This window comes from Mesocricetus auratus, unplaced genomic scaffold, assembly GCF_017639785.1.
Source record: "Mesocricetus auratus isolate SY011 unplaced genomic scaffold, BCM_Maur_2.0 Super-Scaffold_100006, whole genome shotgun sequence".
Taxonomy (NCBI): Eukaryota; Metazoa; Chordata; class Mammalia; order Rodentia; family Cricetidae; genus Mesocricetus; species Mesocricetus auratus.
The window spans coordinates 41,976,399-42,048,487 of NW_024429190.1; the positions used below are offsets into that span (position 1 = coordinate 41,976,399).

At 37.0% G+C, this 72,089-nt stretch overlaps 1 non-coding gene across 1 annotated transcript; it reads left to right on the forward strand.

The window, feature by feature from the left end:
* The first annotated feature begins 26,454 nt into the window (after positions 1-26,454).
* On the forward strand, positions 26,455-26,556 carry LOC121140996. The gene has a single exon (XR_005877962.1). It is a non-coding gene; the product is annotated as a U6 spliceosomal RNA (small nuclear RNA).
* Positions 26,557-72,089: the final 45,533 nt, after the last annotated feature.

Consider the following 72,089-nt stretch of genomic DNA (forward strand, 5'->3'; position numbering starts at 1 on the left):
GTCTCCAAGGAGTAAGGGAAGAGTGATAGAGTAAGTCAACTCATATCTACCTCAGGCCTCTGTTCACACACACAGTAGTGCATACACATCAAACATATTGCCATTTCCCCCAAAAGAAATTTCAAGTACTCGTGAGGTAACATCAATACTATGTCCATTTAACATCACTATTTTTAGTGAAATTCAGACACAGTGGCACGGGATCTTGAAAAGGCTGCAGTGAACATTTGAAGAATGTTAACATAGATTGGCAACCTCTTCAAAAAATCTCATAATTCAATTCTTTAATATTTCTAAATTTAGAGGGCTAATATCAGAGTGAAACTAAGATAATTTATTATAAGAGCTGAGAGATAATGCATGTCTCATTAGTACTAATATCTAGGTTGAAATGTTTCTACATTTATAGATCATTTATTCAATACAAGACTGCATATAAATGTGAAGTTAGGATACATTCACTGTTAATCCCACTCTGTACAGTCTTCAACACCATCGATTGCTATACAAAAAGACTGACAAGAGATGACTCTGAAATAGTCTGTCTTTATATTCTGTGAATTTCTTTTCCTTGAATGCACTGAGACTGAATTTTATTCCAGTTATGAGGAGGGAAGCTTATCCATCTTCAGCAAGTAGATTAACTGAAATATGTAGAGCATTTAGAAGTGACAAAAAAATTGGACAGGAAAATGCAAATCCTCTTGGAAATTAGGTATGTAAGTCAAAGAAAGTATGCAAATGACCTAGTTTTACACTAGAAATTTCTATTGAAAGTCTACTTTTAAGTTTAGGAATCTAGTATTTCACCATGTTTAAAGTTGAATGCATATTTCCCATTTCATTTGTATTCATATTAATTATTATTCAAATTTACTGAACAGCAACAAGGGAAAACACTTTGTATTATGAGTGATATGATACAAAATCACTGTCATTCTCTAGGGGTATGACCTTTGACAGAACTCTGTCTCTTTGGATTTCAGTTTCCTGCCTGTCAGATAAGGATTTTTGCATCCATACTGCCTTTATCACTCTAGTCCTTCTTGGCAGAATTGATTAATAGGATTTACACTGTACTGGCCATGGTGACATGGACTAGTTATCCCCAGTGTTCTGGGGGCTATGACAGGTAGAAGAATCTTTAGTTTCAAGACAGCTAGGGATAGATGGCAAGTCTCTGTTTTCTGTTTCAATAACAGGTAGGTAAATAAATGTAAACATATCACTTTCAAAACTATGAGAATATATTGTTTGGGTCATCTATTAACTGTTGCTATATGAAACAAATTTTGAATATAAGAATCATTTTCTTTATTTTCCTATGAACCTATATCCTACTTGATATATATATATATATATATATATATATATGCCAAGAGAATAATTTTTAGAAGCAATTGTGGAATGATTTATGTTGTTATATGTGTGACCATGAGGGTCAGGAACTTCTAGCTCATTTTCTCCTCTATTCTCAGGACCATGTTCACTGCCAGAACTGAGTAAGAATTCAATGAAAACATGTCAAATAATGATGGAATGAACAAACAAAATAATAAGGAAAATGTAGCCATAATATCCATGCTTCCTTTTGAGAATTGTGATTCTCTGTCCCTTTGCTAGTGTTTCTCAACTCTGTTGTGGAGAATTTCTTCTTGTAATTTTTCATCATTCTTATTGCTCCATACATTTAATCTATTTCTGCTGTTCTTTTTTCTCATTCTGTGTTATTTTGTTTCTTTTTTGTTGTTGTTGTGATTTAAACATTAGAAATGCTGATCCCATCATCTCTAACAATAAGAATAATAAATGGAACAATATTGAACACAGACATGTCTTTTTAAGGCAAGACTCAAAGTTCACTCTCAATACGCATAGACATTCATGAAGGCATTAGCCAGGATGAAAATGTACAGGAAAAGAAGTATTGCAAAGAGAAAAAGAATGAGCAGGCCCGTGGCTGCACTTCATTCTGCCTTTTCTCTGAAGTGACTGTTTACTGCAGACTCAGCAAGAAAATACAGCGACTCTAATAAGACCTAATAAAATTTTCATCAAACACAGAATCTTTGGTTTTAATACCTTCTAGTTGAAAATACCACAGGCAGGCAAATTGAAACTCAAACATTTTCACATCATAGGAAAAGGAGTCCAGAAAACACAAGCATTTGATGGTTCATAGTTCTGTTTCTTTACAAAACAAAAACACATGTACAATATAATTAACAATAAATGAAAATGACTGTTTTACAAAAACAGTGTATTTGTAGAAAAAATTATTTATGTTGCTTTAATGACAATGAGCCTCATAAAGTCTGTTTAGGATTAGTTTTTCCAGTCCAACAATTCTGGCTTTGTTCAGAAATCATTGTAAGTTGATCCAACCCCCACTACGATGCTTTCTATAATTAATGATCTTGGTCAGAGGTCACTCTACACAGGTAACTTTTTTATTTAAATACGTTTTTAAATTTTATTTTACATATCAACCAGTTTCCCCTCCATCCTCTCCTCATGTCCTCTCCCGTTTCTCATCTACCAACCTCCCCATCCACTCCTCCTTCGTCTCCATTCAGAAAGGCACAGGCCTCCCACAGGCTTGCACAAAGCATGGCACATCAAGCTAAAGCAGAACTGAGCTTTTCTCTTCCTACATCTAGGCAGGGACCAGGTAATCCAGCATGGGGAAGAGGCTACCAAAAGCCAGCTAAGCTCCAGGTCCTGCTTTCACTGTCAGAAGCCTTACTAAGAGACCAAATTATAGGATTGTCACACATATGCAGATGGCCTAGGTCAGTCCTATGAAGGCTCCCTGACTGTTGGTCTAGTGTCCATGAGCTCCCACAAGGTCAGGTCAGCTTTCTCTGTGGGATCTCCCTTCATGAACCTCCTGGTTGGTACATTCCCTTCTCCATTTCTTCTGCAAGACCCTTGGAGCTCAGTGCAGTTCTTATCTGTGGATTTCTGCCTCTGCTTCCATCAGTTATTGGCTAGAGTATCTCTGATGGCAATTAGGAAAGTATCCTCTCATGGTAGATGGCCAGTTTAGGCACCCTCTCCAACACTGCTACGAGTCTTAGTTGGGGTCATCCTTAAGGGTTGCTGGCAGGTTTTTCTGGTACCAGGTTTCTCCCATCAAGATATCTCTTTTGTTACTATCCCCTCCCACCCTGCCTCCAACCTCACTCCAGAACCCAGCCCACCCAACCTGCTGCAGAAATAAGAAGTTCCTGTAGACAAAGAGGGGCAACAGGTAGGGTAAAGGAGATTAAGGCAAACATAAGCAATTGAGAATCTGTGAGGTGTGTTGGAAACGTTATAGCAAAAGCATTCTGTAATTTCTCATTAAATATACATTCTCTAGGTATCATCTTTGTCTCTCTGTATCTCTTTGTTGTTTATGTCTATGACTTTAAAAACATGTTGGACCTAAAGAAGTATGTTTATATGAACATTAAAACACTAATATTTTTATATTCATTATATAACCACTTATACAAATAAAAACCAGAACCCCAGAAAGCAAATTTCAGAAGAGTGAAAATGCATCCTGGGGAGTGAAAAATTGTGTGCAGGCAATTAAACTTTTTGCAGCTGCTATTTGATTTTTCAGCAAATGTCTTCTGACACCTCTAATCCCCATGGATAAGCCCAAATCTGTATAAATGTGTTATTTTTATAACTCTGTTTTTTTAATGTAAGTAAAGTTAAGATTGGTAATAGAAAGTTCATGAAGATTTGCTAAGTAATGATCTGGATTTAAAGGTGGTGTTCACATGTATTAAAATGAAGAACTAGACAGGTGTTTCTAATAATAGTTCAAATTTCTAATTGCTTTATAAAATATAATTAAGTGATTCATCATATAATTTATTAATTAAACCTCTTCATGATAATTGAGAAGTTGAGTATTCCATATGATCTTGGTAAGACAGGAGCCCATACTTCCTGAGCATAACCTTGGGTGTATGCCTGAGCTTATCTACATCTCCGACACCAGAACTACGACACAAGAATTAGCAATATTTACTTCTTGTTGGTACTTCGTGAAGGCAAGTCTAGTAAACAGCATCACCTTGAGTTCTCACCAAACTGAGATGTAAAACAATCAGTCAACACAGAACTCAGAAGCCAGCAATACTCTGAGAAGACAGGTATTCTGGAGGTGATTGCTTGTTTCTGCCTGTCCTTCTAGGCCGGATCTCAGAATGTGGTGGGCACAAGGACTGAGCCCATAGAAAAGTGCTATTTACATAAATGGCTTCATTCATTGATTTCATAAAGCAGAAGGACTTCAAAAACTAAAGTTTCAGCTAGGGAATTTTGAGAGACACCATGTTGCAGTGTGTGAATCAGAGGAGCATGCGATGATCAGGTCACTCACTCTACTAGCATAGGAAAGAACAAGATTAAGAAAGAGAAGCGATTTATAAGATCAGTTCCTTGACAAAGTTCCTCATCTCACACTCTAGGTCAAGCGGAAGTAGTCTCTCAGATTATGTGCATAAAAGACTGTTGTCATTGAATATAGAAGATTCCCACACTCATGCATAAAGAATTGAATTGGGTAATCGAATCACACATGCCAGGTAAACACTCAAGAAATCAGGCCCTGCATCTCATCTGGTCAACACAGTGGAGCTGGCCCTGGTGGTGTAGGTGTGGGTACACTGACCCTGAGGACGTGAAAGCAGGCATACTGGTCTTGCCCCTTGCTCCTTGCTACCCAGAGTGAACTAGCTGGGGCCACATAGGAGATCTCACCCTGGCGGCGAGGACAGGAGAGGGCTGTTAGGCTTACCAACCTTACAACTACCCAGGCTTGGAACCAGGGCTCCGAGTTGACCCGACCCATCTGTGATCTGCTGAAGCCCATGAAAGAGCAGGTCCTACCGATCCAGAGCTGCAGGATCTCCATGACCCAGGACAAGAACTTGATTTCCAAGAGGAGTTCCAGTGAGGCCCAGAATGATAGTGTAGGGGAAACCAGAGGCCTCCTCCAGTGAACACTTGCAAACAAAGACATATTGACTAAAAGGTTTACTGAGTAACTCACACCTCAGCTTCCATGATGAGATTTTTTTTTATTTTTCTCTTAACTGTATTTTATTTTATTTTCACGGGGAGGCTGCAAAGTTAGAGGACCAGGGTCAGGGAGATGAATGGGACTAAGATGCATTATGGGAAAGACACAAAGAATAAATAAAAAAAATAAATTTTGCAAATCCTGGCTACATCAAGAAATCTCAACTTCATTTTTATTCATTTATTTGTTTGGTTTGGTTTTTATAAGACAGGGTTTCTCTGTATAACTGAGCGCTGGCTGTCCTGGGACTCACTTTGTAGACCAGGCTGGCCTCAAACTCAGACAGCAACCTTCCTCTACCTCTTGAGTACTGGGATTAAGGGTGCGTGCCACTACACCCCTCTTTACTAAAATGTATTAATTGTTCAAAATAATGGATTTTACTATGACATTCCAGTCATATATATAACATACTGTGATCATCTTCAGTCCCCTATTTTAATAACTTGTCTCCCTGCCTCCTGTTCTCTTTCTTCTACTTTCAAGACCTCCTACTTTCATGAGTTACCTTTATTGTATTCTTTGGCTTTTTAATTAATTTTTATATCTATACATAAATATAAATATATAAACACATTCAATCAGTTCATATATGTATATGTATGTATGTATGTATAAATTAGGGCTAGCCATTTAACTCCACATTTAACTATAAATATTTTCATGTGATCAAAATCTCGTAATGAAGCTGCCAAATGTTTGCCGTTGGACTGAGATATAAGAGGTGGGTGACAGCAGGAACAAAAGCACAGAAGGTGACTGCATGGGGATTCTTTGGCTATGGGGAGGATTTTTACATTTTTAAGTGAGCTTAGTAGAAGACACTGTTGAAGCTGTCATGGTCTGAGTGACCTTTTTCATATTTATATGAGAATGGACTTCTGGCTGCTGAATGGAGATCATAGTGTAGGCAGGAAACTACAGAGACAGGATATCACAAAGATGGCGACAAGATGGGGACAGGAAAGTATGACTAAGAAAGAAGAACTGAGAAATATCATAGTGTACATATTGACAGATGAAACTGAGGTTGGCTCCAGGAGATTGGCCTGGAGAAATCAACAAAATCATTGTAACATTAGCTTCAATGGGAGCTGAGTTGCTGCCTTAAATAACTATAAACAAAATGACAAACAGAAGCTCATCAGATTCTGTAGGACCATTCAATAAAATAAGGCTAGACTATAGTTAGGGTAAGACAATTGAAATCCAACATTGATCAATTCTCTTAATCTTCTATAAACGTATTATCTATACTGCTGACAAGTGAAAAGCTCTGGCATATGACTCATTTGTTTGTGAAATCACTTCCTCGGTCCCTACAGATGGTGTTTGCAGAGCCTGAAGAAAGGAGTGGCTTGCTGGAGGAGCTAGGCTATTTAGAGTCCATTGTGGCTACCTCACCTGTCTGGGAGAATGTGAAAATGCTGTCCCTGGAAGCCAACACCAATCACAAGCCTCTGGTGTCCTTTTCTCTGGTCTAACATTTAATGTATCTTTAATGCCTTTTTCCCCTCTACATAGCCTCATGTAACTGTTGTCATAGCAACAAGATAGTCTTTGCTTTGGGGAAATAGACAAAACCATTAGGAATCAATACCATCAGCACTATGGTTCTTTATACCATGTTCTCTTTGACCCAAGTGTTACTGAGGAGTCATGATTTTATGAGGTTCAGAGACCCAGCAGTGCAAATTACTCTTTTGCCTAATGTAGGGGTCTTGAAACTTCCCTATAGGGAGCTGCAGAGTAAATATTACAGACTCAAAAGACCATAAAATCTCCATGATGGCTACTCAATCCTACCAAGTAGGGCAATAGGGCCACAGTCAACCCATGAATGAATAGATGTGGTAGTGTGCCTTCACATTTTTACTTATAAAAATTTAACTTCAAAGTTCTAGAAACAGAATAGAGTGAAAATTGCTATGAAGCTTCCCACATGCTGAAATTAATAACCATCCACTATAAGATATGAGCAGCCTGAATAATATTTTAATAGGAAGAAGAAATTTGCCAACATTTTAAAGCAAGGATGATTTCGCTTGAAAATATGATTTCCGGCTTCTTTTATAAATTAGAAAATCTGGCAGCACAAAACCCGCATTCTTGTGCAGCAAAAATCTGCTAGAGTTGACTCATACGCACCCAATTCAGGGAGACTGTAAATGCTCAGATGCCCACCGCGCTCTCTACCACAGTCTGTCACCTCACCCATTGTCCCACTCACTGTTCCAGTCATTTCGTTTTGCAACCACTGCTTTGACAACCCTCTCTCGGTACTGACAACTTACTGTTGACTAATTCATGCATCTTTATAATATCAAAATGTGAGGCCTTATGCACAAGCAGCACATATGTGCAGTCTTAATCTGAATTCTTCTAGAATTATAAAGATTACCAGTTTCAGGTTTCCCATCTCAGCATCTCTAAGTTCCCATTTCTAGTAGGAATGACAGAAGGGACCCTGCATAATAAGTGGCAAATAAAATGTGTGTATTTTTGTCAGTCGCTTAAGTGTTTTAGTGAGAAAGGAAGGATAAAGCTGAAATCTTGGTTTAGAAAACTGGAAGTCTATTCCAGAACTCCATATTTAAGGCAAGAACATGCTCCTAAGCAGGCTGCTTCCTTGTGTGTCTGGAGGAATACTTTCAGACAAAGCTAGGAAAGGGGATGAAGAAGGAGAGTCACTAGACATAGGAGTATGTCTGGCTTCCCAAAGCAAATGTGGCTTTCCCACTTTTGTACTTACTGAAAGGAAATTAAAGTCTGAGTTTCAGTAATTGAAATTTCTTTGGTTTCTGTGTCTTCTCTCTCTATTTCCTGTTAGAAGCCCCTCATGGGAGGAAGTTGGGACACAGGGAGGATAGGGGACAAATCACTCAAAGATAACACAGTTCTAAGAAAGATGATATTAGTTATTTATGTGTGCATTTTCAATAAAGAAGCTGGTTTTTTTTCTTAAAGAAGAGGTATTCTATAAGATACCAAACATGCATCCTAAGAGGAGTTTCTATCATTTGCCTTGAAGTACCTTCAGAGGGTTCTAAGGGTAAAGTGATGGAAAACAGTGCATTGGTGGACTACACATCCCCAAGAGTTGAATTGAATAATATAATTGGCTTAGGATGCCAAAAAGAAATCAGGAAACAATGCAGGTAAAGTTATAAATAAGCAAAGTAATTATTTCCTTTGCAATTTTTCTTACGTTGAAAAATGCTCACGAACTGATCATTCTGTTTTCTCACATTTTTTAAAATTTTATTTTACCTAGATGCATATAATCTTGCATTTTTGGGGTGCTAGTTCTTACCTTCCAAGAAAGACTATTGAAGCAAGGATGAGGAGTTTTTCCCTAAGGTCATTCCTGCTGTTGGCTTCTCTTGACATTTCATGATGTATACTCAGGCATCTTAATTAAGATTTTGAAGGCTTCATAATTCCTGCTTTTCTGTGCATCTTGCCCTCTTCACCCTTAAACACACAATGAACCAATAGAGTATGTTCCTCATAACACCCTGACTCAATTATTTGGAATTTACACTGAATGACATTTTGGAGTCTCTACATATACTTATTTTCATTTATTTGAGCTTTCATGTTTGCATGAAGTTTTTCTTCTTTTTTTTTTGGTTTTTACGAGAGAGGGTTTCTCTGTATTGTTTTGGAGGCTGTTGGTCCAGCCCAGCCTTGAACTCACAGAGATCTGCCTGCCTCTGCCTCCCGAGTGCTGGGATTAAAGGCGTGCTCCATCTCTTCCCGGCTGTTTGCATGAATTTTGTCAGGCTCTTAGTAGACTGTCTTCAGTTCCTTGTTTGACCTTCTCACATAAGTTGTCTATATCTCTAAGTCTTCATAAAGGTCTCTCCTAGACGTTGGACATATACAAAGCCACCTTATCTGGCATGCTATACAAATGTACTGTAGCCAATGGATATTTTAAAGTGTAAAGAACTCACTGTAATTTTCAAGAATGGGTGATTGCCAATGGGAGCTTGCATGGGAATTACTTGTTAATAGAGTTTACTGTGTATTTAAATGAAACTTTTACTGATTTTGTGAATAGAAAATCTTCAGGAAAACAGAGGCAGCACATAATCTTCACTGAAGGTCTTGATTTCTAATATTTAGAGCTAGCTTGTGGTGATATTTTGTTTAGGATCTAACAAATAAAGCTTGCCTAAAGATCAGAGTGCAAATCTTGCCACAGGCATAGAGGCCAGGCAGTGGTGGTACACAACTATAATCCCACCACTCAGGAGACAGAGGCAGATAGATTTCTATGAGTTCAGGGCCACCCTGGGCTACATAAGTCAATCAGCCTAAAAGAAACAGAGCTCATACCTTCATTCCCAGCACTAGAGAGGTAGAGACAGGAGGGATATGACTGGGCAGAGGGGAATATAAGGGTGGAGGAGACCGTAATGCATTGCAGTTTGAGGTTTGGTAGAGAGCAGTGCAATCTGGAGATGCAATCCAAAAGCAGGATTTCCCCTTTGGTCTGAGCATTGGTAGAGGTGAGAACTCTTTAGTGACTGCTCGCTTTGCTTCTCTGGTCTTAAGCTTTAACCCCTCTGTCTCTGTCTTTGTCTCTGAGTTTTTATTACTGAGAAAAATTAGAATATTTAGAGCTAGGGCTTGCTATTATTTTGTTATATGATAAAGTAGTAATCTTGCTGCTGATGTGACTATCAAAAAGGAGCATTCTAACTGCCACAAACTGGGAATGTGAGAAATGTTAGCTAAATACTATGCCCTTTTAAATACACTGTTCTGTCTTTGAAATGCACAAGATGTTTTCAGTAATATATATCAGGACAAGATGTTGACAGGATTCATACACCCAGCCATGCTTCTGCCTCTGATGGATGCTTTCTAAATACTTTGAAGCACAGTCCATCATAATCACCCCTTCTGCAAGCAAATAAATGGCACCATACCTTAAATTATAGGTTTCTCGTAGATTTAAGGGCAATCTTTCTACTTTCCCTTTGTTTCTGATATCTCTCCCAGACTCTGATTATTCATATTTCTAGCAGGAAGAACATTCAGGATTCATCCTATTTGAAATGCTGAACTCAATTTGAAAGCTGCCCTGTATTAAGAAACCCTATGGGGTACTGTTGCAAACACATCTGCTGGGCAATTTTTTCATGTAATTATATAAAGTTAATGCTTCATAAACAAGTAAAGGAAATTATAATATACAGTGCTAGATTTTGCAAAATGGTTCAAAATAATGAGGCTTTCCCCCCCAACGATTGAGCCAAAATTATATTGAACAAATAGACCCTTAGCATTTCAATTATTTTCTTCCTGCTCATAAAGGGCTGTGAGTTCTTTTTCGCTTACATTCTTTGCTGCATGCAGTGCTACATTTGTTTTAGCAATAAACACTATTTTAATTTTTAAGTCACGGCTTATTAAAATATAGAAAAGCACTTGTCTCTTAACATCTCCCCCTACCCTTTCTTTTAACGGAACCATTAATGTTCAACATTTGTCCTTCCTCCTCACCTAGCTATTCTGTTTCTGTAACTGCCACACTGTGGGCACTGATACCACCAGAAATGTGCACCAGTATGAGCTAGCTTTTGTTCTTTACAAATTTCATCTTCTAAGTAAGTTTAAAATGTTGTACTACCCGAGTGTACGTGTTTCCCACAGGTTGAACATACCTACATGAATCAAACTCAGTGCGACTGACTTTTCTGATGTAGAAGAACAATTCTGAGGATAAGAAGCAACTTAGCAACAAACAAGACCAAACCATAGTGCTCAGTGTTCAATCAGAAATCAACCATGGATGAACAGAAGTTAGAAAATATAAGCTATAGTGCTGGAAAAAAAATCAGTGTGTTGTAACTGATCCAGGAATGATACAAATATTAATATTAATAGGAAAGGAATAACATAGCTATTTACATGATGACACATACATTTTAAAAGACTCAGGTTGTTGTTAACCAAGGACATATATGGCATCAAGAACTGAAGAAATCTACAGAAATAGCTGACCTGATCTAATGAGAGCACACACATGGACCCCAGTCATAAATCAGGGTAACCAACATTGAACCAAAGCAAGTCCTCTGAATGTGGGTGCCAGTTATGAGACCTAGAAAGTCTATGGAACCTCTAAGAGTGGAGCCAGCATTTATCCCTAGTGCACAAATAAACTTTGGGAGTCCATTCCCTATGGGGGATACTATTTCAGCCCAGATACACAGAGAAGGGCCTATGCCCTTCCCCAAATGATGTGACATACTTTGATGATCCCCCACGTAAGGCTTCACTGTCCTTGGGGAGTTGGTTGGGGGTGGGTTGGGACAGTCAGTGGATGGCATGGGAGGATGGGAGGGAGAGGGAATGGGGGGATTGATACGTAAAATAAGAATGTTTCTAAATAAAAAAATTTTAAAAGCATTAATTCAATCATCTTGAGGTATAGAACAAACATCTGAGACAGTCTAGATTAAAGACATATAGACTCTACAGATGAAAAAGTGAGGGACAGTCAAATGGACATAAACTCTTTAAATAGCAGTGATTGGTCAAAGACTGAAAAATATTTTTAAAATAATGTATGTGAGAATGGGCTGAGAACTGGGGAAAATCTGACATTTTAATGCAGTTGTAAGCTCTTATTTTTGATTTTCCTCAATAGGAGCTTTAGGTCTCCAGCAGTTCCTCTTTTCCCACCTAAGGTAAATGAAGAAGCAGAGAGCCCAGTAGAACTGCTCAGGAAGAGTGCTGGCGACAGAGGATCTCTGAGCTGGGAAGCCATGGCCTTCTACAGGGGCTGCCAACTAACCAGATGAACATTTTCCCAAAGTGAAAAAGAACTACATTTCTCATCTTGAAGAGAAATCAAAGATGTCTTGTGTCTTAAAAGAAAGGATATCTTTATATTCCAAGGGCATTTTCTGTAGTAGCAAATCAGTTAATGCCTTTACTAAAATGATTGCCAAATAGCTAGAAGTGCAGTTGGTGCACACAGTCCATCTAGTGACAGCTTTGCTGTTTGTGTGTCGAGGTTTGTCTTTTTAATTCATTTCCTCTCCACTCCAGTGGGTTGTGACAGCCTTTAGGGGGTGGGTCTCCATTTCATGGGACTCTTTCCCTATGATGAGTTTCTGCTCTGCTGTTATATTGGACTACATGTTGAAAATTCAATTCTTCACATGAACCTACCTTAAATGGGAAGGGTCATAGTACACTAATACAGTTAGTGCAATTTCAAAGAGTGCATTTAAAGAGCCATTGAGATAAGTGCATGAAGAACCGGGTTTTAAAAATAACACTTTTTGTAATTATAACTACATCTTTCTACCACTTTTTTTCACCTTCCAAACCCTCCCATTCCCTTTGCTCTCTCTCTCAAAAATGTAGCTCCTTTCTCTGTAATTACTACCTATCCCTCAATACAAAATACAACCTCCTCTGTCCATATAACATAATTTGTGTGTGTTTCTTCTCAGAACTGAATTGCTAGAATAAAATTAGCCCTAATAGAAAGGGAAAGAAGTTTGATCATTGAGAAATGTTCCTACCATGAGAGCTATTGAGGTTAAATATTTACCTAATTTTGTTTTCCAGCAAGAAAATATACAACCTTTCTAAGAAGGATACAGTGGTGAGTTCCTGAGTTCTGCTATGGAAACACAAGGGCTGGAAGAGGCCAAGACAGCAGAACACCCTGATGAAGACAACACTTACACTCCTGTATTATTGTGAACATTAATTGTCATCTTCTAAGGGAGTTAATCCACTTTCCTCAACATAAAGAATCATATAGCCAGACATGTTGGACACAAAATGATAAAAATTATGAAATAATAACACTACCCAAAAATGAATTAAAAAACATAAAATCATGGGACTAGAGAGAAGGTTTTCCCCATATGTTCTTTCAGAGGACCAGGGTTGGATGTCCAGTACCTACATGGACAGCTCAGAAATACTTATAATTCCAGTGTCAGTGGGTCTGACACCATCTTTTGGCCTCATTTTGTACCTCCACAGATATTCACATGCTCTCTCATGCACATAATTGAAAATAAAATAAATCTTTTCAAAAGCATACCATTATTGCATTACTTTATTTTTAAAAGCCAGGCTTTGAGTACATTTTCCTTTCAATAACCAGTTCCTATCATTTAGAAAGAGCAGAAAAGTTATTAGTACATTGAATATAGACACATCTCAACTTAACTGGAGCAATTTACACCTTATAGAGTATAAGATGCAATCAGAGAGTTTTTCCATTAGCACTGATAGACAGGAGTTTAAGTAGAGAAGGGGGAATTTATACTCTAGTTAAGTTTATCAAGTGCAAGATAATTTGAATCTTCATTGAATACAGCTTCTGTCGATGTGCTGAGAGCACCACACAAGCTGTTATCCTATCTACATACATCCACACGCAGCTAAAAGCACTCCAGAAGAGTTGATCCAGGGAGCCATCCAGCTAAGTCATCTGTGTATTGTTTGAACCTGATGAGAATGGAAACCATTTCTGAGTGCTTTTCTTCAAGGCTCATTCCCTCTCTTTAACTTTCTAATATTCCTCTTCAGCAAGCATTCAGTCTCATACTCCCCTGAGGGCTAATTTTATTCTCTGCATCGCATAGTTAGGAAGAGATTGTTTTCATTCATTTAACAAAGAGTCTTAGGGGAAACTTACATGTGCTCTCTTTAAAAAGAATCTTACATTACACTGATGGGAAAAATTCATCCTGGGCATTTAAAACATTATACTTTTATAGGGAAGTGGGAGAAAGAAACATGCAAGGTTCCACTAACCATAAATAAGACTCCTAAATATTGAGAATATTTGCTTTCAATGGGGATCCGATCTGATTTTGACCTTAATTGTATGTATGGCTTGTTCATAGCCCTATGCATGTAGCTGCTCACCAGATGGGAAAACAACACTAATTATCAATGTTTCCTCTAGTGTCAGATATACCAGTTGGCAACCTCATATCAGTATTTCTGAGATTTATAACCCTGTTACCATGTACACCTTAGTGTCTCCCCAAATGAATAACTCTTCTTGCCTTTATTTAGCTACCTACAGACTCTCTCTGCTGAAGAAAATGGTAATTAGAAGGTATCAGTGAACTCACTCCATGTTTTAGCAAATTAGATTACAAATACAGACTCAGTTAACTAAATTGGTTTTTTATTTCTTTTTTTAAAGATTTATTTATTATGTACACAGTATTCTGCTTGCATGTATGTCTGTACACCAGAAGAGGGCACCATATCTCATTATAGATGGTTATGAGCGACCATGGGAATTGAATTTAGGACCTCTAGAAGAACAACCAGTGCTCTTAACCTCTGATCCATCTCTCCAGCCCCTACATTATGGTTTTAAGTGATGGTATATGTTGTAGGAGAAGTTTCAACAGTGTTAAGTAAAATGTAATGAACCACCCCATGTCCCTTCTTCTGGTCACAGACCCACATCAGAGTGATCTTAAAATAGCTTATTGTAGACATCAAGTGCAGAATAGAAACAGAAATGAAGGGAGAGTCTATAAGAAAATGTTAATATTCTACTTCCTTTAAAAATTATTTCTTTTATTTTTTGAGAATGGGAGTTCAAGATGTAACGCCATGGGGTAGGAAGCCCGGAAACCTCTCTGGTAAGAGAAATACTTAGATTAACAATTATGGGCTAAATACTTAGGTCAGAGCTAGCCAGTAAGAAACAGGCAAGACCAACAGCTTCACAATTAAAAAAAGCTTATTGTAGATATCAAGGCTAGAATAGAAACAGAAATGAAGGGAGAGTCTATAAGAAAATGTTAATATTCTACTTCCTTTAAAAAGTATTTCTTTTATTTTTTGAGATTGCAATATAATTTCATTTCCCCTTCCCCTTTATTCATCAAAATCTTCCCCCATATCCCATCCTTGCTCTCTTTTAAATTTTGTTCTACTTTTACATTGTTTGTTGTTACATGCATTTAACTACATTCTTAGTCTCTATGGTGTTACTTGATGTGTATATTTTCAGGGCTAATTATTTCATATTAGGCAACCTATTGGTGTGCCCTTTCCTGGGGAAGACTATTTCTCCCACTCTGCATTCTTATCCATGTACAGTCCACTGAACTGCTACAGAGACTACTTTTGCACAACAGAGACTTGCAGTGTTGGCCCATGGTCTGTTTCCACAGGTTGCGACTTAGCATGAGTTAGCAGAGTAATTGTCACTGGCACATATTTCTCACTGTTTTTGATCTCTGTAATCCCAAAGGAAGGAGAATTCTCCAAATACGTTTTTCTGGAAATGTCCAGTAATGTCTGGGTTAGAAATTCACCTGGCTGAGAAATGACATTGGCCAGCAGAGCTTCTCTGACATCCAACTCTTCTTGCTTAGGTATTCTTACTTCTTTGATAAAATTACCCAGTGGGGGCAGAACTTCAGACACTTGCCATTCTTTGTCACCCTTACATTATCTAAGAGGAACTGAAAAGCACAAGAGCATGAACCCCTGGGGAAAAATAAAATTAAAAATACCTGGGAAATGAGGACTACAAATGAAGGAAAATGCCATGCTTCATGTGGGTCTAATTGGTTTATCATCTAATAAAGATGAACAAAAAAGATATTTCATTTGAAAAAGACAATAAATAACAATTTGATTGCATGTGAAACACGAGAAACACAGTTTTACAGTGAATTTATGGGACAGAAAGCTTTGAGAAACACCCTGAAGAGAGCAGGAAAAGATAAATAAACAATAAATGTTATATTTTCAAAGTTTGGGGGTATGGAATACAAAATAAGTTTGTCAAAGGCATGTGATTTCTGTCCAAAGCTGAGAGATAATGGAACAAGGAAATAACAAGAGAGTGTAACGCCAGCAATATTCAGTCATATCTCTAAGTTTAAAGTCAGCCACAAAAACTTACATAGAAAGAATTGCAGTGTCAAGAAAGATAGGCAATTATGATATTTCTCAGCACCAGCTGGTAGAGTAATGCTCTCAATGTTTAGGAGAGAATATCAAAGACAAGAATACAGTTCTCCAACTGGCCTGGTCTTATGACTGAGATGGATCAATGGGTTTTGTGATGCCATGCAAAAATGAGAATCTGAGAGTGGATCCCTAGAATCCACATTGAGAAGTCATAATGGCAACATGTTCCTGTAATCCCAGACAAATGAGAGCAGAAAGAAGAAAATATCTAGAGGCTCTTGGTGTACTCAGTCCTGACCAACAAAAAGACCTGTATCAAGTAAAATGACAGGACAAGTCCAACGCACCAGGACTTGATAATGAAACCCTACAGCTGAAGACACGATATGCTTGGGTCACAGCACTTAGAGAACTCAAGCTGGGATGGAGCACGGTTCCTACTGGCTAGCTTCTCTAGTGTTGGAAGGCACAATGCAGTTGCTGGAGGTAAATGTTACCACTAGTTTTACTTGACTGTAAATTCTGTAAGCTACAGTAATGACCTGACTGTACAATATGCTTGCCAGTGCAATAGTGGCAAGGTTTTTCTTTTAGTTTGACATGTGCACTCTGACACACATGCACGCACGCACACACACACACACACACACACACACACACACTTGTGTTTTTGCGCAAACTCATACACATATATATACCACACACAGACTGACATGGGAATTTTACAAATTTCAAAGCTTCTAGAAAAGGAGTCAAATTGCCTGTAAAATCTGAGAACCAAACAAACAATGTATTTCTTATACAAGAGTATATGTAATGAATAAACATAAAATTTAGCACACACACACAAATCAAAATCAGTATTTTTAAATTGAATTGCTATTTAACTAAATAGGGTTACATTCATATTTGGGGTGGAGAGAGGGATAATAATTGTTAAAGATATGTGAAAAAGCCAACTGGAAACCTAATATTTCATGATCCTTTTTAAAAAGTGTAATTAAACATAAGAATTTGAATGTAGTTGTCCCACATAAGGGTGGGATATACTTCTCCCAGAAAGCTTCACCTATTAAACATAAACCTGAACATGAGATTTAGGATACCTTCCTATAGGGTGCTAGCCAAGGAGACCCCCAAGGCTCCCAAGCAATAAATATTACACCATAACTCTTAACTAACCACCAAAACATGTTAATAAAGCCCTAATGTTGAAGACACCACACGTTTGATCACAGCAAATGAAGAAATCAATATGAAGCTAACCTGGAAGCATTCTTCCTACTAGCTACCTCTTCTCAATAATTCCTTGGCTAAATGCATAGTTTATTAATGCTTATTTGTTTCATAAGTCTATCCCCTTTAAAGCTTGTTCTCTGACTTCTATTAATATATTTTATTATTTCTTTATCCTATGGAATTAACGTAAGCATGACTACCTCCTACATTGTAAAAGCTGTTAACAGGTAACAAATTTTCAAAATATGAATTAGTTAAAGTAAAAGACACTAAAAAGGGTAATCCAAGTGAGATCTTATGGACTGAAAAATAAAAGATATTTTTTAATCTCTTGAAGTAAAATGAACACTTACACCATAAACAAATTTACTAACTGCCAGAAGAATTTAATAAGGTGTGTAGAAGGGAAAGGCATGGGAATTCATTTGTCTCTTTTAATAAGTTAATGGATTTTGAACATTAGTCATTAGGTTTCTACACTTTAATTAATTTAAGTAATTTATATAATGAAATTTCTGAACATAAAATAATCCTAATAAGCATTTCATCATTTATTCCAGAAGGATTTCAAGCAAATTAGTTCAAGCAATTTATCTTTGATTTAGTAAGAAGCTCAGTAAGGGGCTAGAGGCCAACTGTAATATTGCAATAAGAGAACTAAGCAAAATTATGCTGAAGGAGGAGTGGAACAACCTGGTGGTCTCTACTAGCTGTCAATCAAAGGACTGAAGATAAAATGACCATTAAATCCACTTCTGTCTTTGTGGGGTTGTTTGTTGTTGTAATTGTTGTGAAATTTTGTTCTTAAATGATACTCTTTATACATATATATATGTTTCTTATAGTATGTTTTAAAGAATAATTCTAAGAAGCATTTAAAAACTGCTTTGTTGATTTATTATTGTAAGAATGAATACAGTGCATTTTTGTCCTACATAGTGACAGGTGGCCAAATTTACTTCTAGCAATGGAATTAAGAAGGCACCAGAACCCCTGAAATAACTGGAAGCACGGGGGAGAAGGGAGGGAGGGAGGAATAAAGAGAAGGGGAAAAGAGGAGGGGGAGGAAATCAAGAGGTATCAGGAAGACTGAGACATGGGAGGAATAGAGGACAGCAAGGAAGGAAATAACTTGATAGAGGGAGCCAGTACAGGTTTAGAGTGAGATCTAGCACTAAGGAAATGTTCAGGGATCCATAAAGATGAACCCAAGTAAGAATCTAGGCAGTAGTGGAGAGGCTGCCTTTTATGCCATTCCCTTATAATGAGATTGATGACTACTTTGATTACCATCCTAGATCCTTCATCCAGCAGCTGATCGAAGCAGAAGCAGAGATCCACAGCTAAGCACTGAGGCATGTTCCAAGAATTCAGCTCTAGAGAGGGAGGAAAGATGAGCAAAGGAGCCAAGACCGTACTGGAGAAACCCATAGAAACAGTTGACCTGACCTAGGACCCCAGTCGTAAAGCTGGGGAACCAGAATTGGACCGAAACAAGCCCTCTGAAGGTGGTTGCCAGCTAGGAGGCCTCAGCTAGGAGGCCTGGGAAGTCTATGGAACCGTTAACAGTGGAGCCAGCATTTATCCCTAGTGCACAAATGAACTTTTGGAAGCCCATTCCCTATGGAGGGATACTATTGAATCCCAGGTACACGAAAGAGGGCCTAAACCCTCCCCCAAATGATGTGACAGACTTGGATGATCCCCCGTGGAAGGCCTCACTATCCTTGGGGTGTGCGGGGGGGGGCGGGTTGGGGGCCGGTGGGAGGCATGGGAGGACTGGAGGGTGAGGGAATGGGGGGATTGATATGTAAAATAAGAATCCTTCTAAAATTAAAAAAGAATGGAAAACTGTCGGCACTTATTTCATAATTCAAGTCTGTTAAAATTTTAGTTTGATATTTCAAACTTAACATAAGGAAGGGTAGGGAGCTCCTGTATGTCCTCCATTCTGATCCCTCTAGCATTAATGTCTCAAATGATGATACTGAGTTAGGAAAACCAAGAGAATGTTAAGTGACACTACCAGGTAAATTCTACTTATTTTTTGCAAGTTTTTCTTTCCCAGATCCCACATGTGTTTAGTTGCCATGGCAATCTGCCCAAACTGCTGTGTCTTCTGTTTTTCATTATCTTTGTTGATCTTGAAATTGAAAAATATATAGAGAGAATTTGGTTTGAAGATCACAGCTTAAATTGGGTTTGTCTAGAACATTTCTCAAAATTATACTGGAGTTATGTGTAATCGAAAAGAATTCCTTTGGTTTAATGTTTCATCTTTAGATGTATCTTATAAAAACAATGCTTATATCCCTTGCCTGCTGAACCTTGACTTCAATTCCTAGGGAAGTCACACTCCAACAAGTTTTCTACTACACAATTTCTTCACATTCCTTTGAAGTCGTATTTTATGTCTTCTTCCCTATTAGAATTATTGTATAATGAAAACCCAATTTTCTTTGTATGTATATGTGTATTCAGTCATGGACATACGGAGATATTCTTTATAACATATTGGTTAATGTTTCTTATTATCCAACTGCATATGCTGCAGGTTTGTCTTGAATTTTTTGTATAACAAGTCCTGACTACTTTTATTTAATGATGGGTTTAGAAGTTGAAATCTGATCACCAGGGTTCTTGCGTATGCTGAGGTGTCAGTACTTTAAGCTTACTTAGTAGCATATGTAGGGAACATAAGCATGCAAAAAATCTTTGCATACAGAACAAAACAGGTATAAGCAATAATACATATTTTCTGATTAAACATTTTGAACATTTTTTTCTAATTCTCTCCAGTCTGTCAATCCTTTATAATCTTTGTTCCTCTAAACAGCTCTTGGTGCTATTAGCTATTAATGTTTTATAGTGAATAATCAGTGACCTTGCAATAGATGCTGAATTAGAGAAAGCTATTATTTCTTTCTATTATTTGGAACACCATAGTAGATGGTAGTCAAGGCCAAAGTGAAAGGCTCTGATGTCTATTGTAAGAATGTATCAAGCAACTTCAGTATGATGAGAGATTTAATATCACAGAGACAGATGGAACACTTTCACATCATCTCCAAGCAATTTCTCATTTTTCTTACAGTAGGAAGAGAAAGCAACACAATAAACAGACTCAGTGGTCCTTTATAACCAGGAAATATCAGCAAGTGACATAGTCATTCAGCTCAGCCCCACACACTGCTTTTGTCAGTTTTATAATGATGCAGAGAGAAAATTTTTACAAGATATATTTCACAAAAAGTATAAGAGTTCATATTTCTCTTGATATGATTCCCAATAAAAAATAAACAGAACTTTTTGATATGTTAATATATTCCTTTTTGCTTTTTCTTTTAAAGTGTGAGTTTGGAAAGGTCAAGCATATTTGTTGCTGACTTAAAGGACTATTTAATTGCTAACTGTTTTTTAATCTTGGCTTGTTTAATTTATTATACATTAAAAACTTCTGAAGTCAAAGGGTGTATCATGTGGTACTCAGCAAGCATGCAAGGTTGTTTTGTCATTTGTGAAGCTCCCCTTTGACCATGCTGTTAAGTTATTTATAATGTATTAGAAGAAAAACATAACATACATTAAATGACTTAATTGTCAGCCAAACTAGCAAGCTCAATTGAAAAGGTGGCATTTTGTTTCACAGTCTATATAGTTACAAAAGACCTGAGATGGGACATTTTTAACAAAAGACCAGGAAAAAGCATGGGATTAAAAAAGCATGAAATGTAGGACAATTAAATGCTTTTAATGGCATGTTCTCTTCCTTAAAACCTCAAAGTCAATATCAACTCCAGGACTGTCTGAGCTCAGGTCCTGAGCCATGCATTTACCAAAAGTGTAAACCAAGGTAAAATATACATCTCCTCGCTATCAAATGAGGCTTACTCATATACCTTATCTTGTTTCAGCTAACTATTTAAATGACTGCTCTCCAAAGAAATATTCTCAAATCTCTCAATGTAAGTGGCCCCTGAGTATCACTGTCACTGTCCTTCTACAGCTTTTTCTAGTCTGCTTAGTTCCAAGTAAATGCCTTTTTCCTCTCTCACCTTCATAAACTTTCCATTTTAGCATTAAACAGTATAAAGGGATTATACCGAACAAGTATGGAAAAAATTTACCCAGGTGGCCTGCACAGTTTATTAGCTGAGATATAGGCAATAAAAAGTACAAGATTCACCTAAGAATAAAGACAAGCAAGTACAAGCTGATCATTGTCATGGGAGAAATAGCTAGGAGTTCCTTGACAGTAACCACTTGAAGGTGCCAGGAGGTCATCCACAGAATCTGAAGTTCTTTATATAATTTTATTTAATTATCTCATAAGCACTGCTAGTACTGGAGAGTGATTTTTGTTATATATGTACATATATATGTATACACACGCATATATGTATCCATCCCAAGGTCATCTGTTAGTGACAGATCTGGGAGGTAGGCCTGTCCAGTCTAAGTCCTTGCCCTCTACTCTTATCCTCACCACACTGAATGATCTATGCATATTTAGGTTGGAAAATGAAAATGTATGAGAACAGTTGCAGTTATTTCTGAGGCCCTGTCATTTGCCATTCTTCTGGTTGACTTTATAAATTTCAGATCAAACCTAATGCTGTTCCACAGATTTGAAATCCCAGCACTAGGATAGGGAGGAAAAAGACCAAGGCTCAAAGTTATCCTTAGCTGTACTGATAGCTTCTGGACAGTCTGGGCTACATAAGATCTTATCTCAAAAGATACAAATAAACAAAAATTTACCATTTCAGCTCCCTATGGAAAACCTTGTGCTGTGAAATAATCCTTCTGTTCACTATGAAGATTTGTTTTAATAAAAAGCTGACTGGCTGGTAGCTAGACAACAACTGTAGGCGGGACATTCAGACAGAGGAATGGGGGGAAAAGAAGGGTGGAGCCAGAGAAGTTGTGAGAAATACAAAGAGAAGCAAGATGGTCATGCCATACTGAGAATAGGTAGATAAATACACAGGAAAGAGGGCAATAACGATAAGAATATCTGAAAAAGTTGTAAGGAATCATACTGTTATCTGTCTACCTAAACTGACACATAATATGTATAATTTGTGCATATGTAAATGCATGACTTCAATGAATGTCCCACCTGGCCTAATATTGCTCCTCTCAAGAAACATCTACCAAAACTCCCAACACTAGGCACAAGAATTCACCCTTTGGGTTGTTTATCATGGTTATTCAAAAGACTCCAAAACATTATTGCTTTTGTCCCTGGTGCCTCTCAGAGGTGAAAGATAATTTCATATTGCTGAAGATACCATGTACTTCAGACACAGGGCTAAGAGAACCCAAGGGTAAGCTGACCTAACATCACTTTCCTGGAGGATTAAAAGTCATGGTACCAGAGGTACCACTGAAGTTTTCATAGGAGAGAAGGAATGAAGAGTTCTACTCTCCTATGACAGCTATGAACTACAGCAACAATCTGCCTCGCATGTAACCTTAAGCAACCACAGTGGAATACACACCTTGGCTATATTCAAGTCTTTAATTGGAATTAATGCCCACTTAGTAAGGGACAGATTATGCCAGGCACTTGAAACCCAGTCAACTATCAGAGCTAGAAAAGTCATGGGATCTTGGAGGAGAATTTACAACTACCACATTGCTAAACTAGCATAATCCCTAAATACATAGTAAATATTTATTTTTATACACACAAATAAATATAATTGTTACCTCTCATCAAGGAAATTTCTCTTTGTAACAGGCAGAGAGACTGTTAAAGAAAACCACAGCCGATTACATTCAGAGAACAGTTGATTATGCATCTAGACTCAGGGCTTATCACAGAAGTGGGGACAGAAATATCGCATCAGCCAGAGGAACAGGGAATTTGTTGTGAGCCTTTGTCTCCCGTAAATCAAGGAAGCTTACCTATAAAATCTCATCAGCATGGCAGCCTAAACCATGGAAACAACAATACACATGCTGACATGGACGGAGGAAAGCTCAGGAGGCTTTGATCACAGATGAAGAAATGTAGGCCACTAAAGAAATGCTGAGAGCAGAAAATACTGTCTTCCCCAGGGAAGAGCACACCAATTGGTTAGCCAATACCCTGTGGTCAGCTGCAAGTAATATGCATGCAGGTGACCTTATAGGGACCCAGCAGGATGCATTTATTTATAGATTTAGGAGTTATGCAGTAACAAGCAAAACGGACCATGAACATGAAAGAGAGAGCGGTGTGGGGTGGGGAGGTTTTAATAGGAGGAAAGAGAGGGAGGAAATATAGAATTGCATTATAAGATCAAAAGCCTGATCTGACTCCCGGCATAAAACCCCTTTACCTGCGAAAGCTCCTCCTTAGTTGCTTCCCTCTGTGCCACTTCACTGCAGCTTCACCACAGTGCGTTCTTACTTCTGCCTTTCTGTCCTGAGGAATCTTTTCATTGCCTTTGTCACCATCTTACCAGCACTGTTTCCCCAAAGGAACAGTGAAACAAACAAGAGCAAAACAAACCCCATTTCCATTGTTACACAGTTGGTTTGTTTTAGTCACTACACTACGTTTGTTGTTTGTAACAAAGAGACTAAAGGTACAGAGGCAGCCTTAGACTAATATGAAATTAGTTTAAAAATGGGAAAGTCACATACGACCAGAACCTATACTGTTCCTTTAGTTTATATTTCCAACACACAGCACTGAAAAACAACCAACTATCAGACTTAAGGGTGTCATCAATATTAATTATTTGAAATATGATTATCATCCATTTGTAAGAAATGCATCTTAATGAGATGAAAGTTTTTTCCCTCTGATTCTTTTCTGGATTCTGAGGCACATATCTGACAGAAGCAAGTCAAGACAAAGGATGCTATTTCAGAACATGGCTCAAAGGATGCAGTACCTAGTGAGTAATCTGTTCACCTGTATGATGCTGGGTGGAGGAGCATTCCACATTCAAATCACATAACTTATTCGAGAAATGATGCAATTAAGATAAATTAAGAAGAACAGATTTTAAATATCAGCTACATAAATATCAGCTACATTTCCAGCGAGGCTGATTTACACTGATTCAACCAGATTTGGAAAATAGACTCTCTATAACTACCATTTCATTCAAGATGATATATTCGGTCCACAGTCACTAACAGCAACAAGAACAAATGTGTGCGTGTGTGCACTCACACACACACTCACACACACACACACTCACACACACACCACAGGAAGTTTGTATATAGAACTGATATGAAAGAACAAAGCGGTACCGATTACTTCCTACTCATGGTGACATTCTTTTACTTGTTATTAATAGCATGAACAGGAACTCTTAGAGGAGAACACACGCTGAGGAGTCAAGATGGAATATTTGTTATCACAGATTGTATATCAGAAGAAGTTATTGTTTCATGTTCTGTACAGTAATAACTTTGGTCATGTTGGTGTGGATATATATATATCAGTGGATGTAATATAATGTGAACATATATAATATGCATTAATAAATCCATCTATCTATAACTCTACTATGTATCTGTCTACAAATATATGTTTCCTTTAAGATAAGTAGGTAGCTAATCTATACGTTCATCACCTATTGATTCAGACCTAAAATGATGCATATGTGTTTTTATGTATTAAACCCATTCTTGATGTTTAAAACTATTATGATGCTTAAAACAATTATTATGAAATATGAAAATTTCTAAACATATTGTATGAAAAGAAATAAATGAACATTGAAAGTCTGTTCCAGGGTTTTCAAATTTCCATTTACCGAATATAAACCACCCCTGTCTAATCATTCAAAGCAGATAGAAACAGTTTCACATGCATAGTGATGTACAGACTTCATTCAGCATTAGAAATGGTCCACTCTAGGGAGTAGAAAGCATATTATATTATAAAGTAATTGGTGTATATTTGACCTTCCATAGGATCCCAGGACTCATTTCAAGTGACTATTTTATGTCATGTTAATTAACAACCAGTCCACTTAAAAAATAAATGTCTATATGAGCCACCAGTAGGTATGACCATTACTTTGTGTCATAAAAATATGTCTGCATATCTAACTTCATGTGAAAACTCATTTTACAGGTTAAAGCAAAGATTTCTTAGTATTAAGAACCTGGTCCTAATTCTTATTCACTGAGTACCAAAGTATGTACAATGGGTGAAAATCATATATAACTAAGCTTGCTGCTTTGTCACAGAAGCTTTGGATATATTGAATTTCTTTTTGTTATAACTATACTTCTTCTTTGTCCCTCCCCAAAACTATCTGTCCCAGTGAATAAAATAGCAGAAAGATTGAATTTGGTTCTTCTTTCATTAAACTTCCTTGGACTATGAATGTAGTACAGTAGTGGACTGTTGGCCAGTATGCAGGAGGCCTTGCTTTTTATTTTTTTATTTAAATTAGAAAGAAGCTTGCTTGGCATGTCAATCCCAGTTCCCTCAAACTCCCCTCCTCTGCCGCCCCCAACCAACTCCCCCAAACTCCCACCCAATAACCCCTCCATTCCCCAGGAAGGGTGAGGCCCTCCATGGGGAAATCCTCAAAGTCTGCTATATCATCCCAGACAGGGCCTAGGCCCTCCCCTATGTGTCTAAGCTGAGGGAGCATCCCTCCATGTGGAATGGGCTCCCAAAGCCCATTTGTATTCCAGGGCTAAATACTGATATACTATCTAAGGTCCCACAGATTGCCGAGGCCTCCTCACTGACACCCACATTAGGGGGTCTGGATTTGTCCTATGCTGGCCTCTCAGCCATCAGTCTGGGGTCCATGAGCCACCAGTAGGTATGACCATTACTTTGTGTCATAAAAATATGTCTGCATATCTAACTTCATGTGAAAACTCATTTTACAGGTTAAAGCAAAGATTTCTTAGTATTAAGAACCTGGTCCTAATTCTCCCTTGTTCAGGTCAGCTCTTTCTATGGGTTTCACCCATCCTGTCATGACCCCTTTGCTCATCACTCCTCCCTCTCTGCAGCTGAGTTCCAGGAGTTCAGTGCAGTGTTTAGCTGTGGGTCTGCCTCTGCTTCCATCAGTTGTTGGATGAAGGCTCTAGGATAGCATACAAGGTATTTATCAATCTCATTATAGGGAAAAGGCATTTAAGGTAGTCTCTCCACTACTGATTAGATTGTCAGTTGGTGTCATCCTTGTAAATCTCTGAAAATCTCCCCAGTGCTTTGACAGCACATATACTAAAATTGGAACAGTAGAGAGAAGATTAGCACTGCTCCTGCGCAGGCAGCCTTGTGTTTGCTACAAATCTGTACCGGTTTTATCTGCATGCACATCAGTGCAGTGCCCACTGGGGCCAGAAGAGGGCACCTGATCCCCTGGGACAGGAGTTACATATTCAACAGACTATGTAGGAGCTGGGAATGGAACTGTTAACCAAACCAAATATTCTACAAACAATTGGGTGGCCACATACCTATTAAAGTCCAGATCGTTTTTTGAGAGGTATGAAGGCTTTGTAAAACAAAACAAAACAAAACAAAAATTTTTTTACAAAGCCTTCATAAAGTAGTGTGTTTTCTCTGTTCAGATTGTGACAGTATGGTGTGTGGAATTCCTGGTCATATCTCAAGTAAGTACTTGACTGTACTTAGCACAGCTGTGTTTCATCTCCATAATGTTTGATTAGGAATCATACCCCCAGCTTCTGCATGAAGATTCACATCTAATTCCTTTCTGCCCATCACTGTGTTAACTCCAAGCACTTGTTGCTTGTTGTTCTGTTACAGGTACTTCCAGAAGATCAGTTCATTTGAGGGAGCATTTGTCCTTTCCCGTTGAGAGCTTCGTGGAGGTTCTATCAGGGGAGTGCAGCTACTCTTATACCCTTGACCAAAGGCTAAAGACTCCACCCACCCCATCTACTAAAATCTGAATTTCTTTTTCAACAAGACCTTCTAATGATTGGCATGTACATTAACTAAAGTTATAGAAAGTGTAGACAGACATTTCTTGATTAAAACTTTTAAAATAAACTTATTGGCTTTCTCTGTCATGTCAAAAGTTGAAAACATACAACTAAGGCAATGATTGGCTTTTGTACATTAGAGTGCTTGAAATTATAATTAAAGTATCCCAAAGGACTATCAATTACTTGAGCTTTGGGTCACCAGTGTTTCCTGATCTAATATTTAGATACAGTCTGATTTTATCTTGAAGTTCTTGTGAACTGTTACATTTACAGTTTAGTTTTGGCATGCATGGGGTTCCTTTGAGATGACTCATTCACTGAACTTACTCCTGCTGTGTCATTTGTTTCTAATATTGGTGCTGTTATCCTTGGTCTGTCTACTTCCTGCTGCGATGCTTAAGGAGATTAGCTCACAGCATTGATGTGAATAAGATATTAGTGGGAGGACTTCCTTTAATAAATATTTCAAAACATTTAAGCGATAATAAATTCTCTTTCATGTTTACTACCTCCTACCCAAAGAATTCATTTTCCTAAATTTCCCAAATTGGGTACCCAGAATAATTTATAAACCCTGGCATTTAGTTCATAGAACATTCACTATAACTTTGGCATTGGTTTTCAATAGAATTGAGCTTTGATTAAATATGAATGTTACTCTTGGATGGGGCCTCAGTTGGGTTTCTTGAACTCTTACTCAACAATGAGATAAAACCTCACAAATTTTAAAGTAACAGTGAAACGTTATTCAAAGTGAAACAAAGATACTCAGAGCCTAGGTTAACTTTTTACAGGATTCAAAAGAAGGAAGAGGTTGGTTGTTAAGGGTCACAGTTTGGATGGTTCTATTTTAATTGACAGACTAAACTTCATTACCCTTTCCCAACTGAACATGCCCTTTCCCACAATGCATGTGGTTTTAATTATATGCATACCCAGGTTGCACACTCATAAGATGGAACCCAAACTCCTTCTTCCCAGATCAGCTCATAACCCATATTTCCTATACTGTGTCCTAGTATATGTTTGAATAGAAACAGAGTTTTCAAGAACAACTAAGGAAAGTACAGCATTTCCATTGTTTACTGGGTACTGGATTGCTAGATATATTGTTTCGAATTGAATGATTGCTTAAGTCAAGCCACATAGAAGCCCAAGATGCTAAGATACTCCATATTCTTTCACACCTAGAGTAGACCCATATTCACAGTAAGATCCCATTATCTTCTCCTGAAATCTCATGTTGTTACTTTACTTTTGACTTACCCCTTAATAATTAGACCAGGATTAGGTGACACAGTAACTTAAACACCTTGGGAACAAGCATCTCTTTTAAATCTATGGCCTCTGTTCCCCATTCTCCTCATCCTCCTTACCCTGATCCTCATCCTTCATTCCTGCCTGGTAATCTGAGGCTGTATAACTGATTATATCAGATATTAGTAACCTGAATGAATTTTTCTGCAAAGTCTCTGTAAATCAGGAATCAGTTGCTGCTTAGCTAAGTCCCCATGTTATGACACTTATAAGTGTCATTGAGGCATTGGGCAGGCACTACAGCTATCCCAGAGCTTGGCTGGGGGTAGAGTGCTTGCAAGTTTATCAACATGAATGCTGGTAGGTTTCAGTTCCTTCTAGCATCATAATCTGTGGACTTTGTATTCATTGCTGGTGGACTCTACTTGTAACTGCATCTGTGTACAGAAGAGTGCTCCACCGGAGAAATCAAATAGGACTAGCAAGAGTGAGTGCAAGCAAGATGGAAGTCACAGCTTTTCAGAGATTACTATGAGCAGTGACATATCATAGGGTCTATCCATAAAAAGCAGGACAAATCCCAGCTCACTCTGAAGCAAGAACTCAAGAACTGTGGATCTTCTCAGATGGCTCCTCACCACAAACACCTAACGCTTCTTACCCACCCACCCCCTGGTATTGCTAATGTCACTCCTCCCTCTTTTCCTGCCTCATCACCTTCTTTTCACTTATCTATTTTTGGATGCAAAACCTATCATTCCTTGTGGTAGAATGGACCACTATGTTTGCTTATAGTGAATTGAATTATGTGTTCTTTATTTCAGTATATAAATGTAGTATATCTAAAAAAAATCATTAAGTTCTCTAAGATGTTTGAAGCAAGAGAAAAATAACCTGACCCCTGGGAGGTAGAATGGCATCACATCAGGTTTGGTGTTGCTAGGAGATGGTGGCAGATAGAGAATGAGCCTCTAATGTCCTCCTATAACACATGAAAATTTCACAAGGTTTCAACAGATGAGACCACCCTTTCATGCTAATGCAACAGGATCAAAAGCCCACTCTTCAAGTTGCAAGACACAGGCAGTTCTCCATCTTGGGTTACTGTGGTTGGCTGCTGCTCCTTTATCAAATACTGCTTGAGCTTTCCCGCATTGTTTCATTTTAAAATAGGAATCATTGTGATGCCCAAACTTTAAATTACGTAATTGTTCTGAGAAAAGTCAACCCAGTACAAAGGCTCACTTTCTTACACCTCCAAAGCATTGAAATCAAGTCCAAATCCTGAAAAATGTCCTTTCTGATATGTCTTAATGGGTATGACTTCTCATATCCTTTCACCTGTATCACCAAATCAATATATTACTTGGACGGAAGATGACTGCATTGCAGTAGTCTTTATCTTGAGGGCATTGGCTACTCTAAGTGTTCATTTTATTATTTAAAGTTGACTAAAATTAAGCATCATGCACTATTTCAAAATGGTGTACTTTTCTAATAAGCCATCAGATGTTTTTCTGTCACTGACAGTTTGATCAACTTTCTCAAGCTCACCTCCTCATGATGACTCTGGCTGTCCACTGAGTGGTAAATGTGGTATGGATAAAAGGATTTTAACTGGGTTTAGCTTGAGTTTGGTGCTTTGAAGGCAGAATAACAGGTTAGGGCTTTAGGCTCTGTTGTTTTCTGTCAACAAATCAGGATAGTTTTGTATTGGTGCATGAATGATGATTCTAATTGCCAAAGTGAGAGGATGAAGGTACACTCTCTCCTTGACTCTACTCTTGTCAGAGGGTTCAATCCTTGCAGCAGCATGGTACCTTTTTTTTATTTCTAAACCATCTTTAAATGTAAAACAACACTACACTTTAGGGACTGAGAGATGGCTCAGTCAGTAAAATGCTTGCTATAAGGATCTAAGTTTGATTCTAGCTTCCATATTAAAAGTTAAAAGATCTGTAATCACAGGACTAGAGAGCTGCTGTTGGTCAATGGGCAGCCAAAATAGTGAATGGGAGAGTTTCAGGTTCAGCAGACACCCTGTCTGGAAAAGCAAGATGGGATGATTGAGGAAGATACCCACCATTGACTTCTAGCCTCCATATTTCACACACACACAAACACACCCACCCCCAACCCACCTCACTTAATTTCTATTGAACTAAATATCATATCTGTGGTTAGATTTCTCTAAGCCTTCAGTCAGTCATAAAGTTGTCACAACAAAACACATATAACATGTAATGCAACTATTTTTAATTAATATTGAACTGAGTATAAATTAATCTCACTATTCTTAGACATACAGAAAATTAAAGGTAGACACAACAACTCTGCTGTTTTCAATTCTATCAGAATTCATGTAAAGGTTTTTGTTTGTTTGTTTGTTTGCTTGCTTGCTTGCTTGACTTTTCATCATTCAGTGTGTGAAATGGCAAGTCCCATGATCTGTGTCAGTATCAGGAAAGAAATGGATCTTTGATTTTGTAACTAGTCTGTCCTTACAAAGAAAATTGCGTTAAAACTATATGTTATTATAAATGTTACTTTACTTAATCTGCTGTGGGAATAGTTTTCATCTATTAAGTAAGTTGTGAACCTTATTTTTAAACTTTTAGATTGAAAGTGGGTTCTTAGATAAGAAAGAAATTCCATTTTTAAACACGTGGAAAAATTAAAAGGACATACATTGCTGTCAGTATTCAAAAATATATTTCTGTATAGTGAGTGGCAACAGTTATGTTTTATGCAGAAATTTCATTAATTGTATTTATTTATTTATTTATTTTTGTTTCTCTTTTTAAAATTCAGCCATAAACCAGCTCCCACTGACTACATTTTGGAACACTGAAGAATCATGTAAAACAATAACCAAGAAGAATTGGTGAAAATGTTGGTCAGTTACATCTTAATGACATAAGGTATCTGAGAAGGAAAAGATAGGCTTACCTACACAACATTTAGAAGAAAGCTTATCAAAATGTTGTTGTCAAAGGTGGATATTTACACTAGATTTGAAAGTGAAAAAAATCCAAAAGTATTCAAAACCATAAGTCTGATGAAGAGTAGGCTCATGATGCTAATGAGGAGAATGAGAATTGAGGTGGTACTTTGAACACCAGTCAGAAAGATCTTTCAAAGGTCCAGACTTAATGAGAGCAAGTTGAAAAAAAAGAGGTAAAAAGATACATAAACTAGGATGAATACAGAAGAGACACAGCTGTCCTGCAGGGTTTCTCAAAATACAGACTCTAGAATAATACAAACTGTGAGAAGAAAAAAGGCAAAAGCAGGATAATAGTATTCCTCCTTGAGTTTGGAAAGACAAGAAGAGGAATCATAAGACAGCTTCTGGCCACAGAAAATGTGTAACACGATGAAAGTCAAAATAAGAAACATCTCAGATCTTTTTAAACCATCTTTTCCACCCCGATGAAAATTCAGGATGAACACTAGGATGTGAGCAAAGGCACTGAACACAGGTAGCTAGCAGCATGAACTCCTGCTATCTGTACAACCAGTGAAGAAACCATAAAAGTCTTTGGAAGTGTGTTTTATAGCTTCATATAGTACCTTCCCTTTAAAATACTTTTCCTTTACAATCTAATGCTGGCTGTTCTATCACTCACAAGAACACGTCTCTCTGTTTTAAAGTTACATTCAGGTGCTTCATTGAACACATATATTTTCATTGTCATATTCTGGTATAGGGATATTGTTAGACTTGTGTCATTGGTTCATTTTTGATACTGAAAATAGTCCTTTGTTATCTCACCTTTATTACAAATGGTAATTACCAAGTCAATCCATGTTAGATTTCATATAGATCAACTTTATTAGGCAGTATAATCCACATATATCTCTGTTTAATAAAAACAGTGAAAGTGAACTGTCACATCTGGGGAGATATATATATATATATATATATATATATTTATCATGTATATAATATATTATGAATAAGTTGAAATTCATGTATTACACATCCACATCTGTTCTATGCAAGAAATAATTGGTAAATCCTGGTTCTTGATACAAGATTCTTTGAGATAATAATGAGGAGAATGATGGACTAGAATCAGGATGCAAGAAGCTGACATGTGTTTGGTCAGTGACAAGAATTTTGATAGGAGAATTGTGTAACCTGCAGCAGAGGAATCCTAGACTGTTCCTGAGTGAATAAGACCAGTTAAGGATATTTTCAGAGTCCATTTTGAGTTAAGGGAAATGTGAAACCTGCTACTCAGAGCATCTTTCTAGAAAGGGAGAAGCAATGGGTGAGTGGCAGATGTAAGGCCTAAGCCAGAGGAGCAGGGTCTCAGGAAAATCCCACATATGTAGTGGAACCATAATACAAGCATTTGTGGTTTCAAGTACATCTCAAGTTGTTTTCTAAAGGAACCAGATATGTTGGCAACACAGGTGTGAAGTACATTTAGAAATTTCTATTGTCTTGGACACTGGTTACAGGTATTAGTTCAAATCAACTACTAGTTTATTGAGCTTAAGTGTCCTTTCCCTCCCCCATGGATACAAACTTTTATATGAAACTTCTTCTATTTACAGTTCAAGGAAATTCAAGGCTGCTTTAAGACTTAACTAGTTTTTTCAATTTAAAAATTTAATTTTAACAAATACAACTAGAACAAAATGAGAACAGTCATTATAATATATTTTCTGATTGCTGCTTAATAACTATTTCTATAACTAGAAGAAAAATACAAACAAACACAATATCATCACAATTAAACTATTTGCTGTGGTTTTAGATGAGAGCTCAGCCTGCTGCAAACCCTTTTAGTAAAGTTGGAAATAACAGTAGTGTTTTGCATAAGAAAGGGAGAAGTAGAGGAGGGGGAGAAAAGGAGAAAAACAGGGAAAGGAGGGAGGCATGAAGGAGGGGAACGCAGTAGGAAAGGGGATTTAACAGATAATTTAATGTCATAATTACAATTCATGTCTTATTTCTCTGTAGTCCTCATCTTTTATGTAACTTCTCTTTAGTTTTAGGAATGGAATGGCCCAAATATGCATGTTCGTAACATATCCTAGAGGAAGGTAATTTTAGCATTAAGATAGGATGTGTGGGAACACCAAGGGATAGGTTAAATCATTCAGAATCCTTGAATTTTGTGAAATCATAACCAGCAAATAAAAAGCATCCACTAAAAACCCAGACTTCTTCCGAGATTAGAATTAATGTTTGAAAGGCAGCAGGGTTGCCTGAACTCATTCAAGAGGTGAGAAGAAAAGTATAATAAGATTTTTGGAGAGACATAGAAAAGCAAAATCAGTTTAAGTTGAATTTCTCATGTGAACTGTCTTTCCAATGAAATAGTTGGCCTTCATAAAATTGAAAAAAACTTAAGTCTTATAATATGGATGCTAAACCAGAAACATTCAAATTCAACAAGAGTAGCAAATCGTTTTAGTCCATACTGTTTCAGCAGTTCTTCCGTATTTGAGCTCTTACATACATCAAAGAAGAGTATTTACAGAAGTTTCTGCTGGATATGGCCAGAGAAGACACACATGAAGCAGGTTTCTAGGTGTCACATGAATAGTGAGGTGGGATCCACACTATTTATAAGAAATTGGGAATCTTTTTTTTTCTTTTGGGCTGACTTTTGAATACTTTTGAATTTTTTAAAATTTAAATTAGAAATAAGTGTCACATGTCAATCCCAGCTCCCTCTCCCTCCCCTCCTCCCCCACTCCCACCAACCCCCTTCAGCCTCCCACCCAATCCCCACTCAACTCTCCAGGGAGGGTGAGGCCCTTCATGGGGTATCTCCAAAGTCAGGGCAGGGCCTAGGCCCTCCCCCATGTGTCCAGGCTGATAGAGCATCACTCCATGTGGAATGGGCTCCCAAAGTCCATTCGGATGCCAGGGATAAATACTGATCTAGTACCCAAGGTCCCATAGATTGCCAAGGCCTCCTCATTGATACCCAAATTTAGGGGTTCTGGATCAGTCCCATGCTGGCCTCTCAGCATCAGTATGGGGTCCACAAGCTCCCCTTTGTTCAGGTCAGCTGTTTCATACCTCACCCCCACTCCCTACCCCCTCACCCCCCAACTCACCCCCCTCGGTTCCAGGAGTTCAGTTCAGTGTTTAGCTGTGGGTATCTGCCTCTGCTTCCATCAGCCACTGGATGAGGCTCTAGGATGGCATACAAGGTAGTCATCAATCTCATTATCAGGAGAGGTCATTTAAGGTAGCCTGTCCACTATTGCTTAGATTATTAGTTGGGGTCATTCTTGTAGATCTCTGGAAATCTCACTAGTGCCAGACCTCTCCTCAAACCTATGATAACTCCCTCTATTATAGTGTCTCTCATCCTGTTCTCCTCTATTCTTCCCCCGACTCAACCTTCCTGCTCCCCCAAGTCCTCCTCTCCCCTTCTGCCCCTCACTTTTCCCCTGCTCCCTCTCCCCTCCCCCCATGCTCCCAGTCCACTCAGGATATCCTGTCCCATTCCCCTTCTCTGGGGTACTATGCATATATCTCTTGGAGTTCTCCCTGTTTCCCAGACTCTTTGGCAGTGGGATTGTAAGCTGACACTTCCCTGCTTCATGTCTAAAATCCATATATCAGTGAGTACATACCATGTTTGTCTATTTGTGACTAGGTTACCCCACTCAGGATGGTTTCTTCTAGTGCCATCCATTTGCCTGCGAATTTCAAGATTCCATTGGGTTTTTTTATTATTTTAAATTTAAATTTAAATTAGAAACAAGGTTGCTTCACAAGTCAGTTCTAGGTCCCTCTCCGTTTCCCTGCCCTCCTCCCATGCCCTCCCCCCACCCCCCCCCAATATCTTCTCATTTCCCCAGGGATGGTGAGGCCCTCCACGGGGGTGTCCATGGGAATCTTAGAAGAAGATGTGTGATAAAAATAAATCTAAATGCTGTAACTGAGAGGCAGATGTTTGGAAATCTTTGGGAAGACCTGAGTTTCTTTTATGTCCTTTTGTGCATGTTTAGCTTCAAATGTGTTGCCTTATTTTAGTGGCAAATTCTTGAGCTAGACTACTTTAAGGTTAACTGGAAATCTAATGTTATCTGACTCTTTATAATCCTTGTCCCCATTTTCTGTCATGGGAGCAGAAGACCACATGTAAGAGAACAGTACACAGTTCACAGATTCTGCATGTAGAGTCTACAAGGCTGACGCCATTCGGATTCTAAAGGTTTCATACACCGAAATAAATGCACACAGGCAAGTGTTTAGTCTGAACATTATGTTTTGTAGTATTTAAAGATGCAACACTATATCTGCTTTGAATGTGTGTTTTCACATAAAATACTTCTATAGGCATGATATTAGCATATACTCTAATAAAAGCAACATTGTGAGGAAATTTAGAGTCAATTTTACACCTTTTTTATAACTTTAGGTAATATCAGAATACTTTATTAATGCATGAGTTGCTTTAATTGCAGGTTCTGATTTTGGAATGGCAAGTTGTTATGAAGTTTAACTGTACTAATATCTAGAATAAACAGTGAAATAAGTTCAAAGAACTTTTATAATGCAAACATTTTTCAGTAAATGGACTTTGTAAAAGTGAGATGAAACTTTTCACTATATTTACTTGCTTGTCTGTAAGAGGAAATTTCTTTTTGTTAAATATACACATATATTTAAAAGTACTTTTTATTGAGTGGTATTTCAGTAACATGATAACTAAACTTGATATAATCGAGAGATCATTGGTTTTTGGGGTTCTTGTTTTACACTGAAGGGTATTTCCCACATAATCCATCAAGCCCAATTAACGTGACACGCAGATGGCTTCTTCTGACACTGAAGATTACAGACCCCCATCAGCCCCTATCTAGTTCCCTGGCTTCTACAAGTGCTCCTGGTTAGTCACACTGATCTAGGTACACACATGAAAGAAATTTGAGTCATTTGTCTTTCTTGGCTTGAGTTGTCTCATTCATAACTTTTTATTTCTTACAGTTTAATGTCCCAAGAAATCAACAATTTCTTTTGAGTATGTCAATAAAATAAAAAAAGTATTCAGGTACCTGGACATAGAAAAAATAAGAGCCTTTTCTGGTTTCTCAGAGGCCAGGTTTCCACAAGGCACAGAGACTAGGTTTAGATCAGTGGTTCACAACCTTCCTGTAAATATATGATATGCAGATGATCTTAGGTGACCCCCATGAAACCCACAGATTGAGAACCACTGGTCTAGCTGAAACCCAAAGTCCTCTATTTCACAGGAAGTTTCACCATTGTGAATGATAATGAAAGTCACTATGTTAGTTTGACAGTGGTAAATTAGAGAAAAATGATATTCTGAAAGTAAATGAAACATAGTACATAGCTAAGTAAATATGAAAGCTCATTCTGTAACCACAACAGTGAGGAGACTAAGGAAAAAGGAACTGAGGGAGTTTGAAGCCATTGGCTGAGTTCCAGCCAGCCTATACTACAGAAAGAATCTGTCTCAAAAAACAAAAAAAAATACACATATTTATTTGTAGTGGTTTGAATGAGAATGACCTTCATAGGCTCAAATACTTGAAAGTTTGTTTGCTAGTTGGTAGAATTGTTTCAGGAAGGATTATGAGTTGTGGCCTTGTTACAGTGACCTTGCTGGAGGTATGTCACTGCTGGTGGACTTTGAGATTTCAAAAGCCTATGTCAGAACCACTCTTGACCCAGTCTTTCTCACTCTGCCTGATGCCTACAGATCAGGTTGTGAATCTTAGCGGTTGCTCCAGCACCATGCCTACCTCGTCTACCATTACCCTTACTACTGTGGTAATCATTGACTAACTCTCTGAATTTGTAAGCAAGCCACCACGCTAATGGGCTCTTTTTGTACATTGCCTTGGAAATGGTGTTTCATCATTACAATAGAGCAGTAACTATAAATAAATACACTTCATTTTCTCAAGATTCACTCTTAGTAAAGTGCTAACATTTCATTTTACTCCAAAATCATCTAGAAAATTCCACCCTTGGTATGCTCTCAGTCCCCTGTAGCTAAAATTTATAATTGTCACACACTCACAATATGTCTGAACATGAAATTAGCCTGGAAGTTTAAATTTCTGTTGCCTTAATATTTATCTTGCCATGAAATTTTACAAACCGTAGGCAAGAATGGAAAACATAAGAAAGGTAAAATGTGAGAGCTTAAAATCTTTAAAACAATTGCATCAGTTTTAATTGCATATCATTTCTCTAATATTACCATTTTTCTCTGTTTTAGATCACATAGTAATGCAGTTATCATTGGTAATTTTGGTTCCCAAGTAAATCTTAATCTAGGTGTGTTTCTTCACCAGTTAATACCAATAAATTACTACAATAAAGACTAGTGATAGTTAAACCCTACTGTACTTTCTCCTCTTATTAAATATGTTTGAAAAATACCTCCAAGTAGAAATTGCTTTGCCTTCAAGAGTATTTGTGTATTGACACTAACAGCATCAGCTAAGATGTTTGTGACTACTCCAGAGGAAAGGCAAAAATAAAACATGCTTATCTTGCTCTATTCATTTTCCTACTTGAAAAAAATCATTTCTGGGAGTTTTACTGTGCAGTACAGTAATAAATGGATTTTAGAGACAATGCACCTTGGTTTACTGTCTCTCATCTCCCCATTATTACCTGTGTCACCTTGATGAAGTTGCGTTTCCCTTTCTGAGTCATCTTCCTTCTTCTATACATAGCTTTAATTATACCTCACTGGTAGTAGTTCTGCTGTGGAGATGAGAATTAAAGTACTTATCTGACACCTGTAAGCAAAGGTGAGAGGTAACAATATTATTCTATGAACAGAAAATAAGCCTCTTGTAAAACATGTATTTACAAAATAACATTTTATCTTGCAAAAGAGTATAAGACATAGATAAAAGATTTTTTCATCAAATTATTATGAACAATACAGAAATTACTAAAACCTTAATGAGATAATGGGCTTAAAGCATTTATGATAATGACTGGTAATGAGTACATACTCAGTAAATCATTGTTATTTGTGTCAAATAGATTTTGCCACTGTGACAAAATGCAAACATAAACAACGAAGAGAGAAGTGATTCAGCTCATGACTGTGGAGGTTTTAAGTCATAGCATCTGGCTGCATAGCTTCTCCACCCTTGGTGAGGCAACATGTCATTATGAGGCATTATGTAGAAGAATCTGTTCAGCTCATTGCAGGCACAAATCACAAAAGAAAGAAGAGACAGGGAATCAGATCTGGCCTTTGAAGGGATGCCTAACCCCTATGACTTACTTTCTCCAGCTCTGCCTACTTGGGAAGGTTTTCACCACTTACCAAAAGAATGCCAGCATTGGGAACCAAAGCTTCGACATATGATCCCATGGGGGATATCTTAGATTCAAACTAAAACATCATTATTCAGTGTCATTATGACCAATAACCCATTTGTATAGAATACACCGTCATAGCAAGTGGTAATTAAGTAGTGTTTTTTTGTGGTTGAGAAACCTTAAACTTTGAGGGCAATGCCCAGGCATCTGGAAGTAGAGATGACAGATAACTCAAGATAAAGACTAATGCAAGATCAGTGGGTATGATAAGAAATTTAAATTCAATTTACCTCAAATTTTGAGAGATACAACTTTTATAAAATCATTATTCTTTGATTTTATAAACCATTGTTGGGGGAAAATTGTCTAATGTTGGAAAAGGGCTGAGACCGTAGAAAGAAGTCAAAAGGGGTTTTTTAGTTTGTAAGAATCTATTTTATGGAGAAATGAAGCAGTGCAGATATTTAAAAGATACTGTTATTAAGTATGAAAAGTAAGCAAATATTTTGGAGTCCAACACTTTTCTCAGCAATTTGAATATAACCAATAAAAATTAAGAGAAGAAAATCTAAGCACATGATTGTACTCAACTCTGAAGAAATCACTAAGGTATCCTAACAATTCTGAGACAGAGGTAAAGGTCAGCTTGTTGGAAAGGCAGAGTGACAGGAGAGTCCCATTGTGAGAAAGGCTGTTTGTTTTTAAAACTTCCCTGTATCTCTCAGAGGCCCAAGTCTACTCAGAGGCCATGCCTGTGGACATCCTTGGTTGTCACAGAATTGTGAGCACACTAGTCATTTAGGGAACTGGTTCACAGAGGTGACAGCTTCAGGGAAAATCATCTCTCCCGCTCTCATGTTCCCCATCTCTTCAAATACAAGAGGTCAGCTTCAGGTCCCTTTGATGACAGCTGCATCGCTTCATGAGATCAAAGCTGTATTCCTGAGTGCTGAGGGGAAAACAAAGTGCCCATCTGCCAAATGTGACCTGATCCTTTCCCTGAGAAGATGTCCCTGAACTCCCAGTTCAACTGATTGCTTTGAATTTAATATAAACAGGAAAAAAATGGCTGTCAAATTTAACATATATATTTATATATAATATTCTGTATCTGGCTATGTACATTCTATGCATTTCCTTCTTAGGTGAGTCTATTGAATATCTTACTACTGCATTAATTCCCCTTCATTCTAGTGAAAGAAATTTGCATAATCTTTAAACTTTTAATATCTTACAGATAACAGCTCTTTATTGATTTGTGGTAAGTTCTTTGACATAATCGCCCAAGTTACCTTTTATTTTCTAACATACGCCCAAAGGTTTGTGAGGGAGCACACTCTCTCTCTCTCTCTCTCTCTCTCTCTCTCTCTCTCTCTCTCTCTCTCTCTCTCTCTGTGTGTGTGTGTGTGTGTGTGTGTGTGTGTGTGTAGAATTTAGGCAGCCCTAGTTTTTTATTTGTCCATGTGACTCATTATGAAAGGCTTCCTTTCCTGTCAGGAGAGGGAGGTTGATAGATACTATTGTTCAGTATAAAAAAAAACATTGTAAACATGAGTCATTTAAACTAATTCAGTATAAAATAATTTACTTACAATATATGTTTAACTAGAATGAATTATATTCTCTTGAGAAATCTATGCTGAGTGTTAAGCAGATGTGTCAATAAATCTATAAAGAGAGAAGGGGACGGATACATAAATAATAAGCACAGAGATAGATACATATAACCTGAACAAGAGGCCTGCAGACACAATGAAGCTTCTCTATTACTTTAACACGTTTCAATTGTAAAAATCTAGTTGACAGTTTGTACTATGAACACAAGAAAGGCATGTATATAAATATATCCCTGTTATTGTGTATACTCAGCAGGTAGTATCTCAGCAGAAAGTCAAGACTTTACTTCAGGAAAATCTTTTAGGAATATTAACAAGTTAGAACATGGAATTCCTACAAAGATAATTAACACCTCAACTCCATTCTGAAATGGTCCCTTAGATGTTGAAAAATAACATGATATTGTGTGAAATGACAGGAGTTAATTTTAAAATGATGCTGAATTTGTTTGCAAAGATTTGAGCTTATTAAATCTTCCTTTTTGAATAATTTAATCATGTGCATGCAGTTTTATAAATGAGTCGAAATAATATAATACCAACACAGATACTAATCATTTCATATTTTGCTGCTTTTCTTGGTGCTAGATATTACAGACATTCCTAAAATTCCAACCACTTGCAAATTAGTGGGTTTTATTCTTTGGTAGAATAAAAGTACATTTTTTTTATTTCAAGATTACTACATGTCAATTTCAGCTCCCTCTTCCTCCCCTCATCCCCTGCACACCCACAAGCTCCACCAGGACCCAACCCAATCCCAACTCCATTCACCAGGGAGGGTGAGACCGACCATGGGGGATCCCCAGAGTCTGCCATTTCGTCTAGAGCAGGGCCCAGGTCCTTCTCCAAGAGATCAGGCTGAAAAAGTATCCCTCACTGTGAGAGGGGCACCCAAAGTCCATCTGTATGCCTAGGACAAACACCAGTCCAGTGCCCAAGGCCCCACAGATTGTCCTGGCCTCCTTGTTGAAACCCACATTCAGAGGGTTTGGATCAGTCCCATGCTGGTCTCCCAGCCATCAGGTAGGTGTCCAACAACTTCCCCTTGTTCAGGTCAGTTGTTTCTGTGGGTTTCACCAGCCTAGCCTTGACCCCTTTGCTCATCATTCCTCCTTCTCTGTCCCTGGGTTCCAGGAGTTCAGTATAACGTTTAGCTGTGGGTGTAGAAATTAAAGTGGGAAAATAGACAGGTCTAAGGAAAGCAATTCAATTTCAAAACTTTCTAATAAGCTATCACAGAGTTGTCTGCTCATTTTTCAGGCATTTTTGTTTCATCTGGCCACCATTCTTTCAGTTGAACATTGCTTGTGAATCTACTTTGTACAAACTTACATCTTAGGAAATGAAAGGGAAGTTAACAGAAAAGAACTTGTTTCCCTGCCAATATTTTCATTGTAAAATAGGTAAAGAATTTGATATACTAGTGGGGATCATCTTAATACTCCCTAAACTACTTTGCAGTATATATGAAGTGAAAGAAACTTTCATCAATATATTGACTCTTAATGAAAGTGTTCAGTAGAATGTTATTAAAAAGAAAAACAACAATAACAACAAAAAACGAACAAAACACTCTCAGGATACACTACCTCTAAAATTATATAATTAGATAATAGTTGTACGGGTTACTTTTCTCCTTGCTGTTAGCAATATATCTAACAAAATGAAATTTAGTGTAGAAGGGTTTATATTGACCTACATTTCAAAGGGATATGGTAAATCATACTGGAAAGAGAGGTCACCGACAGCAGGAGCCAAGGTGACTAGTCACACTGCACCCAGACTCAGGAAAAAAGAAGATAGATGCTAAGGCTTACTGAGATTTCTCCTTTTGTTTTCAATCCAGTATCTTAGCCCACAGAATGATGTCACCCACAGTTAGCATGGGGTTTTGAAACTCAGTCAACCCAATCTAGAAAGTCCACCACTAACAAGCACAGAGGTCTTTCTTCTAGGTAATTCTAAATCTTATAAAGCTGGAAACTAATATTAACCATCACAGGGACCTATCCTATTTGCAGGATGGACATGAAATACTGAATTTAAATAAAACTTTTCTTTCTGAAGCTCGTGATACCTGACCTTACAAAGAAAATGTCTCTGCATTGGACAAATGAAAAACTTTCTATGAGATTTAACATCAATTTTTTGTGAGACTATGAAAGATGGCTTATCCTAGGATCTAGCATCATCTAGGTGCATCGATATCTACTCCTTGCTATTGATTTTAGAGAAATGAGATCCAGCTATTAACCACATGTACAATACTCATTCATTCCCAGAGGTAGAGGCCTGGACATAGTGACCTCTAAACATCCTTCCTAACTTTGTTGAAACTCCATGAACTGACACCTAGTATCCTATTGCATGCCAAGAATTAAATATTTATACTTACATTTTCATCTAATGATCTGTTTCTTTTTATATGTAATTTCAGTATTTGATTTGAGAAAAACCTTAAGAATCTATTCAAAATTTTATGAATCCCCAGGCTTGCAGGATTGTTAGCTGGGTGGTTTATTACTATGCAAAACATAAGAAATGATGGACATAAGTGTATAACATTTGTTTTCTCTGCTTTGGGGGAGTTCTCAGGGGTTTCGTTAGCAGATGGTTACTGAGACCTGGAATCCTGGAGTCTGGAGTGGTGCACACTGTTCTTAATTATTCAGCAAGCAGCTTGCACAAGTCACATGAAACACCAGATCACCCTGGACACCACAGTTCCTTATCAAGAATTAAAGCATCAAAGCACCCATTCTGCTTAATTACGTGATGTTAGGGGTGCAGAACGCTAATTAATTTAATACACCGAATGTTATTTAGATGAGTCCTTGTGTTAGATTTATAAACTGGGTATTTTTGAGGAACAACCTAGTAGCCATTTACACAGTTTATTTAATGTCTATGCTAAGTAAAAGGACAAAGACATTTCCCCAAAGATGATTTTTACACATTCTTCCTTTAAGGTTGAAATAAATAAACGAATTTTTAAAAAGCAACAAACCATCTCATAAGCTTCTTGCTTATGTCCCAAATGCTAGAATTCACCTAAGGTGAGAGGTCAACTGAGTCTCCATTTCTATGGTTACCAAATCAAGCTCAATATTCCCTCTTCATATTCTAACTAGCACAACATACAGGATATAATAATTATACCAACAAAACTACCATTTTAGAAAAATGGTGAAATGAATTCACTGATTCGCATTTTGAGTTCAAGACATATTAAAATTTTCCTTTAAAAAGTACTGAAAATAATTAAACATCTGTAACAACTGTGCCCTGATTGCATTAAATGGAAGCCAGAAAATATAGTACTTTTGATTATTTCACCATATATCCAAAACAAGCGATGCTACTTAAGGGTATGTGATGGTTATTTCTGGAGCTTTCTCACAGTGTTTCTGAAGCTGGTGTGGATTTGTTCCCACAGTGGCAGATTGTACTGCACCTGCAAACCCCTGAGCTCAGTGGGTCACGTCTCATTCTCCTCTGTGGTAAACCGCTGAACCACAACAACTTAATCGATGTTCATCTGGTTGCACTGACTCACATGCTTAATGAAAAGAAACAGACAGCTTCATGGTATATCATAGCATTCAGTCTCCTTGATCCCATCTCTTCTTCCACTTGTCCGCATATATGCTCTTCAGAGTTAACTCACTCTTGTATACAAAACATGAGTTTTTGTCTCACGTTCATATATGGCTCTATGAAAAACTCAGTATAATTAGATGTAATAAGGAATATTACTTTAAAATATATTCTAAATACTTTTGTCTGTCATCATTAAAATGTAATTGACAGATCACATGTCTATATTTACAGCAGACAGCCTGATGTTTTGACATACATATACTGTGAAATAATAGAGAAAATTAAGATGATTAACACATTGACAAATGTTACAACTTTCTTTCTGTTAATTTATATGGACATAACATAGGATAACTTTTACTACTTATTTGTTTATTGATATTCAGAAATCATATTGGCAAAATTTTGTTTAACCAGATTTCAAAATGAAATGGTTAAGATTTAAAATATTATTTTCATGAAGTTATTTCAGAATTGACATTCCATTAGAGTTCATCATTATGAAGAGTGATAGCTATTATTGTTTCCAATGATAAAGTCCTGTACACATACTATAATAGACCATGTCAAGGTCATAAGCATGTTTAACAATTGTAAAAGAATAGAAAACATACAATGTATGTTCAAAGCATATTATGATTAAAGTATTAGATATTCACAGTTTAAAATCACCTTAAAATATAATAAATTCACAAAAGACTGGAAAAGTTTAAAACACCTGGAATTAAACCACATTTTCTATATAAAATGAGTAATTACAGAATAAAGCTTAGGAAAGATTTGGGGAAGGAACCAGAAATCATTATATGCACTCTTGTAGTTATGAAAGGTCAGATTTTATTAATGGAATACTGTTAAACTAAATTGAAATGAAAACATACATAAAGATGTTCTTGGCAAAATTCATAAAAGTATATACTACAAAGGATATCTAAAATCAGCCATAAAGCTATCCCATTTAAAAAAAACTTGGAAAAGAAGAACAAGTTAAAGCCAAAAAAACAGAAAAATCAAATTAATACAAATATAAGTGGAACTAAAAATTATAATTTAATAATAAAACCAATAAAAAAGTCTGACCTCTGAAAATGTTGATAAAATCAATTAACTGAAATTATATGAAAATAAAAGACACAAACCATTAATATCAGAAAAAGAAAGAGTACATACTATTACATTGCATGGACAACAAATGACTACAATGGAATACTTTGAAGATTCTGTGACCATAAACTTGATGACTTTTGGTCAAAGATTTAATTCCTTTATAGAGATAGTTTACTCAGTCATACATGAAGAGATAAGCAGAATGATGCTACATCTCTCAATGAAATGAATGAGAATTTACCGGAGAAAATAAATAGAAGATTTAATTAAGTTCATGAGAGAATGCCACTAACTCTTTATTGGAGTGCAAGAGATCTACAGCTCCTTTCAGAAAGGGGAAGTACTTTCTAATTCCTTCTGTGAGGTCAATGAGAAAGTGGAACTTAAAATACAATATTATTAATATTACGATCCACATTATTAAGTAAATAGGTAGAAATCTAATAAATAATATGTAAAATTTCTTTTACTCTGATAAAAGAAAAAATGATCAGCATAAGAGATAGATTGTCTCCCATCCAAGTACTAACCAGGCCCGACCCTGCTTAGCTTCCGAGATCAGATGAGATCGGGCACGTTCAGGGTGTTATGGCCATAGAGATAGATTGTCTTAATTCATGTTTAGAAAGACTCACTATCACCAAGGTAGTTCTTTCCAGTTAATATGCACATTCAACAAAAGCCTAACAAATTCTCTTTCATTTATTTTATGAATGCCACAGATTTCATTTGGAAATGCAAACTTATCAAGACATATAATTAAAAAGAACAGAATTGACCCAAAATGTGCAATTTCATGATTACATAATGACTTATAACATATATGAATTGCTATAATACTACAGTATTATGATAATAGAAGACAAGGACGTCAGTTGATCAGAGTAAAGAACTCAAAGAAGACCCACATAGAGTAAAATGGATTTCAACAGAGAAGCAAAGACACAACAAAGCAGAAAAATTCCTCCTGAGAAATTTCGAAACAAATGGGCATTCTGTTGTACAAAGAAATGACAAAGATCTTATACCTTCAGATAACTCAGAGCTGATCATGACTTTAAAGTTATGTTATAAAAATGGCACTGGCCATAGATCCAAATGAAGGAGAAACTGAAATGTCTTCGGACATAATGATGTCTTTTACAATTTGGAAGACCTGATTCATGAAAGAAATAACTAATGGAATAAATTCATTAAAAATAGAAAGTGTCTATGCTATGTAAAACATTGTCAGGAATAATAGAGAAGTCATAGAGGGTGAGCCTGTGTCTGCAGACTATATCGGACAAAGGACTGCCATCCCAAATATACAAAGCATGAAACATACACCAGACTGAAAAACTGAGCCTAGCAATCAGAGTATTTTCTACAAAATGATGAATCTTGAGAATAATAATATATTAAGTAAAATTATCCAGACACAGGAAGATAAATATCCCATGATCTCACTTGCAAGATAGGTCAAGCAGGTGTATTTAACCTTCTGAAAATAAAAATTGATATAGTCTTCTATAAAGTTCACATTTGGGAATAACACAATTGAATTACCTAAAAGAATAATAAAAATTCTCACACTAAAAGTAAGGTTAGAGATCATGCCAACACTTGGCTGCACATGGAATCTTGGCATCAGGTTTAGAAACACTTGGAAGTTGTATTCTTACAGAAAATAGAATGATGGTTTCTAGGGAGTACAATGTGGAGAAAATACATGCATTTTGGTAAAAGGTTACAAATTTTCTATTGTGAATCACTTTTGATATTTAGTATAGTTAATAACATTATATAAATGAAATTTGGTACAAAATTAGATTTGTAGTAATGAACCCAACATTAAATTACTAAATTATAAGTGAGATGAGAAACAATGGTGGCTTCTTCCTTTACAATTTGTATCCTAGCTTTCACTATTTGCAGATGACAGGATACTTTACATAAGTGACCCAAAAAAGTCTACCAGGGAACTCCTACAGCTGATAAATGCCTTCAGCAAAGTGGCAGGGTACAAGATTAACTAAAAAAAATCAATAGTCCTAATATGAACAGACAATAAAGAGGCTGAGAAAGATATCAGAGAAGCATTGCCCATTACTGTAGCCACAAACAACATAAAATATTTTGGGTAACTTTAACCAAACAGGTAAAAGACCTGTATGACAAGAACTTTGAGTCATTAAAGAAAGAAATTAAAGAAGATACCAGAAAATGGAAAGATCTCACATGCTCTTGGATAGGTAGGATCAACATAGTAAAAATACCAATCTTGCCAAAAGCAATCTACAGATTCAGCGCAATCCCCATCAAAATAGTGGCACAATCCTTCACAGACCTTAAATGCACAATAAGCAACTTTATATGGAAAAACAAAAGATGCGGGATAGCTGAAACAACTCTGTACAATAAAGGAACTCAGGAGGCATCTCCATCCCTGACTTCAAGCTCTATTATAGAGCTATAGTCCTGAAAACAGCTTGGTATCGGCACAAAAGTAGACAGGTAGAACAATGGAACCAAATTGAAGACCATGATATTAACCCTCACACCTATGAACACCTGATCTTTGACAAAGAAGCTAAACTTACACAATTGAAAAATCTTCCACAAATGGTACTTGCATGTCTGAATATAGACATGTAGAAGGTATTAGATCCATGTCTATCACCATGCACAAAACTTAAGTCCAAATAGATCAAAGGCCTCAACATAAATCTAGCGACACTGAACCTCTTAGAAGAGAAAGTGGGAGGCACTCTTGAATGAATTGGTACAGGACACTGCTTCCTGAACATAGCACCAGGAGCATAGACACTGAGATGGACAATTAATAAATGAGACCTCCTGAAACTGAGAAGCTTCTGTAATGCAAAAGACAAAACAAGACAAAACAGCAGCCCACAGAATGGGAAAAGATCTTTAGTAATCCCGGATCTGACAGAGGGCTGATCTCCAAAATATACAAAGAACTCCAAAAGCTAATGACAAAAATACAAAATAATTCAATTATAAAATGGGGTACAGAGAATTCTCAATAGAGGAATCTAAAGTGGCAGAAAGACACTTAAGCAATTGCTCAACATCCTTAGCAATCATGGAAATGCAAATAAAAACAACCCAGAGATATCATTTTACACCCATAAGAATAGCTAAAATCAAAAATACTCACAGCACTTTATGCTTGAGAGGATGTAGAGAAAGGGCAACACTTCTCCATTGCTGGTGGGAGTGCAAAATTGTACAGTCACTTTTAAATTCAGTATGGTGCTTTCTCCAGAAAATAGGAACCAATCTACCTCAAGATCCAGCAATGGAAATTCTTAGGCTTATACCCAAAGGATGCACATTCATACAACAAGAACTTCTGTTCAACTCTGTTCATAGAAGAATTATTTGTAATAGTTAGAACCTAGAATCAATCTAGATGCCCCTCAACTGAAGAATGAATACAGAAAATATGGTACATTTACATAGTAGAGTACTACTCAGCAGAAAAAAAAACAATGGAATCCTTAAATTTGCAGGCAAATGGAGGAACTAAAAGAAACCATCCTAAGTGAGGTAACCTAGTAAAAGAAAGACAAACATAGTATGTACTCACTCATATATGGATATTTGACACAGATCAAAGGATTACCAGCCTACAATCAATACCTAGGAAACAGACAACTGTAAGAAAGACATGCACAGTCCCCCCGTGAAGCAGAAAAGATAAGAGCCCCTGAACATATTGGGAGCATGTAGGAAAAAGAGGAAGGGAAAAGAGGAGGGGGGAGAAGAACATGAGGGAGTCAGAAGATTGAGTGGGGTGAATAATAAAGGAGAGCAAGAAAAGAGAGACATCAAGAGGGAGCCAATATTGGTTTAAAGAGAAATCTGGTACTGGGGAATTGCACAGAGACTCACAAGGATGATCCCAAGTAAGAACCTAAGAAATAGTGAAGAGGCTACCTTAAATAACCTTCCTCTATAATGAGAATGATTACTACCTTAAAGGCCATCCTAGAACCTTCATCCAGTAGCTGATGGAAGTAGAAGCAGAGATCCACAGCTAAGCACTGTATGTACCAAACTCCTGGAATTCAGTTTCAGAGAAGGAGGAGTGACCAATAAAGGGGTAAAGACCACGCTGGGTAAACCCACAGAACCAGCTGACATGAGCAAGTGGGAACTCATGTATCCCAGTCTGACAACTGGGGAACCAACATAGGATGAAATCAGTCCCCCTAAATGTGGGTGTCAGCTAAGAGCATTGGATAGTCTGTGGGGCCTCTGGCTGTGGAACTAGCATGTATCCCTATGCATCAATGGACTTCGGGGGTCCATTTACCATGGAGGGATGCTCTCTTAGTTAAGATAGATACACAGGGGAGGGCCTAGGCCATGCCTCCAATAGCTTAACAGATTTTGATGATCCCTCATGGAAGGCGTCTGCCTCCCTGGGGAGTGGATGGGGAATGGGATGGGGTAGTCTGTGGGGGACATAGGAGGATAGGAGGGAGAGGGAACTGGGATTGATATGTAAAATAAGATTGTTTCTACTTTAAATAAAATTTATTTAAAAAATGGTGACCCTCCCTCACTTCACAATATGTACTTGTATAAAATCATTTTACTGTATTCAAATTATATTATTTGTCAATTCTATGTCTGTAAATCTCGAGTTTAAAAAAATCTTCATGGGAAAAACTTAAGAATAGATTCTTCATCAAAGAGACATACAAATAGCAAATCAACAAGAGAAATATGTTTAACCTGAGTCTGTCTTTGGAAAATGCATATTAAAACACAGATATTTTCTAAGTGTAGACAGAGGACAACACTGAATTCTGATGAGTTTATGAAGTAGAAGACATGCTCATTTTTGCACTGTAAATTAGTCATTTGGGTTTTGATTTATGGTTTTGTTTTTATTTATGATGTATGAAGTACAATTATACAACCCTTTTGATTTATATTAGATAATAATTAAGGGAAAAGAAGCTATTAATTTCTGAAAGAGAAAGAGGGGAGGTCGGGCAGGCTTGAGGGAAGAAATGGAAGAAGAAAATGATGTAATTACATTATAATCTCAACAATACAGAGAAAATATTTTAAACAAAGACTGTTTCATTCTAGAGCCCTGGCTGTAGTTTTTATTCATTTAAAACTGTGCTATCTAAAATGCTATCCTAGAGTCTTCATCCAGTAGTTGATGGAAACAGAAGCAGAGATCCACAGCTAAGCACTGAGTTGAACTCCTGGAATTAGGTTGTAGAGAGAGACAAGTGATGAGCAAAGGGGTCAAGATCATACTGGAGATCTCACAGAAACAGCTGACCTGAGCAAGTGGGAGCTCACAAATCCAGTCTGACAATTGGCAAACCAGCATAGGACTGAACCAAGCTCCCTGAATGTGGGTGTCAGTTAGAAGGCCTGGGCAGTCTATGGGGCCTATGGCAATTGAACTAGTTTTAATCTCTAGTGCATCAATGGACTTTGGGAGCCCATTCCCCATGAAGAGATACTCTATCAGCCTAGATATATGTGGGAGGGCCTAGGCCCTGCCCCAAATGATATATCAGACTTTGATGATACCCCATGAAAGGCCTCACCCTCCCTGGGGAGTGGATAGGGGTGTAATGGGGGTGTTGTTGGAGCCATGGGAGGATGGGAGGGAGAAGGAATTGGGACTGATATGTAAAGTAAGATTGTTTCTAATTTAAATTAAAACAAACTTGTGCTATCTTCTTGCCTCTGCCACTGGAGTATAGGAAAACATACTTGCTCCTTCATATCTGACTCTGGTTTAGACATTTTGAAGACAGTCTGGCAGTTTCTTATTGATACAATGTAATATATTAGATGTACTCTAGTTTTCATTCAAATAAGTTGGAGATATATATGTACATATATATATATAATGTGCACATAAATGTTTTATAGCAGATTTATTCATGTCTCTTCAACTATTGAAACAACCAAGGTGCCTTCTGTAGTGGAATGATTTGTGATGTACTCAGAATATCACTTAACACTAAAAAGAAATGAGCTATCAAGCCATGAAAAGAAAATACAAGAAAAAAAAAGAATAATGTACACATTACTAAGTGAAATAATTCAATCACAAAAGTCTACATACTGAACAACTCAAACTGTATGATACGTTAGAAACTATTCAAGAGAAGTACCAATAGTAGCCAGGGTTAGTAGTGAGATAGATTAACAGGTAAAGAACACAAGATGTTTAGATGTCCCTGGAATTATCCTGTAGCATAGTGTGATAGTAGATAACGATCATAAGGAATTTCCCAGAAAGCATAGCATATACAACACCAAAAGAAAACCCAAAAACAAAGCTTAAACTTTAAGTGACAGTGATGTATTAATCTGCTTTCCTCATCAACAATGAATGCAGTACTCCAGAGCAGTGTTTTAGTGTATGTGCCTGTAATTGATTGGCTGGCAAGTGAGTTAGAGTGTGGGCTCTGTTAGGCTTTTCTGTGAACCTCAAATTATCTACAAAGAGTCTCAGTCTCTTTTGTGTATTTTATCAGAACTGTACTTTAAGGATACCTGTTGTAAAAACATGATATACTAAAAGCTTTATCACTTCATTCTTATTTAGTTAAGGAGAGAAAATCATGTCTATACACTACTAACCACATCCTTCCCTATTGAGAGGAAGTACGTAAATACGAATTTAGAAAAGAAAACATCTATGTGCTAAGTCAGAGAGGATAGAATATCTAGGTTACAGAAAAATATTTTTCATTAGGAATATTTCTAATTATGGCAAAATTGACAGTCATGGCAGTCACAGAATAATGATACTTAGGTATACATGTCCTAAAATATAAATACTTCAGAATTAAGATGTGCTACCATTTCCACATATAATAGAAAAGTATATATACAAGGAGCATATTAGAAGTTAATAACTTGTGAGCTTTATTAAAATATTCAAACTTAACTTGGAGCTTCAATATAAGAATGTGAAACCTCTGAGAGATTTACATAGTTTAATATTTGCTTGAATAACTTAATACTTTAATACATCTTAATCAGTCATCACTATAATAAACATCATTTTGATTATTTCTTGGCATCTATTTCACTGCGGTGAGTTTGCTTCTTTTTCTTCTAGAGCTTTCGGGTGTGCTGTTAATTCCCTATTGTGACTATTCTCCAGTTTTTTCATATGAGCATTTAGTGCTATGTACTTTCCTCTTAGAACTGCTTTCAAAATGTCCCATAAGTGTGGATATGTTGTGTATTAATTTTCATTGAATTCTAGGAAGACTTTTATTTCTTTCTTTATTTCTTCCTTGACCCAGGAATGGTGCAATTGTGCATTATTCAACTGCCATGTTTTTGTAGGGTTCTGCAATTTGTGTTGTTGATGAATTCTAACTTTAAACCATGGTGGTCTGATAAAATACAGAGGGTTATTCCAATTTTTTGTGCCTGCTGAGATTTGCTATGTTGCCAAGTATGTGGTCAATTTTAGAGAAGGTTCCATGTGGCACTGAGAAGAAGGTATATTGTTTTGTGTTTGAATGGAATGCTCTATAGATGTCTGTTAAACCAAACTGGATTATAACTTCTGTTACTTCCTTTGTTTCTTTGTTAAGTTTCTGTCTGGTGGTCCTGTCTAGTGGTGAGAATGGGGTGTTGAAGTCTCCCGCTATAAATGTATGAGGTCTTATGTGTGATTTGAGTTATAGAAATGTTTCATTTACAAACATGGGTGACTTCGTATTTGTGGCATAGATGTTCAGAATTGAAACTTCTTCCTGATGGATTTTTCCCTTGATGAATATGACATGACCTTCTTCATTTCTTTGATTGATTTTAGCTTGAAGTCTAATTTGTCCGATGGTAAGATAGCTATATCAGCTTGTTTTTTTAGGTCCATTTGATTAGAAAATATTATCCCAACCCTTTACACTTAGGTAATGTCTGTCTTTGAAGTTGAAGTGTGTTTTTTGTACGCAGCAGAAGGATGGATTCTGTCTTCAAATTCGTTCTGTTTGCCTGTGCCTTTTTATAGGCAAATTAAGACCATTAATATTGAGGGAACTTAAGGGCCATTGAGTGTTAATTGTTTTTTTTTTTTTGATTTGTTGGTGGTGATGTTATTGTTTGTGGATTAACTTCACTTTTTCTTTTGGCTTTTGGTAAAGTGGGATTATCTTTATCTATTGCCTATGTTTTTGTGAGTGTAATTAACTTCCTTGGATTAACATTATAAAAATAGCAACCTTGCCAAAAGCAGTCTGAATATTCAGTGCAATCCCCATCAAAATACCAGCACAATTCTTTACAGACCTTAAATGAACAATAATCAACTTTATATGGAAAAACAAAAGATGTAGGATTGCCAAAACAACCTTGTACAATAAAGGAACTTCTGGAGGCATCACCATCCCTGACTTCAACCTCTATTACAGAGCTATACTCTTGAAAACAAGCTTGGCATTGGTAGACCAGTGAAACCAAATTGAAAACCCTAATATCAACCTATGCATACTTAATTCTTGACAAAGAAGCTAAAATTATACAATAGAAAAAACAAAACATCTTCAAATGGTGTTGGCATAACTGGATGTTGTCATGTAGAAGATTGTAGATAGAGCCATGTATATCACCATGCACAAAACTTAAGTCCAAATGGATCAAAGACCTCAACATAAATCTAGCCACACGGACATTTAGAAGACAAAGTGGGAGGTACCCTTCAACGAATTGATATAAGACACTGCTTCCTGAACATAATACCAGTAGCACAGACACTAAGATCGATGATTAATAAATGGGACCTCCTGAAACTGAGAAGCTTTTGGAAGGCAAAAGACACAGTCAACAAGACAAAACAGCAGCCCACATAATGGGAAATGATAATTCACTAACCCACATCTGATGAAGGGCTGATCTCCAAAATTTAAAAAGAACTTAAGAAGCAAATCTCCAAAACACCCAAGGATCCAATTAAAAATTGGGGTACAGAGCTAAATAGGGAATTCTCAATAGAGGAGTCTAAAATAGCTGAGAGACACTTAAGAAAGTGCACAACATTCTTAGCCATCAGGGAAATGCAAATCAAAACATTTCTGAGATACCATCTTACTCCTGTCAGAATGACTAAAATCAAAAACACCAGAGATAGTTTATGTTGGAGAGGATGTGGAGAAAGAGCAATACTCCTCCAATGCTGGTGGGAGTGTCAACTTGTACAGCCACTTTGGAAATCAGTATGGAAATTCCTCAGGAAAATGGGAATCAGTCTGAGAAATGATCCAGCAATTCTACTCTTAGACATATACCCAAAAGATTTGCATTTAAAAAACTAGGACACCTGTTTTACTATGTTCATAGCAGCATTATTTGTAATAGCCAGAACCTGGAATCGACCTAGATGTCCCTAAATTGAAGAGTGGATAGAGAAAATGAGATACATTTACACAATGGAGTACTACTCAGCAGAAAAAAAAACAAAAACAAAAAAAAACAATGGAATATTGAAATTTGCAGGCAAATGGATGGCACTAGAGGAAACCATCCTGAGTGAGGTGATTTAGTCATAAAAAGACAAACATGGTGTGTACTCACTCACATATGGATTTTAGACATGAAGCAGGGGAGTGCCAGCCTACAATCCCACTGCTAGAGAGTCTGAAAAACAGGGATATCCCTAAATGAGATATGCATGGTACCCTGGAGAAGAGGAATGGTTCAGGATCTCCTGAGAGGATTGGGAGCATGGGGGGATGCTAGGGAGAGAAGAGGAAGACTTGGAGTCACAGGAAGTTTGAGTCAGGGAAGAACAGAGGAGAGCAGGATAGAGGGAGTCATCATAGGTTTGAGGAGATTTCCAGATATCTACAAGTATGACGCCAACCAAAAAAATAAGCAATAGTGGAGGGACTACCTTAATGCTCCTCTCTAATAATGAGTTTGATGACTACCTTATATGCCATACTAGAGCCTTCATCCAGTTGCTGATGGAAGCAGAGGCAGACGCCCACAGCTAAACACTGAAATGAACTCCTGGAACCCAGTTGCAGAGAGGGAGGAGTGATGAGCAATGGAGTCAAGACTGGGCTGATAAAACCTACAGAAACAGCTGATCTGCCCAATGTGGAGCTCATGGACCCCAGACTGATGACTGAGAGGCCAAAATGGGACTGATCCATACCCCATAAATTTGTGTGTCAGTGAGGAGACCTTGCCAATCTTTGGAGGCTCAGATAGTAGGTCAGTATTTATCCCTGGCATACAAATGGACTTTTGGAGCCCATTCCACATGGAGAGATGCTCTCTCAACCTAGACACAAGGGGACATGGGGGAGGGCCTAGGCCCTGCCCTGGATGATATGACAGACTTTTATACCCCCATGGAGGGCCTCACCCTCCCTGAGAAGGGAAGTGTGGATTGGGTAGGGGTTTGGGGGGTGTTGTTCAGGGGCAGGGGAGGAGGGGAGGAGGAGGAGGCAGCTGGGATTGACATATGAAACAAGCTTGTTTGTAATTTAAGTTTAAAAATTATTTTCAAGATTATATCTAAAAAGAAAGAGATCCTTGAATTGTTTATTACAGTTTTGTATTTGGTAACCATCAAGGTATGTGTGCCACTACTGCACACATACCTTGATGTCACCTTATGTTGTCATCACAGTCATTGTGGTTTATAGACATCATATCTAGGTGTGATTATTGGTTGATTCACCTCTTTGAAAGTTTTCATGACATCTTCTGGTACCCAGATAGCGAGTCCATAGGATTTCTAGAGAGATCCAGTTTGTGTCCTCTGAATCTTCTGTCTGGTCTTCATCACTAAAGACTTATATTCAACTCCTGCAGAGGAATCAGCCAAATGGAATAGCAATAGCCCATGATATTTTGAGAGTCTCTATGATCAAAGTTTTTCAATAAAATCCGTTATAGTGGTCCTTTAATATGCATACATATGTATGTATGTATTGATAGATAGATACAAATATTCTCATTGTTTAAAAATTACTTATATGATTCACAGGGACGTTCAATATTAATCACTGAGATAGTTTTCAAAGGAAATCACCAAAGAAATTTTTTCACATTATGTCTTTTCAAAGTACAGGCTCCAAACCATTGTTTTGGTAGCATATGCAGTGTCCCCACAAAGTTTTCACAAGTTAAGGTTTTGTCATTACTTGGTGTTGCTACTGAGATGACATTCCACCTTGAGAGAAATTTTAGGGGAAATCCAGTCTAAGGCCATACCATCCTGAATATACTCAATCTCATCTGACCTCAGCAGATTAATCCAGTAACAAGTTCATGGCTAAATCAGGAGTTTGACTATAGTTGAGAGTAGGTCACCAGGACAAGCTTTTGAAAGACATAGTTTGTCCATTTAGTCTTCTTCTTTTTTGGCTTCTGGCCACCACGAGGTGAGCAGTTTTGCTCTACAACAGGTTTCCCCACAGCACAACAACTTTTAGCATAAGCCCACAGTATTCAGACTGAGGGAGAGTAGACTGAGACCTCTAAACCCAAATAAATCTCTCTGTTTGTTATTTTACTCACATCTCATGAAATTTACAGATAAACTGGACCATGAAGACACTAAATTTTTTCTTTACAAGGGGAAAAAAGAATATTATTAACAAGTCGACATGTCATTTCTGACTTCTGTGCCTACCCCTAAAAGATACATTAACAATTCTAATGTCTTTTCTGTTTGGTTTTCATAATCATGCAAAAATATCTGAGTGATTTGCCTTTAACTGCAAAGAATTTGGAGATCATTTCCCAACTTTCAGCTGTGTTACTCAGAAGAAACAATAAGTGCCTGTAAGAGCAGATATCTCTCTGCATGTTGGAGCTCAAATTTCTGTTGGACAGTTTATTCTCAACATTCCAGAGAGACGGGCATCCTCACAGAATAGTACTTCATAAATTTCTAACAATCTTTCAGAAATCCATTACGTTAAAATTATTTCAGTTTAGAATTTGTTGTATGTTCTCATATGTACTTAGGAAAGAAACATTTTTTACAACACATACATTAATTTTTAATTTATATTGAAATTTGTTATCTCCAAAATATTTGTTATTATCAAATACTACCTGAGGGAAAATATATTTTATTTGTTACAAGGACACCACTATGAAGTTACATGTATTGTGATATATACTGTGCACATATTTAGTAATAATCATATTCATGATAATAATAATTTTAGCTTGAAAAATTCTGACTAGCCCAGAAGCACCCAGAAAGAACATACCCCTGACAAATATAAATCAGAAAGGGGTTATGGCAATGAAGTATAACATTAAAGTTATGTTTAGGGCTCTCCTGAGCTTTATCTGCCATGCCTAAGGGAATGTCCACATAAAAGAGATACAATCTCAAGGTGAATGTGTCAGAAAGATGGCCCTGGACACTTGTTCAAATATAAAATCAGCCATGGGAAGTATTCACTTGACAACTCAGCCCCTGAGACTACTTTCCAAGACATATAGTGAATGATATATGAAAAAAAAACACGATTTTTAAAAACTAAAACCCAGAAACGAAAAAAAAGGAAAATAGTACTCCGTATAATAAGTTTAACCAAGGTCAAAGTTAACAGTCATATTGCAATAGTCAATATGCACATACATTTATACATGTGCATATATACACACATATGAGTTTACAAATGCTACATGTATAATTTGGTTTATATATTGTATATCATATATCCAAGATGAACATATAAATACATGCATAATCTTACATTGCTAATGTTTGATTATAAGGCTCAGAGATGTCTAACTGTATTTCTAATAAAACTAAAACTGTTTTACTACGAATAATAATATTGATAGGATAATATGATGCCTATATATGGTAAGATTTCAGGGAAATGGGAAATCACTCAGAGAATATAAATTCACTTCATCACTGAAAACCAGTTTGAAGAATTAGCAAACTTTAAAGCTCTATACTGTTAGGCTAGGAAGTACATTTATTAATCACCTGGAAAGTATGTTAAAATGAATCATGTAGCTGGTTCTCTGTAGAATTGTTTTAAATCCCAAATGTTCATATGAATAACATACATGTAAGTAATTTATATAAGAGGGGGCATAGAAAATGCAAAGGTTTTCATTATCAGACTTCTGATCCATATCTATTTAAACATAAATTTGTTGATGATAAAAGTGAATGTCTCGTAAATAAAGTAGTTTTAATGTGTGCATTTTAAACAAGTAAAATAGCAATGTTTCACAATTATAGAATTTTTACATACAAAACAGATGAATTTTATGTTAGTGAATGAGTAGGAAGATGGAGGAAGTTATTAAGGATGTTAATAAAATAAAAAAAATGGAAATAACTTTTAATTTATAAACAGATACTAAATTCTTGCTGGAGGTCATTAATCCCTCTGACTTTGATTATTTTACATACATTGTAAATTTAAGACAACAGAATATATCATCACTGGGAAAAATTACAAGTATAAATTATGTTAGATATATATTTTAATCTCTGTCTATATTATCTCAATTCTTGGGAAAGTATCTCAAAAAGAAACAACAAATTTATTACATTTATGGAATAGATAATTCTCATTTTCTTGGAAATAATCAGGCATATAATAAGCTCGAAATATTAAATTACCAAAAAAGTAGAACGATTTTAGTATCAGACTATAGAGGGACTTAATCATAATATAATCGTTAAAATTGTGCCCAGCCCAATATAGAATTTAGTTAGTATGAAATTAAGCATGAACCTTAACGAAGTAAACTGCATTAACTCAGAATAACTACCTAGATTTGTCCAGATCCCCATTCTCCAGTAGTAGTGTGTGGTGTGAGATTTTCCATGAGAGCATGAGAGCAAACATCCACTTAACCCCAGTCATAAACCAGGACCAAAGTAATGATTCTCTCAAAGCCTGACTTAGTGAAGTAATGAGTTTACTGCTGTTACCGGACCTATGGCCAAGAGGCTACAGCAGCCAAGTGGAGATCTTCCTGGTTTTTCATCTTGACCTTTCTTGGGAACATGAGGGAATCAGGAAGGCACAGACAGACACAAAAGAACAGGAAAGCTGTGGTATCAACTGGGTCTTGTATACTCTGTTAGAGTGGCACAACAACCCAGAACCTCAGTGAGTTCATTATGTACATTACAGAGAAGAGAATTTAGTCTTAGGGGTGGACTCATAAAAGCTGCAGCCCTGGAACTCTCTGCACAAACTTGCGGGCATCTCAATAAATCAGAGTCTATCCTCCAGGTAGCTGGCTGGTGAAGGTTTTCCTCTCCAGCAGGTGTTTACTACTTCTATGACCTTGGGGGAAGTGCCTTGTGCATAAGTTAAGCTTCAGATCTCCAGGACAGGACAGAAGGGTAAGTTAGTTTACTTCCACAGTCTCAAAAACTTCCCTTCTCTCTGCTAGAACTATTTCAGTTCTGAGGATATTGCTACATACTAAGGTTCAGAAAGGATACTCAAGATAGGGTTTTTGCTCATGTGGAGACAGTCACGAACCTGCTAGAACCTCACAGTCTCTATGTTGCCTGCCTTCCCTTCCCTACCTCCGGGGCAGGGAGAGGCATTCTGCAAAGTTCTCCTCTGTGCCTAGCATCCTACTGAAGCCCCTACAGCAGTAGCAGTTACTTCTGACCCCTTCCACTGGAGTTCATAAATAAAACTCACATGAAGGAAAAGACTGAAGTTAGACTTTTGCCACCGCCATTGTTCTCTATTTTGGTTCTCCAGTTAACTATTCTCAAATGATTGTTCTGTGGGGTAGAGTTGGTATCAGGCCATCGTATGTTCTCCTAGCCCAGTGAGTTACTCCAGGAATCATTTAGTGTTACCCTAAATTTCTACTCTGTTCATCTTTCCTCTCTTCTATGGAAAATGAACATATAAGTTCCTGAATAGTTTGGGGTTCACACTGTTGATATATTCTCTCATGGACTGATTTTTCTTCTTTTGGATATTAACATATTTCTGTGCTTGTTCCTCTATTTTTTTTGTGTGTGTGTATCAATCCATTCCACGCACTCTTAAGGGAGCTAGAGGTTATTTTTCTTTGTTCCTATAATGCCTTTGTATTACCTGAGACACTAGTTTCATTTTTATAATTGTCTACTCAGTCAATTTAATAAAAGTAAATAACATGATACTTCAGAACATCTATTAATTGATGCATTCACTTATAATTTATATTTACTCATTTTATCAGTATTAATAAGGATTAAAATTCAAGTTCTTTAAGATTTCCAGAGATCTACAAGGATAACACCAACTGGCAAACTAAGCAATAGCAGAGAGACTACCTTAATAGTCCCTCCCTGATGATAAGATTGATGCCATCCTAGAACCTTTATCCAGTGACTGATGGAAGCAGAGGCAGCTACCCCCAGCTAAATACTGAACTAAACTCCTGGAACCCAGTGACAGAGATGGAGGAGTGATGAGCAAAGTGGTCATGACCGCACTGGTGAAACCGACAAAGACAGCTGACCAGATGAGGGGGAGCTCTTGAACCCCAAACTGATGGCTGAGAGGCCAGCAGGGACTGATCCAGACTCCCTGAATGTAGTGTCAGTGAGGAGGCCTCAGAAATCTCTGGGGCCTTGGGTAGTAGATCAGTGTTTACCATGGCATACAAATGAACATTGGGAGTCCACTCCACATGGAGGGATGCTCTCTCAAACTGGACACATGGGGAAGGGCCTAGGTCCTGCCCTGGATGAAATGACAGACTCTGGAAATCCCCTCCATGGGGAATGGTGTGGGGATTGGGTGTGGGGACTGGGGGGACTGGTGGAAGAACAAGGGAGGAGGGGTGGGAGGGGGAACTGGGATTGACATGTGAAGCATGCATGTTTCTGATTTAAATAAAAACACATATTGAGGAAAAAAGTGTGGCTGGAAAAGTACAGCCATTTTTCTCAACATGCAGCAGGGACAGAGATATGGGGGGTACATTTTCAATGTGGTTGCAATAAACAGCATTGGATTTTTCTGTGTTGAGAAGAAAGAGCAAAGGAGGAAGAATATTCTACCCAGTCTGCTAAGGTCAAATCTTTAATTGAATTTCAAGAGAATAAATCAGAAATAAGAACTACTTTTAAATGGACTGTAAGATAGTCTTTGAGGAGATTGCATTCATTAGTCATTTTATTTAGTTTTCAGTCGATATTTAAGACATTATGTATGCATTTGAGGAAGCTTTTCTGCATTTGACCTTTATTCTCCACTTTTTTACGTAAAGGAGAGATGCTCCTGAGAAAACTGATTGTAATTATAGGTTCTCTTTGGAAATAAAAAGAGATAAAATGCACCATTTGTAGATGAATCAAACAAAATAAACAAATATTGAAAATATGATTAATAAAATAGGATTCCGATTCTGACATATATTGATGTTCTGGGTGTTGAGAAGTAGCACACTTTAATATATTTACTTTTCTTTTACCTGATATTTTAACCCTTGGAGAACACTGTGCAATTCAGTTAGAGCAATGGTTTGGGTTGAAGCAGAAAGACATATTATGCTAGTGTGTTAAACTATGAAATATGACTTTGATAAAAAATCAGTTTATTTAATTTTAATTAAATAATAGAGAAGGGAGAGAGAGTCACAATATACAGATAGAAAACTGTCTCATGCATTTTCTTTGTATGTCTCATTCTGCTGAATCTCTTTATGTGTATATAAGAAATCAATGTGAGGTTCTGACTTAAAATTTACATATTTTAGTTCACTGCTCTTGTAAAATGATTCTTATCCAATGAGGTTCTGATCTAGTTTACTTTCTGTTGCTGTGATAAGAACACTGATCAAAACCAACTTGGAAAAGAGAGGATTTATGTTATCAAAGGTCTCAGTAAGCAGCAACCAAGATGTAGGAACTGAAGCAAAGCCCACAAGGAAAACTACTATGGACTCACTCTCCATAACTATCTCAACTTGCATTCTTATACTACACAGGTCTACGTGCCTGGGGGTAGCACCATACACAGTGTGCTTGTACCTCCCATACCAATTATTAATCAAGAAAATGCCACTAAATATATCCATAGGCAAATCTGGTGGAGGCAATTTCTCAGTGAGTTTCCCACTCCCCAGGTGGCTCTTGTTTGTGTCAAGTTAAGAAAAATTCAGAAGGTCAAGCAGGTGTATATAGCCAACAAAACAATTTATTGAATCTGTTTCACCTTTTATGGGCTTAAAAGTCTAAAGCAACATCTATGAATCCCAAATAAATAAGCATGACATTTTATCAACCAACCTTCCTCTATGGGATTCCTTGGCTTAGCAACATGTTGAGTACTTTCTGGATCTGTGAACTGTTAACATATTCTTCATCAAGTTGAACAGAAACTTTCTTCTTTGTACCCAACAAAACATGACATGAACTTATATTTTCAAGGAATTGTGAAAATCTTGTGTCAAAAGCTAAAATTTATGCATTCAAAACAACTTTACTTTTCATGGTAAATGTCAACACTCTTTTAATTCTACTTTTGGTTCCATTTGTTTATTCTTGTTCTGATTCCACTGTTTATGACAGCTTTCCACCCTTGAATAACAGGATGTCATGGCTTACTTATATAAAAAAATCCTGTTTCCAACTATTGGTTTCAAGATTACTTGCTGTATTTGTATATTGTCAGTCTTTTCCCACTGGAATGTAAATGTCATGAGAGAAAAGAAAACATGTCTATTTTGTTGGTTGTTAGAACCCTAATAACTTGTATACACTTGACACTGAAAAGGGATTAATGAACACCACAGAAAGGAAAAAGCTGAGAGCACATATGTATCTTCTGGAGTTGTGAATAATCAGATCCTGTATCCAGTTGGAGGCAGGGACAATTACTAGAAATATGTCAACAGAAGCACTATTCTATATGGCCTTTTTTTCCATTGCAGCCTAGAACTTGGACATATGGAAGAGGCAGCTCTGATGAGATATATGTTGAGCATGCAAAAACAGAGGGGACAAATGTTCTCTATTAGCTTAACTTATATACAGTCTAAGCTACAATAGTTTGATTTGGCATGGAGAACAGAAGTTCATTACGGTCATTTTGTGGGAGCTGAAGTAATAAGACTAAGAGATGAATGATCTCCATCAAAAATGGACATGAGGCAGAAGAAATGACCCTGGTGATGATTTTAGCCTAGGCAATGGAGACCAGAGTAACGTAATTAATCTAACAAGAGATGTTTATAACAGGAAGGAAGGTGGAGCAATGTGTTAGATTTATTGTGACTATGTTAAAATATTCTCTGTATCTGTCACATCAGGGTGAAAATTCTCAATAATTTCTAACTTGCTGTTCCAACTAGAATAGCTACAAGAGAGTCTGCAAATTCTACATTTTCTTTTACAGTGTCAGTTACTTCATAGTTTGTGTCTTAGAGAGGTAGAAAGTTCTGTCATTTCACCAGAAACAAAGAATCGGAGACAAGTAATTCACAGAGTGTGTATCTTACATATCTAAATAGTCATTTAATTTATCTACAATTTACAGATAAGTTTCTTCCTTTTTATGAAACAGGCACTTATTTACCCTGTGTCTGAGGGCACATTTTAGGAGTTTCAAGTAAATTTTAAAAATTATCCTTTCATAATTAGTGAAACATTCTATCACTTTAGTTTTGATCTATGCCACAAATGTTATCAACTGAACTAAGATTAGTCCAGAGTAAGAACTTCAGACCAAGAGAAAAATGCATTAGAGAACCTTAATGGGAGAACCAGGTTTTTGCAAACAGAGTGCCTCTATATCTCTCACAGACATAATAATCCAGCATAATCCAACTGTGTTAATTATGTGTTCTATGTAAGAAACTTAATAATCAGCTGCAGAAGATTAATTTTCAAGTCTTTTCTTCATTACTGCTCTCCAATTAAGGACAAGAGTAATGAGATGGTGAAAAGGGAAAAGAAAGTAGATGCAGTAAGGAAAATAAAACGACAGAACATCTTAACAGGATACCAAGATAACCCTATGTGTTAAATGAAACTTGTATTTCACATAAGGAACCAGATCAACAACCATGTCATTCCATGTTCCCAGTGAATTGCCTCTGCTCTCCACTCAGATTGAACTCAAGTGTGCCTTAAAAACATTTAGCACTTGTTTTAGAATTTAAGATTATTTTCATTTTGGTTTGCACTAGGGCAAAAAATATATGCACATACTCAAGAATTCTTACTCAGTTTTAGACTGTGTAAAATAATCAGAACTCTATAAAATAAAAGATGTTTGAAACCATTAGATAATGACCCATTTCTCTGAGTTTGGAGAAGTGTTTCAGAATTTTTGTGGATAGTATACTATGAAAACCTTTAAAAACTTCAATTCTGCTTAAATAGAAAGAATAAATATTAGAGAAAAATCAAACAAAACTAAATTGTATCCAAGTATCTTCTGAAATCTACACAATTATAGTGGGGTAAATGGTTGCTATAGAAACAAACAGACTGTGCTATACACACAAAAATGACAAGTCCAATGAAATTTACTGTCAAGATATGGGGAGACATTTCAATAAACAAAAGATGACACAATTTAGAAACAAAAACATACAGTAACAGAGGATCTGTTTGCTACAAGCTATGAATTATATCAAAATATTAACCAAGCAGTTACTCTGTGACAGATAACCTTGAGATATATGCAAAACCTCTGTCTGTCTACAGCTTACTTTATGGTCAGGAGACCTAGTCAAACCCAATAAATCAACCAAATATAATTAATCAACTCCCAAGACAAGTAAAAGTAAGCATTCACAAACCTGAAGTGTAATACAAGTTTTTAAAGTAAAGAAGATAGATCTGTCCTGGGAATCTGAGAAACAAATATGCATTTATATCTAATAATTCCATGACAATTAATCATGAGGTCAAAGCAAACTATATATCTAAAACTTACTTGAATAAGCACAGAACATGCCAAACACAATACATCCACCATGATTGAAATCACATTTTTATTATTATTTGGTTTTTAACAGGCATCAGCATAAATTAGGTTTCTTTCAGAAGATGATAGAATCACAGTCCCCAAGAGAGACATGTAAAAGAAGTGAAAGTACAGAAAATTAATAGCTATGCCAAATATTCAACAGAAAATTAGCAGGGAAATAAAAACAAGAGGTTCTTTGATACAGACACCACTGTGACTTGGATTTTTAATTCCCCAAAGACTGATGTGTGAAAGTTCGATAACCAACCTATGTACCTACTAGAAGGTAATGGGTTTTCCTAAATATACAGCTTACAGAAAGAAAGTCAGGTGACTAAAGAGGATGCTGGGATCCTAGAGATCTTTCCTCCTCATCTTCCCTCATCTTCTTCCTCCATGTCCTCCTCCACATCATTGTTGTCATGAGGAAAAAAAGCATTATTTGCTATTTGCTTCTGCCATGAGTATTTATGGCTTATCACAGGTCTAAAGTGACAGGGCTAAGCAACTGTGAGTCCATAAATCTAGTCTGTGAAATCTATGTGCAACAATACACCTTTCCTCTTTTAAGGCTGAATTTTTACACTTATGGAAATCTAATAGACATTTACAATGAAACTGACAGGAGAAAGTGGACGCTTCAGAAATGCATATAGAGAAATTAAGGGTTGATATACTTGTAAATATTTTATCAGGTCCATTTTTCATACTTCACGTACTGGTCAAAGAGCAACTGTTACCATCTGTTTTAAAGATGTCTCTCTTTTCTTGGCAGGTACAAGCTGGCACAATACAGATGTAGAAATAGCACATTATTATATTAAGGTCTTAGTTTTAATATCAGTTCTGTCTCTTGAACTTTGCAAGAGACATTAAAATGTGTGATCATTTTCTTATTAATTCACCTGCCTCTTTATTCAAGAAATTATGGAGTAAGAATTTTAATGCTTCCATTAGAGGATTATTGTAAGGATGAAAAACTACTATGCACGCATAGTTCTCATCATTGGGCCTGCCTCAAAGTTACCCATTGCAAATGAGATCTTACACCTCACCATGACTTCCAATAACATAAGTCACATCTAACATTTAATCAGTTTCAGTGTATGCAAGGTCTGGCTAAGACTTTTGTTTATGTTTTACTTAATCATCATGTCAGTCCTAGAAGTTAGTTTTCATTAATGTATCTTTTCAGAAAAAGATATGAAAGCTTAAAATATTAATTTAACTATCTAAAGTCACAATTACCTCCCAGTCGAACAGAATTTAAACTTAGGATTATTAGACTCCATAGTCTATGATTTTTCATTCTAGCATCAAACTTGCCATCACTAAAATGTTGGATCATATCTGATTCTCTGATACCATGAAATTTGAAAACAATATGCCCCTTTACCCATTTACTTTTTGACATCAGTTATCAAAATCTCTTTATTCTTGAACAAAATTATTTTATAGGATTACATATGATTTTTGGACCTAGACTAGGTGAATAAATAATTTTCAAGTGCTGTGATAATATGGCACATAAAATAAAAACCATATATTTTTTTACCAATTTGGATGTCATGGTCGACCAATATATGAATAATACTTAAATAACTTAAGTATGTAAGTATTTTAAGTTGTAGTAGTACATGAAAAAGTGGCACCAATATATGTATTAATTTTAAAAGTTTAGGCAAGGCTTTCATTTATACATCAGATCAAAAGAGTTGGGTATTATTTGAATATCAATAGAACAGAGTAATAATGTGTTAATTATATATGTCAAAACATTCATAATAGAAAAATATTTAATATATGTGTATGTAATTATGCTTATAAATACATGTAATTATATATAGCATGTATCAGATATTAGTTACATAAAAGATGATGAGAATAGGTTATAAAGATGGTCATGAAATTTAACACAAGATAGATAAAACACATTTTATACTATATTTTGAAATTTCTGTTTATCTTTTCTTTTTCTTTTTTCTTTTTTTGGTATTTACAAGACAGGGTTTCTCTGTATTGTTTCGGGGGCTGTCGGTCCAGCCTGGCCTCAAACTCACAGAGATCTGCCTGCCTTCCCCCCCCCCCGCCCCCTGAGTGCTGGAATTAAAGGCGTGAACCACCACCGCCCGGCGAAATCTCTGTTTTTCAAAGTGCTGAGATGAGTATGATCCTGATAGATATTTTCCTTCTCTACAAAAGTAGTGAATAGTAACTTTAGAATTAAAATATTCAGAGAATGCCATCAAAAAAAAGATGTCTGTATTTCAAGTTTTAGACATTAAAGCTTAAGTCACTATCACACTGAAATTCAGCATGGAAATGTTGGCCTGCTTAATCACATTTTCATTATTATTTTAATATACTTTTTCTGCCTCAAAATGAGTCTGCCAAGCGAGACATCCCCACTACAATGATAATGGTACAATTGTTATGGGAGTGACCAATTGCTCCTTGATGGAACTTGAGGTTCTCTTTATAAGAAAGCAGAAATCCATGACTAGTTCCATAAATCTGGTCAAACACCCTTGACTCGGATGTTTATACTCTGGAGGAAAACCAGCTACTGATATTTGATTAAATTGGTGTACCACGGAGCTGTCTTCTAAATGGCTATACTTATATCAACAGAAAAAGGCTGTTCTCAGTCTTCGTCAGCGAAGCTTTTATTTGTAGTGAGTAGAAATGAATGAAGAGACCCAGGCCTGCACAAGATATCAAGAAAAAAGGACAAATTTGAGTATCAGATCTAAAGAGGACATTTTTTTATCATTTTTTATTTTACTTTTAAATAGCTTGTTTTACATGTCAATCCCAGTTCCCTCTCCCTCCCCTCCTCCCGCACTCCCCTTCCCCCCCCACCCTCCCACCCTATTGCCAAATCCTTCCACATAGGGGATATCTAGAGTCTGTCATTTTACTCTGGGTAGGGTCCAGGCACTCCCCTAAGAGTCCAGGCTGAGAGAGCATCCCTCTTTGTGCTATAGGCACATGAAGACTGTTTGTATACCAGCGATAGATACTGATGGACAGCTCAGGGCCCCATAGGTTGCCCAGGCCTTCTCGCTGACACTCACATTTGGGGGGGTCCAGATCAGTCCCATGCTGGCCTCCCCACTGTCAGTCTGGGGTCCAAGAGCTCTCCCCTGTTCAGATTAGCTGTTTCTGCTGGTTTTGCCAGCCCATTCTTTGCCAATTTGCTCATCACTCCTCTCTCTCTCTGTCACTAGGTTCCTTGGATTCAGTTCAGTGATTAATTGTGTGTTTGCCTCTGCTTCCATCAGTCACAGGATGAAGGCTTCCGGATGGTTATAGACATCAAGTTCATTATCAGAAATGGGCATTCGAGGTGGTCTCTCCACTATTGCTTAGCTTGCCAATTGGTGTTATTCCTTTAGATCACTCGAGGTCGCTCTGGTGCCTGATCTGTATTTGATCCCCAATCTCATTGAGGTAGGGGGATGAAAAAAATGTATTATCCAGAAGATAGGGAAAAGGGTTGAGAAACATCATCTTCTAAGCATGGCATGGTCATGCAAATAAAAATTCACCAAAGGTGCATTTACTGGCACTGGGGATATGCTATTAAAGTGTATGCAAATGTCGGTCATGGAGAGAGAATGGGCTTACCAGTGCTACCACTGACTACTGAACTATTGGTAACTAATGTGTTATGGGAAGCAAGGAGGCATAGAACAAGTTGCATCCCCATTGGTAATAACACCAGTCTCTAATGTGTAGTTCCATGCCAATGATCACACAGAAGACAATTTTTGAATTCTATGGGATTAGAAATGAAGGTCATGAATAGGATAAAAAGATTTGTTCCAAAAGGCTACTGGTATGGGGAATAGTGTTATAAGAAAAGTCTTGGCATGGGTAGGGAGAGTAATCAAAAAACACTGGAAACATGTATGAAATTATCACAGAACACATTTATTAATGAAAAAAAGAAAACATTGGGATAAAACAAATATTTCCAAACTTTAAACATGCACACCTTCTTCTATACCTATGAGAGAACCAGGAAAAAGAGAGGGGGATAAGAGGAAGGGAGAAGAAGACATGGGGGAGCAGGAAGGTTGAGTCGGGGTAAGGATAGAGGAGACCAGGATAAGAGATACCATAATACTAGGAGTCATTATAGCTTTGAGAAGAAAGCTGACACTAGTGAGATTTCCAGATACCTACAAGGATAACATCAACTGGAAAACTAAGTAATAGTGGAGAGACTACATTAATAGCCCTACCTAAGGACTTAAGGTTGATGACTTCCTAATATGACATCCTAGAACCTTCATTCAGTGACTGATGGAAGCAGAGACAGATACTCACAGCCAAACACTGAACTGACCCGCTGGAACCCAGTGACAGAGATGGAGGAGTGATGAGCAAATGTGTCAAGACCGTGCTGGTGAAACTCACAAAGACAAGTGACTGTAAAGGGGGAAATCTTGAACCCCAGACTGATGGCTAAGAGGCCAACAAGGGACTGATCCAAACTCCATGAATGTAGTGTCAGTGAGGAGGCCTCAGAAATCTCTGGGGCCTTGGGTAGTAGATTAATGTTTACCATGACAAACAAATGAACTTTAGGAGCCCATTCCATGTGGAGGGATGCTCTCTCAGCCTGGACATATGGGGAAATGCCTAGGTCCTGCCCTGGATGAAATGACAGACTCTGGAGATCCTCCCAAGTAGGGCCTCACCCTCCTTGGGGAAAGATGTGGGTATTGGGCTAGGGGTGGGGGTAGGGGTGGCGATAGGAGGGAGAAAGGGGGGAGCTGGGATTGACATTTGAAGCATGCATGTTTTAATTTAAATTAAAAAAAGAAAAAAACATACACACAAAATCCTGTCTATTGAAAAATTTTACCTTTTTTGAACTGATGAAAGAAATGAGGTTGTAGGGCAGTCAACTAACTTAAAATCTAGGTAAAGACAGTCCTTTTCAATGACGATAAGGGCTATGATTTATCATTTACCTAGGTGACAGACAAGAAAAATGCTACTGTGTTTGTAAGAAGTTACTAAAAGTCAAGTGCTGTCCAGCATTCAAATACAGATGGACTCAGAACAAAAGTAGCAAGGTAGTTTCTATGTGCTTATGACTGTGTTGTTCTGAAAGGTTAGGACAGAGCAAGATCTCAGGCAAGATGCCAGAAAACCAGTCAGTGGCTGTTGTAAAATCTGTTAATCTCTAGCCAAATTCTTTTCTCTTAATTGCTATGCGGGGCAAAAATTCTATGGCAAGAGCACAATAACCCACTAGGGTAGGGCAAATTCATTTAAAAAAACCCTCAATGTTTAGACTTCAAGACAACATATCTATCTTAGATTGAAATTGACCAAGCGTAATAAGTGATATAGACTACCACCAACAACAAACCAGAGAATGTCAAGTCATACCAAGTGCCTCCTATTCTGGTGCAAAATATGTGGAGGAAAATCTCTTTTAAACACAGACTCACTAAGAAAGACTAAAGCAGAAGGTGGACTGGAAATGCTAACAGATTTCTCCAAGCAAGCACTAGACCCACAACAAGAGGTGATACTAAGAGTGTGAAGTTTGTGGTCCATTGCAGGAACTGTAAGCTTAGCTCATTCCAGAGTACACCGAGTCAGCTATAGCAAAGCCTAACGTTACTTCTAAGAACACACATATTTACCTTAATCTCTTGTGTTTTAATGGATTTCTGTCTTTTAGCTAACAACTGCAAAATTCTCAAAGGCAAAGAGAGGAGTGTGTAAAATCACAATTGGGACACAACTCTGAGGGGACAGAAATATAGCTCAGTGATAAAGGCCTCACATGGGTTCAGTCTCAAGCACCACAGGAAAAAAAACAGACATGACCATGGTATAACATATTTTATATGTAGAATTTCACATAATCATAATCAATATGTTGAATGTTCTAGTGAAAATACAGACAACGTGAAATGATAGAAATGGCATTAAAAGAGGAAAACATTATAAGAAAGTATCTTACAGAAATGCTAGTCATAAAACTGTGGTAAAATGGGCTCTGCACTTTTGGTATGCTCAGTGCTCAATTGAATACAGCAAGAATGAACTCGAAGTAGATCACTAAAAATTATCCAAAGAGAATCAGTAAAACAGAAAATCTAAAATCATTGTGTGTGGGAGAGAAATGTTGAAACTACCATGTTAAAAAATGAAATCTGAAAGTAGAAAAGAAAAAACACAGCAGAATAAATATTTTAAAAAATGATACTCAATAACTATTCAAAATTAGTGAATAAGCTGCTACAAATCCAAGAAGCTGACATACCATCAATTGGAATAAATGCAAAAAATAAACCAGATATTTCAATAAGGAAAATATTCAAGAAAGATTTAATTAGACTGGGTGGCAGCATAATTTCAGATTGCTCCAGAAATGACTATGGATTTAATCTGTCAAGTTGAAAATATAACTGATTATTCTTTCAGATACATGAGGAAAATTTTATCAGCTATAGACATTAGAGGGGATGGAGGATGCCAGGAGACCATGATGAACTGAATCTGCCAAACAGAACTCACAGAGACTGAAGAGGCAAGTACTAGGCCTGCATGGTCTGTACCAAGTCTTCTGTATATATGTTATGGCTGTTAGGTTGGCGTTTTGTGTCTAAAGAAACACATTGTAAAAAGTTCAGCATTCTTAGCCATTGAGGAAATGCAGATTAAAACTACTTTGACATAAAACAAATAATAGGAGATGATGACAAGAATATGGGGAGAGAAGAACACTTATTCACTGTTTATGGGTGTGCAAACACTATGGAAATCAGTGGGGAGATTTATGACAAAAGCTTTTCCATGCTCATTGCTGTTCTACTCACAACAGAGAATGGAAACAGACTAGATGTCCATGAACTGATAATTATATAGTGACAATATTTACACACTGGGTGATTATCAAGCTCTTAAGATAAATATCATTATGAAATTTGTCTTACATGGATGGAACTAGAAGTAGTCATTTTGAGTAAGGTAACCAAGACTCAAACATTCCCTTTTTCACCTCATTTGTG